This window comes from Capsicum annuum, chromosome 12 (genome assembly GCF_002878395.1).
Source record: "Capsicum annuum cultivar UCD-10X-F1 chromosome 12, UCD10Xv1.1, whole genome shotgun sequence".
NCBI lineage: Eukaryota > Viridiplantae > Streptophyta > Magnoliopsida > Solanales > Solanaceae > Capsicum > Capsicum annuum.
The window spans coordinates 26,150,577-26,222,665 of NC_061122.1; the positions used below are offsets into that span (position 1 = coordinate 26,150,577).

The following is a 72,089-nucleotide window of genomic DNA, read 5'->3' on the forward strand; positions in this document are numbered from 1 at the left end:
ACACTGTGTTGCTTCTACTTTTCAAAAACGTTATTGATTTATGTCAATTGGATCTTCTAAAACTAGTGCATGTTTAAAGGATCGATCTGACACGCGAATGCGGTATCATTTTAGATAATCCGAGCAACATAGGTCTCTCATTCAGGTGTGAGCCCTTATTAATCTGGCCCAAAGAGGATACTAGATACTGGGTGGGAAACATAAACATAGTGTCCTTTTAACTTTTAGAAAGGTTAAACTATTAGCTAATAGCAATTACAGGATTAAAGCTGCAAACTTATCTTGAGCAATTCTAATGCCTTTGCTGTTTTGATACTAGGTCCTATTTGTTCACAAATATAGTGGTTCAATGGATATTGAAGCTACAATTGTAATATCATCTAGCTATTTTCTCTCCACAGTTACCATGATTTATTGTCAACACCTTACTCAAGGTTTGCCAGAGCCATCTATTGATCTCAGATATGGTGGATTCATAATATTCTTGGTTGGTATTATTGGCAACTTTTATCATCATATTTTGCTCTCCAATTTGAGGACAAAGGGTGAAAAAGAGTACAAAATTCCTCAAGGTGGCCTATTTGATTTTGCAATATGCCCACATTATCTCTTTGAGATTCTTATATTTGTAGGAATTTCTTGCACTTCTCAAACATTATATGCAATTTCATTCACTTTGGGCACTGCTCTTTACTTGATGGGCAGGAGCATTGCTACAAGAAGATGGTACAAGTCAAAGTTCGATGATTTTCCAAAGGCTATTAAGGCACTCATTCCTTACATATTTTAGGCTACTTGCAAGGACTTTCACTTTTTGTTTATGTGCCTAAAATTTTTATGTAGATCCTTTAAAATATGGTGAATCTAATAAATGGTGAATCATTTTGTAAGCGGTACATATTTATACTCTGAATAAATTTTATGTATTTTTAAATGTGAATAGAAATACTTGTAAGCTGAGTCAATGGCTAAATCAAACAAGACAGTGAAAATTTGCAAAACGAAGGTAAAAATCTTTTGACATAAGTATCTTTTTTAGGCATATTATTGTCAAATGTCTTTTATTTCCTTTGTTCTATTTAATTATAACGATTCCGACTTTCTGATAAGTAGCGACAACATTATGCGGAAAGTAATTAACCCTTTAAGAGCTTGGAATTTTCTTTTATATACATTGTTATTGATCTTTTATTTTATTTTAGACAATTATTGTACTATATATTTTACATTAGATTTCAGTTATATATGATGAGAAAAAAAAAAGAGAATCGAGAAAACATAATTTCTCTACATGCTCATAGTTTCTTGAAACCAATTGACGATTTTAAAATTTTTGAAACCATTTTATTTTCCTTGCTGTTGGCAGCACGTTAGTGGACTACAACGAACAGCGTAAACATAGATAGACCTACGACTATGGCTATAGTGAGTTCCAATGTAGAAAATATGGAAGTGTGACAAAATTGAAACTTAAAACATATAAAGCAAAACATCGTTATTCTACGAGAAAAGACATGAGTGATCATTGTTCGACAACTTTGGAAAGTTGTTCAACGACTACCAAAGTTGTTCAATAACTAGGCACAGTTGTCCTACAATTGCACCTAGTTGTTGAACAACTAGGCGTAATTGTTCGACAACTGAGAGAAGTTGTTCAACAACTGTGCAAAGTTGTTCAGACAACTAATGTAGTTGTTTCACAATTATTTTAGTTGTTCAAGGGACTTGTTCTTTTAGGGACAAGTTTGTGGGACCCACTTGTCCCGGTCCACACCATAGCAAAATCATTTTCACATAAGTCTGTGCTCTCTACCTCTCTTGTCTATCTTTTTTCTTCAAATTCCAAAGAACAATCCAACTTTCTCAGCTCTACTTCTCCCTCCAAAGGAATTCATCTTCAGGTATGTTTGATGTTCCATATCAGTTTTCCCTCTTTTTCTTCATGCTTTGTTTTGAGTACAGATTTGTGGGTTAAATTAGTTCGTAATTAGAATTTCCACCGCCTAATCGTGCAGATTAAATTTATGAAATTTTATTTGACACGCAGTGTTAAATTGGAAATTTTCAACTGTTTCTACCACTTTGAAGCGATAGGTATGTGTTTCTTCGGTTGGAGCAGAAGTGGATTGAAGTTTCAGTTGACACCCAAGTGGACACACTCATAAATGCTTTTGAAAAATGGGAATTCTATGGCAGATAATGGTCCGAGTGCTCCGAACCATGGTCTTTGTAAATACTATAGAGGCTGTGGAAGCTATTGGTAAAATCTTGACAGGAGATGGGCTTGAATGTTTCTGCTACCATAGTGATAGCTTTGCGCACAAAGAATTTGCTTGATTTTCAGCTGGAAGGTGGTGTTTTTGTGTGCACGAATGTTGCAGCACGTGGTATTGGCATTCCAAATATTTCACATATTATTCAGGTTTGTATTTTAAGTGAATACATTGTTTCTTGTCTCAATCAGTTTCTGGTTGTTCTTTGATGCCTGATATTGTGGTTTAAATAATTAAATATACGACATCATTTTCCTTTACGATTTAGTACCTAATACACACCTTATGGGTGTTATCATTCACTAAAGAACATTTCTGCATTTTACTACATTGCTGGGGTTAATCAGCTACTTGTACATTGATTTTACTAGAGTTAGAAGATAAATGTAATTATGGAGACCGACAATCGAAATATCTACCTAGAGGTTGATAGAAATCGAAGTATCAGAAAGATTTTATCGTCTTTATAATTTATGCCTCACTGTCATAAAATCGTTTAATTTCTGTGCATACCTTTATTGGCATTGTAGTTCCGTATAAATGTATTTTGCACTCAATTATTTTCATGGTAAGTTTTTTCCTCTCATTTTAGGCAGAGTTTGCCGCGTCCATTGTAGATTTTTTGAACAAGGTTGGACGTAAAGTTAGAGCAGGCCAACCTGGTCTTGTTACAAGTCTCTATCAGAAAATGGGTAGCTAAAGCATATGATCATACGATACGACTTATAGAGGGACACTTAGAATTATGCAGTTATTAGTTATGCAAATATTATTTATGGGAGGATTAGTTATGCAACTATTAACTATTTCATTTCTATCCTACATAAGATAATACATTAATTCCCTCATAATCTAAACATATATTAATTTTAAAATTGTCTAATGAACAATATCTCTCTCATTTTTTCTTATTAATGTCTAAGCTCCACTAAATTATATTTCACTGTTGAATCATCGTATGTTTCATTCCGGTATATAAGGCATATTGAGGCTTTTTTTACTTTCTAAGAAATTACTGTCTCTCATTTGTTTTCTATTATCTGTTCAGTTGCGTAGTTAGTGTTGGGTTCGAAATCGAGAGGGCGTCATGCGGAAGCTATTAGTTGCAAACTATTGACACGATAAATCAGACGAAAAGAAAAACATACTAAAAACATGATTATTATATAGTTTGGCCAATTGACCTACATATAAAAAACCTAATATAAAAGAAAACATAAAACTATTAGAGAGAAAATCTCCCCTAAACAAAACTCTTTAAACGACTATATTGTAGATGCTATTGTGTTATGGTATGAGAAGGGAGTCTTCTATTTATAAATGTCCAAAACCTTTTCTCCAAGAAAGAGGTTAGCCAAATATGAAAAAGAATTATATTTTTTTCTTTCAGGAAAAGTAAAAGTAATTATGTTAACTTTTATTTTCTTTCTAAGAAAAATAAAACTTAAATATAGTAAGAAAATCAGGGCAAAAACCCTAATAAATCTCCCCTTTTGGCTTGATTTTCTTCACTTGATCCGTCTTCTCTTCATATCACGTGCATGAATTTCGTTCTTGATATAATCTTCATAACTGCTGCTTGCCATGCTTAAAAATAAGGTTTAAAATATCATGGTTAAAAATTGGTTTAAAAGTAATATTTTATTTTCATTTTTAAAGATGCAGCAGCAGGCGTGTTGAAAATATGGTTGAAACTTGTTCTCCACATGTAGTTCGACAAAAATCTTCATTATCATCCAAATTGTTGCAGCTTGATTTTGAAACCGCTTTGAACCTGTTTAATCTCGTCTCACCGCACCATTGGACCATTGAACCGTAAGCTCTGATACCACTTGTTGGGTTCGAAATCGAGAGGGCGTCATGCGGAAGCTATTAATTGCAAACTATTGACACGATAAATCAGACGAAAAGAAAAACATACTAAAAACATGATTAGTATATAATTTGGTCAATTGGCCTACATATAAAAACCTAATATAAAAGAAAATATAAAACTATAAGAGAGAAAATCTCCTCTTAAACAAAACTGTTTAAACGACTACATTGTGGATGATATTGTGTTATGGTATGAGAAGGGGTCTTCTATTTATAAATGTCCAAAGCCTTTTCTTCAAGAAATAGGTTAGCCAAATATGAAAAAAAAATTATATTTTTTTCTTTCAGAAAAGTAAAAGTAATTATGGTAACTTTTATTCTCCTTCTAAGAAAAAGTAAAACTTAAATATAGTAAGAAAATCAGGTAAAACCACACTTAGTGTACTCATTGCACAGTCATACATTTATAATTGATTTTGAAAGATAAATTTATGTAACTCTGGTGATTGGTCTCCAAGGCAGTGAGGTGAGTATTTTGAAAGGATAATTTTCAAAGTTAGCATCTACGAGGGCCCTATTTAGTCTTTTCAGCTGTTTGACACCAAAACAGAGAACATCTTATTGGTTAAGGGGCTCTTCTTTTATGTCCCTAATGCAATTACTTAGGATTAGATGGAATTATCTGAGGTTGTAGTAAGTGCTTATAAAGAGAACCTTGGGATGTAATTTAGTCTAAATGATGGTCGTGAAATTAGCTTTCGAACACGCTAGTTCATCTATCGGGATAAGTTAATTAGTGGCAAGAATCTTCGTGACACCAAAGAATTATATCTTTTTTTTTAAAAGCTATGAAGTTATTGCATTTGTTTTCTCAGACAAATGTGTTCTCTCTATTTGTTTTCGCATCTTATATTATCAATTATCTAACCTTACCATGATTAAATTATTTCACAAATTTTACACTCGGCTGTAGGGGTAATACTGGTGCACTTCTGTATATCATAGAATTTGGACCTAACCATTAAATAAAAAGTGATCGCAACAACTACTTTTTAAAGCTGGTCCATCTTTATCATATGACTTGTTGGAATGATAAAAAATTAATGGATGGGACGGGGGTGGGTGCAGTTGGAGCTCAAGTATTACTCCACTGATGATATGATGATAATAGATTGTTATCTTAGTATGTGAGAAAAGGATGTTAATTTGAGTCGTCTTGGCAGTTACATTGAAAGGATTGTTCAAACCTTATTCGAAGAATTTCTGATAATTAAATGAGCTAATCTAATATGGTTGAGCAAATATGAAACTTTTTTGTTTTACTGTTAACTTGTTTGAAGAGAAAATTTGATGCAAAGACATATTGCTACTTGAATTTATTGTGATGATGCAAACATGGGATGTGATTTATCAGCTATCAAATGTGCTTTACTTCACTGTAGTAGTATACACTCCAACTTTGTCACCAGTGTTGCCTTTGCTAATTATACAATAAATAGGACTTCCAATTGCCCCCCTCTTCCTCATTTTCGGCAGCGAGTCAATAACACTTAATAGGTGGTCTTATTTCTGGTCAATTTGGTTTTTCTCCCCTAAAGGTTTTGCTTCATGATTTTGTAGGAAACTATTGTCAGTATGGCATTGGTTGGTGCGCGATGATTAGAGCTGCTGCTGGGGGCTAGATTAATGATTATTTTGGACAGAAGAAAGCTACTCTGTCTGCTGATGTTGTTTTCATACTGGGATCTGTGGTAATGGCTGCAGCTCCGGATCCATACATTCTTATACTTGGACGACTCTTAGTAGGTCTAGGAGTTGGTGTTGCTTGTGTCACTGCTCCTGTTTACATCGCTGAAGCATCACCATCAGAAATTCGTGGGGGCCTTGTGAGCACTAATGTACTAAGGATTACAGGTGGACAATTTCTATCCTATCTTGTGAATCTTGCTTTCACAGAGGTTAGATATTTCTTCTTTTAACACTAGCTTAGTAATTGTGACGTAAAAGAAGCCTATGTCGTGCTAGCAGCTATAAGCAGTTACTAACCTATAAATTTCATATCTCTTAGTGATAGAGGTGTCTGTTTGATTCTAGCGGTGAAATAATGTCTTGATTACGACGACAACAACATCAACAACATACCTAGTATAATCCCATAAGTGGGGTCTGGGGAGGATAGAGTAGAGTATACGGGGATCTTATCTCTGCCGCATAGAGATAGAGAGGTTGTTTCCGATAAATCCTCGGCTTATAAAACCTGCCAATTAGTATACCAACAGGGGTACAAATATGGAAGCAATATTTGGAATACTAATAAGGAAGTCTTCATACTAACTTTGTGAAATACTTTTTTGGAATCCCTAGTGAAAAATGCAGCCTTTCTGAGTATAGTTACTTATTGTGAAGTTGCAATGCGTGTCAGTTTGCTTACAATTTAAATCAACACATGCTGAATTCTTTTTCATTTGTTCACCTAATAATCTTTTTGTAATTTATGCAGGGGCTTTTTTGGAGCTAACTGAACAGGTGAAAAGATGGAGAAGATTCATTTTCCATATATTTCATCTTGTAATTCGGATTATGGTCTAATGTGTTGCATTCTTTTGTAAGGATCGTAATTAAGTTATTTAAAGTAAAGGAGAAACGGGAAAGAAAGCCGCCAGTTAAGAAACAAAAGTCCTGGAGAGTTGCGTTTTCATAAAGATATTCCCTTTTCCTTTTCATTGTAAAATCTTCTTAATCTTAAGTACTTTATCCATTTTGTTTTTCAGCGAGATATTTTTCCTATCGCTTTATGCATGCCAAATTAATCAATTTAGTTTTATCAGCTAGGTTTCATTTTAGTTTTGTGTACCCTCCTTCATAGATCTTACATGTAAAGTTTCGAATGAAATTGTGTACTCAGGTTATAATTTGAGACATGAGAAGTTTTTGTCCATAACATAAGCCACTTTTCTCCTCTTTGGTACCATGAACATGTGGCAGTGCCAGTGACAGTGTGTAGTGAATAATCTTCCAAATGTAAGATGATCTTGAGAAAGGTCATAGGTTATCTAGGTAGGCTGAAAATATAATAAGTTAAGAGAGAAGGGATGGGTGTCAATGATATCAGTATTTCACAACAATGCAACTACTTTGCCAATAGGTATGTAAATGTTTATCCAAAATTTTAAAAACAAAGAGATACGTACAGTGTTACTAATGCTACCTACAATATAATTCTTTCAATTTACAAATGAATTTTCATTCCAATACCATAGTAGCTTAGGTCATTGTAACCTCTATTCTAATAACTATTGTGTTTGTCTTCTTTGAATAAAGATTTGTTTTATTATCAATTTTGAACTTCTTAACTAATTTAATCTTTAAATCTAATTTAATAGGTGTTTGATCGTAAATGCCCAAGAGATTGATCACAACAACCAAAATGCATCTCCTATTGTAGAATTTATAAATACTATCTGTATCAATGTAAATAGACAACAATCACTATCATATATGAATGTGAGCATCCAGTAGTATGTTATTCCCAAGATTGTATAAAAACATACATTTGGAATCATTTCCATCAAATGATCCAATCAAACGGGATAGTCCCTTACTATTACATCTTCATTTTATACTATGTTGTTGCAGCATATGGGTTTGCATCACCAGTTCATTCTTCAGCTTTGATCACACTAACCTGCCATTGCCATTTAAGTATACAATTATTCAATTTTCAAATTGGCATCTAAACCCTGAAAATTAGAATATGCATGATTGAATGACATGTTGGAAAAAGGGTAAAAAAAAATTCTCATTGTTTACTTTTATTCTACTATGCGCATTGGGCCCGTGCAACGCATGGGCATACCTATCTAGTTTAATTAACAAAAGTCACTTTCTTCTTCAAGATTTTCCTTTATCTTCTCGCTTTCTCTTTATATTCTTTTTCGTTCTTCTTTGTTCCTTCAAGGTCTTTTTCCGTCAAATTTCTTATCTAATTTTTAAGTGTAAACCACATAAATCCCATGTAACATGTATGTAATTATAGAAAATCCCTTTAGGTTTTCTCTCTCTCTCTATTTTATCAAATATACTCATACATTCGTAGCTTTATTATACATTGTTGTGATGTATGATAAAACTTTTTTGCCTACAATTATGGAAGGAGAAATCAGAAAATATCTTCCTATTTCTTATATTACGACATTAAATACCTAATTAAATAGTGTATGAGTTAATATAGGAACTGAAGTTTCAATTTAAAAAAAAAAACTCTTAAACATTACTGTTAATATTCATCACTGTTCGAATACGTTTCTGAGGGAAAAAAATCGGCTTCTTTCTTTCATCACTGTTGAAATAAGTTTTTGAGAAAAAAAATAGTCGGATTCTTTCTTGATTTTTGAAAAAAAAAAGCATGAACATCCTCATATTGTTGCGTCATTCCGGTGTTTGGGAATCAAAAATTAGTTATAAATCATACAAAAGTGATGCCATTATTATTTCTGAAAGTATTAACTTTCTGAAATTGGTTGCGACGATAGCGATGGAATTGAATGTTGACGATGTTAAAAAAAAATTAAACTTAAATACTCCGTTGATGGTAATTCTCTTAAACTTTACAGTAAATTAGTTTTGGGTTGTTGATTTATGATCTGGGAAAAAAATTATTCTTCTACATCGTTCTTCAATTGTACGAAAATCAATATGAACATCCACATATTGTTGTGATATTCTGGATCCTGGGAGTCGAAAATAAGTTATAAATCCTATAAAAGTGACGCAATTATTGTTTCGGAAAGTATAACTTTCTTGAAATTAATTGCTACGATAGCAATGAAATTGGATCTCGACGAAGTACGTAAGAAAATTGAAGTGAATATGTCGTTGAAGGTAAGTCTTCTCCAATTGTCATTACGAATGACAATGGAGTGAGAGTTTTCATCGAGTTGAAGAAGCAATTTTCTAGATTGGTTAATTTTCCGATGTGTATTTCGTTTTCAACAAATCGAATGAGGAAATAGAGTTTGATAGAGAAACGGGGAGCTGTAGTAGGTATGGTAATATTTGTATCAAATGTGTTGAACAAGTTCATCTTTTAATTTTGTATTCTGATAAATGTAATCATAATTTTTCGAATGTATAACATGTTATTATACATTTGATTGAATGTATAACATGGCATTATATATTCGAGTCAATGTATAATGAAACTGTGACTGGTCCAAATTTTGTATTTTTTTCCCAAAATTATGATTTTTAGAAATTTTGCATAATACAATAACTCGGTGTAAAAAATTGATGCAACTATATATTTCATTGTCGTAACAAAGACTGCAAGTGGGTGTTGAAGGCGTCTAGTATGAATCATTCGAAAATATTTGTGATAAAAAGATTTGATTCGGAGTATACTTGTAGTCTTAGCGATAGAGTGCTGAATAACTTGGTTGCGGCAATGAAAACAAACAAAACCATCAAAACAATCAAACAACAGCAGATGTTCAAGCCTTGTTACAAAATCATAGTCAACCCTGTTGGCCCCTTGACAGTGTCTAGTTTCTGGGCATTTCAAATCCCGTTAGATTACACACTCAAATAGCATACACCAAGAATCATTTGAATATCATGCCAACATTGAAGTCAGGATGTGGGGACTCAACACTTCCAAATGAGGAGGACGAGAAGTGCCTATTTCCTACTGAAAGTTCATTACTCAAGAAGCAGATGCCTCCACAACACAAATATGCCACTAGCTAAAAATCAACTTAAAGCAACAACGCTTGGAAGTAACACCAAGGAACAACATAAATCTCCAGTAGCAATCAAATAAAAACACAACAGCCCAATAAACCAAGTAAATATATAAGCATAACGCAAATAGATTTTAACAAATCTTCTTATTGAACAACCACCACTTAAAAGTTGTGACGCAAAAGTTAAGAACAACGAAATCTAAAGGTTCCAAAAGCAAATATCCATTGAAAATATATTTACTATTAATAGAAAGTGTTTATAACATCAGAATACGAGCACTTCTTTACTCAAAGGCCCAAGCAGTCTCTCTCCCGACCTCCTCTTCCTCTTCAGGTGTGAAGTTATTCTTGATGTTGAAGGTCTTGCGAATCTCCTCTGGAGTCTTTCCTTTGATCATGTCAGTCACAGTCTGACAGGTGAGATCTAGCAGGCTCTTGATGTTCAAATAGTTGGTAGCCTAAAAAGTTGTAAGAACAACATCCACTAGAATTCTAAAACAATTTACAAAAAAAATCAAACATTTAAAGGTTTTAACTTTACTAACATGTTATATTAGCATCAGTGATACAAGAACCATATATTAAATTAAATTACTTGTTAAAAGATCTAGCCTAACAACAAAAATATCAAACGAGAATCTTTAAAGTTAAAGCCTTCCTAATAGGAATAATTATGAAGGCTTTAAAGTTAAAGTCTTCCTAATAGGAATAATCAACAAGAATCTTTTTACAATTAGCCAAGCAGATAACATCAATCATCCAATATAACAAACAACACATACAACAAATACAAATATTGTAAATGCAATGCATAAAAACTATAACAGTGGATGGAACCTAAACAGTACACAAAAGCATTAAAAATCAACTCAACACAGGTACACGGACAAGTGAACCCTAAATAGAAAATCAGGCAGATAAGGCGAACACATTATATACACGAACAATAAGAGCAAATAGGGACAAATATTATAAAACTTACCAATGAGCCCTGAACAGAAAATCAGGCAAAATAAACTACCTATCAATCGAATTAGTACCAATTAAAGCTAGAAAATTCAACAATACACAAACAATTAAAGCAAGAGAAACATAAACCTTAACCATCACATAAAGGTATAACAGTCCGTGAACAATAAACAGATTTATAATCCAATAATCAAATAATCAAATAAGTACAACAAAAGTATGAAAATCAACTTAATTTAGACAATTTATACAAAAAATAAAATCAGACTCTAATTACACAACAGTAACACATGTATGATGTTAGCTTATACATTCAAAATATTAAATCAGACCTTGATTATATAACAGTTAGACATGTATGAGTGTAACTTATACATTCAATAATTAAACTGCAGTAATGTATAATGCCATGATACACATTTACTACTTAAAAATGTATAACCTATAAGCTTGTTAGAATGTATAATGTCACCTTATACAATATTAGGACTTTATGACTATTTTGATGTTCAGAACTGTCAATGTATAACATATTGAAATATATTTTGGAATACCGATATTATACATTATTTGGGTAAAAATAACTAATGTATAATGTTTTATACTTTACAATTTAAACATCGAGAATGTATGATGTCTTATGTACCAATATGTTTGTAATGTAGCCTTATGCAAAATACTAATATTATACATTAGTGTTTCAAAAAATTAATATGTTCCAATATATTATACATTAATTCTCCAAAGTAAGTAAAATATACATGTATAATCAATACCTTCGGAAGACATAGTCGACCGGAATCTTCAAACTTCTTCTTACTGGCCGCTATTGAATTTGACTTCTTCAATCTGGAACTGGCCGCTTCCTTCAATTTCTTCATTGTTGTCGGATCGTTTCGATGCTTTGAACAATTCTCTGCAAAATTGGATTCTTCAAAATCAAATGTACCAGGAACAAACTCAACGGGGATATCTTGTTTTTTAAATCTAACTGACTAAGTCCTAAAATAAAGTTAGGACAAGAATCCATTACCAATTTTTACAGCAATTTGATTAACCTGAATCAACTACAAACCAAGAAAATAAAAAATTCAACTTGTATTATATGAAGAAAACCAAAAAAATCGAACTACGAAACTTGAAAATACTTGCAAAATAAGGTAATTCATATAAATGAACATGCATCCATAAAATATACGAAAAATTTAAAAATAGGTAAAGTTAAAAAAAGAAAAAGAAAAATCTACAACCCAAGAATCGAACTTGTATTATATGAAGAAAACAGAAAAAATCAAACTACGAAATTTGAAAATACTTGCAAAATAAGGTAAAACGAACATGCATCCACAAAATATACGGGAAAATTCAAAAATTGGTAAAGTTGAAAACAAAAAAAATCAAATAAATCATCAAAACATACAAATTTGTAACCCCCACGGTTAACTTAAATTTTACCGTGAAAAAGGAGATTCAAAGATGGAAGATATATCGGGTGTGTAGTGGGAGAATATGGGGGAGTAGAATACGAATGAGAAAACCTTGTTGTGAGATGTATAATATTTAAGAGAGAGGAAGTTGAAAAGAAAAGGATTTATATAAATAGTTTGGGATATGTGTAAATACTTTACCAAATTGGTATATAATGTAATAAGGTAACTTTAGTTAGTGTATATATGTAAATTTTAGAATTTTTAATTATTGCCTATTTTTTTTACTGAACTGAGCAGGTTTATCAAAACATTTTAATTAATTATTTTCGATTAATGAGTGATCAAACTTTATAGTTAATTTTGTGGAGATTTTGATTTTAATTTTAATTTAATTATATTTAATGATAAACATAATGGATCAGAGTTGGAGTTATAGAAACAATGGTGATGATAGCTATGAAGAGGTAACCAGCGATAAGATTGAAGAACATAATGGAGGTGGAGGAAATAGTTGGGTTTATTAGTACACAATAAGATTGAGGAAAAAAGGAGAAAAGACAAAGAAAAAAAAAGTATAAAGAAATAAAATAAGAAAAAAATATAAATAAATATTAGGATATTAAATAAATCTGACACGTACCAAGCATTTATTGGTGTGTAATTAACACTTTTTTCTTGCAATGAGATTAAACGAAAAATGTCCTATTTATACTACTTTAACATTGTTTAAGGGGGTAATAGATCGCCCGCAACATTAAAGTGTCTTTTGCATATTTTGAATAAGTTCAGTAGTGACTTTATATCTTTTTATATATATACACACACGACACACTCAGTGTAATCCCATAAAGTAATGTTTGGGGATGCTAGAGTATACGTAGATCATACCACCTCTTAGGATCCGAAGAAATTGATTTCGAGAAAAAGATTATTCCTTTTTCCTCAAATGGGGAAGCAGCAATATTTACTTCATTTCTAGGAATTTCCAATATGGGAAAAAGAACGAAATAAACGAATGTACACCACATTCCGATACCAAAAGTATATCAAAAGCTTAATAATAATGACTACAAATCTAATCTAACAATATTGTATGAGACATCATAAACAAAAGCAATCACATCAACATTACTCAGGACTGGTAAGCTTCATCGTTTAGTATCGCCTTTCTTTTCCAAACCCGGCAAGAGACGAATAACAAAGTGAGAAAACTACAATAATATTTTGCTAAAAATTGAATCAGTAGTGAAAAAAACTACTGTGATTTCAACAATGTCGCAAGGCATGAGGTTCATATGATTCTTAGTTCTTGTTTTCTCTGCTAGTCAGTTAAATAAGTTGTTCATACCACAAATTCATTATAGAGATTATATGGGTTAAAACAAGACTAACATTAGCCAGCAAAAAGGGGGACATGGATGCCTTTTGTTTCCTCTGCTAGTCAGTTAAATAAGTTGATCATACCACAAATTCATTATAGAGATTATATGGGTTAAAACAAGACTAACATTAGCCAGAAAAAGAGGGCAATAGATGCCTTTTGTTTCCTAAGCTGATAGTAAAACTAGTATACATATCCGCGCGATATGCGAAAATTTTAGAAAAATTAAATCATAAAAAGGTACATCTTATTACTTGATCATACTATAATGTTTTTTGATTATTTTGTTATTTATGAAATTCAAATCATTTTATAAACAATAAGAAAAAGAATTCCTATAAATTATTGAATAAGAAGATATGAGTACTCTAAGTTGAGAAAATTGAAGGAAAGGTGTCTTTTAAGTCTTGAATAAAGCATTGGTAACATTGACCAACTTAAAGGGTCAAACATAATTTAAAAACTTGATTAGGTTAATTGTGGACTTGATTAATATTTTCCAAACTTTTTAATCTTTTTTAAAATACAAATTAACCCACACCCACAAAACTTTCCTCTCTCTGCAAATTAATCTCCTTCTCTCTTTCTCTCGATAGTTTCTCTCTCTAACTTCTCCCAATCAACAACTTTCCAAATTTATGCCTTCAATCTTGTGCAACTTCAACCTTTGGCAACAAATAGTTTTGAGTTCTTGCCTATTCCTTTTTTACTTTCAACCGTCAGTTGACGTGACAACATTCTCCGGCAATAAAAATTTCGAGTTCTTCATCGTTTCTTTTCGATTTTCACAGGTAAAAAATTAGGGCTTTTAATTTATGACAAAAATAAGGAACTTGATTTGTTGGTGTTTGTTATTTTTTTTATGTTTTTTATTATTTTTTTAATGTTTGTTATTTTTTAGTTGAATTTTTCATCTGGATGTATCTGCTACTGCTGTTTTTAAACAATGAATAAAATACGTAACGTGAATCCAACAGATGAGTAATCTGTTGCAACATATATGACTAATATGTTGCGCAGATTAGTACATATTAGTAATCTGTTGCAACATATATGACTAATCTATTGCGCAGATTAGTATTATGTTGCAACATAAATAACTAATCTGTTGCGCAGATTAGTAATATGTTGCAACATTTATGACTAATCTGTTGCAACATATACGACTAATTTATTGTAACATATATGATTAATCTGTTGCAACATATATGACTAATTTGTTGCAACAGATGAGTAATCTGTTGCAACATATATGAATAATTTGTTGCAACAAAAGAGTAATCTATTGCAACATATATGACTAATCTGTTGTAACAAATTTTTCATCTGTTGGATTCATTTTATAGTGTTGTTACATGAATCCAACATATAGGTTATCTGTTGCAACAGATTAGTCATATATTGCAACAGATTACTCACTTGTTGCAATAGATGACTCATATGTTGGATTGATGTTGCAAGTTCTATTCATTGTAGCAGTAACAGATACACCAAATAAGAAATTCAACAAAAATCATAATTTTACTTACAAAGAAAGCTATGAAGTAATATCCAAGTGATATACAAACAAAATTCGACCGATTTTTTTTTCAAAAATCTCAACAGGGGCACAATGAATAAGTAAAACACATGAAAAATTTCATGAAACAGGTAAAGAAGATAAAAATAATATACCATACATCAAATGCAAAAGGATCAAGGGGACAAACGTTTGAGTTCTCCTAAAAACTTTTAAGTTCCCTAGTATTTTAATTGCTTTCTAATAGTTGATCCATCTGTTACAACAGATTTTCTATCTGTTTGATAATTTCCAACAGATGAATCATCTGATGCAACATGTTAGTCATCTGTTGATTCAAATTAAGAAATTATTAGTAATAACTAAATCGATTTAGCTAAAATTAAAGACGCCTCTACGACAATGGGACAAACATTTGTGTTCTCCTATAAATATTTGAGTTCCCTAGTATTTTAATTATTTTTCAACAGATTATCTATTTGTTGCAACAAATTAGTCATCTGTTGCAACAGATGTTTAGTCATTTGTTTATTCAAATTAAGCAATTATTAATAATAACTAAATTAATTTAATTAAAAGTGAAGACAAGTCTTTAATACAAGACCTTAGACAAGGGGACAAATGTTTGAGTTCTCCTAAAAACAATTGAGCTTTAATATTTTAAATTGCTTTTCAATATATATCTTGTCTATTTAATAATTTCCAATAGATGAGTCATATGTTGCAATAATTTAGTCATCTGTTGCAACAGATGTCTATATTTATTTGATAATTTTTAATAGATGGGTTAGCTATTTCAACACGTTAGACATCTGTTGCAACGGATTTCTATATCTGTTTGGTCATTTTCAATAAATGTCTTTAACTGTTTGGTCTTTTCCAACAAATTACTCATCTATTGCAACATGTTATTCATCTATAAGCCATTATTAGTAATAACTAATTGATTTAACTAAAATAAAATATAAATTAATAAGTTCAATTACAGTTTCAATTAGTCTCATGGTAATTACACGATCAGCTAAGTATGTTTGTCCTGAGTAGAGTGATCAATTGACCAATTTTATTTGAAATAATTCAAACTAATCTATCATTAGAAATAACTATATCGATTTAACTAAAATTAAAGATGAATTAGTAAGTTCAATTACGATTTTAATTAATCTCATGGTAAAAATGGTGTATTGATAAATGATGATTCGTTATTATTTCTATTGAATAAATCTTGCTATTGATTTGTTTTTTCAATAAATAAATAATCTATTGCAAAAAATGAACAATCTGTTGCAACAGATGAACCATATGTTGCAAAAATGAATCAATTACTCCAACAGATGAGTCATATATTGCAACAGAAGGGTCATCTGTTGTAACAAATGGACCATAGTTGCAACAAACAGATCATCTGTTGGAAGAACTCAAGGGTCATGACTTTTCGATCATTTAATCAAAAACATAATTTGTAAATAAATAATATAAAAAAATATGATAAACACAATTTTGTAACTATTTAATTTAAATAACTAAAATACCAAAAAGATGAAAAGTTATGACTTTTCACCTTTTTTGTATTTAAATCTCTTTTTTAATTTAAATAATCGAAAAGTCACCAAGTTCGATTTAATTAAGAGATATAATTATTAAAAAAGAGGTGAACGGTTGTGATTTTTTGCCTAACACACTGCACTATTCACTCGTTCAATCTTTTATAAATAGGTCTCCTCAGCTCTATCTCTTGCATCTTGTCTTGAATAAAACCGCCATTATATCTTCAATCACCTCTCTTTCAAAAATAAATTTCTTGTTCGTCCATTGAGGTATGTTTTATTTTCTTGTTCTAATATGAAAATTATTAATATGCATCTATTTTCTAGTTAAGTTTCACATTTTTTTTGTTAAACTACCAGTTGGTACTATATGTGGTTTAGTGTTTTACGTTATTTGTTCATGCATGTTCTAGATATGACTGATCTGATTTGGTACATGGCGATTCTGCTTGACACCGTGTAGGAACATGAAAGGCTGGTTCATGAACTCGAGTGTGAGTTGGGCGCTGCGACAACAAGGGTGCTTCGTGGGATTCGAAGGCTGAGGGCTCTGCTGCCCAATGGATTTCCGATTGACAATAATAATAATAATAATAATTAGGTTATATATTTTTTTATCATTTGTAATTTATTTTATCAGATCTACCTAATGTTGTAAATATTTTTTATGTAATGAATGAGAAAATCTTTATTTGATCGACTGAGTTTATTTTTTTTTCTCATTCTGCCTATTTTTTTAAAATGTTAAGAGGTGTAGGTTTTTGAGCATTGTCAATTACAAGAAAGAAAGTGATTGGTTGAGAGCAAGGTCATAGACTAAAATTAAATAAAAACACAAGATTATTTACTGTTACAACAAAATTAAAGATAGATTGATAACAGATGACCCATCTATTGCAACAGATGAGTAATCTATTGGAAATGACCAAGTAGATAAAGATATCTATTGCAACAAATTGATCGTCTGTCGCAACAAATTAGTAATATGTTGAAAATGACCAGACAGATAAAGACATTTGTTGCAACATATTAGTCATCTATTGCAACAAATTAGTAATCTATTGGAAATGACAAACAGATAAAGTCATATGTTGCAACAGATTGGTCATCTGTTGGAAATGACCAACAGATAAAGACATTTGTTACAACATATGACCAATCTATTGCAACATATGTGTATATCTATTTGATAATTTTCAACGGATGACTCATCTGTTGCAACAGGTTAAATCTGTTGCAATAGGTTATATACTTAAATGATCATGTAATTACAATGAGATTAATTGAAATTGTAATTATTAAATCAATTTAGCTATTACTAATAATGGCATAATTTGAACCATTTCAAATAAAATTAGTCAATTGATTAGTCTACTCAAAACGAACACACTAAGATGATCGTGTAATTAATATGAGAATAATTGAAATTGTAATTGAACTTATCAATTCATCTTTAATTTTAGTTAAATCAATGTTGTTATTACTAATAATATCTTAATTTGAATCATTTCACATAAAATTGATCAATTAACACTTTACTCAAGACAAATACACTTAGATGATCATGTAATTACTATGAGATTAATTGAAATTGTAATTAAATTATCAATTCATCTTTAATTTTATTTAAATCAATTTAGTTATTACTAATAATTGCTTAGTTTTAATTATTTCAAATCAAATTGGTCAATTGATCATTCTACTTAATACAAAACACTTAGTTGATCATGTAATTACTATAAAATTAATTGAAATTGTAAGTGAACTTACTAATTCATCTTTAATTTTAGTTAAATCAATATAGTTATTTTTAATTATGGCTCGGTTTGAATCATTTCAAATAAAATTGATCAATTGATGACTCTACTCAGGACTAACACACTTAGTTGATCATGTAATTACCATGTGATTAATTGAAACAGTAATTGAATTGAACTTATTAATACTAGTTAAATCAGTTTAGTTATTACTAATATAATGGCTTAATATGAATCAATAGATGACTAAGATGTTGCAAAAGATGACTAATCTGTTGAAAATGACCAAACAGATAAAGACATTTGTTGCAACAGATTAGTTATCTATTGCAATAGATTAGTAATCTGTCGAAAATAACAAACAGATAGTCATATGTTGCAACAGATTGACCATCTATTGAAAATGACCAACAGATAAAGACATTTGTTACAATAAATGACTAATCTATTGCAACATATGTGTATATCTGTTTGATACTTTTCAACAGATGACTCATCTGTTGCAATAGGTTGTACACTTAAATGATCATGTAATTACTATGAGATTAATTGAAATTGTAAATATTAAATCAATTTAGCTGTTACTAATAATGACTTAATTTGAATCATTTAAAATAAAATTAGTCAATTGATCACTCTAATCAGAACGAACATACTAAGATGATCGTGTAATTAATATGAGAATAATTGAAATCATAATTGAACTTATCAATTCATTTTTAATTTTATTTAAATCAATGTAGTTATTACTAATAATATCTTAATTTGAACCATTTCAAATAAAATTGGTTAATTAACACTTTACTCAAGACGAATACACTTAGATGATCATGTAATCACTATGAGATTAACTGAAATCGTAATTAAAGTTATCAATTCATCTTTAATTTTAGTTAAATTAATTTAATTATTACTAATAATTGCTTGATTTTAATTATTTCAAATAAAATTGGTCAATTGATCATTCTACTTAAGACGAAACACTTCGTTGATCATGTAATTACTATAAAATTAATTAAAATTGTAAGTCAACTTACTAATTCATCTTTAATTTTACTTAAATCAATATAGTTATTTCTAATTATGGTTTGGTTTTAATTATTTTAAATAAAATTGATCAATTGATTACTCTACTCAGGACGAACACACTTAGTTGATAGTGTAATTACCATGAGATTAATTGAAACTGTAATTGAACTTATTAATTCATATTTAATTCTAGTTAAATAAATTTAGTTATTACTAATATAATGGCTTAATATGAATCAATAGATGACTAGCATGTTGCAAAAAATGAGTAATCTATTGAAAATGACTAAACAGATAAAGACATCTGCTGAAAATGACCAAACAGATAAAGACATCTGTTGGAAATAACCAAACAAATATAGACATATGTTGCAACAGATGACTAACCTATTGCAATAAATGACTTATCTATTGAAAAGTATCAAACAAATATAGACATCTATTGCAACAGATGACTAAGTTGTTGCAACAAATGACTCATCTATTAAAAATTATCAAACATATAGGATATATGTTGGAAAATAATTTAAAATACTAAAGCTCAAATATTTTTAAGAGAACTCAAATATTTGTCCCCTTGTCTAAGGTCTTGTCTTTAATTTTAGTTAAATCAATTTAGTTACTATGAATAATTGTTTAATTTGAATTATTTTAAATAAAATTTATCAATTGATCATTCTATTAAGGACGAATACATTAATTGAAATTATAAGGGGACTTATCAATTCATCTTTAATTTAGTCAAAATCAATTTAGTTATTACTAATAATGACTTAATTTGAATCATTTCAAATAAAATTGGTCGATTGATCACTCTCTTCGAGACGAATACACATAGTTGATCATGTAGTTACTATGAGATTAATTGAAATTGTAAGTGAACTTATCAATTCATCTTTAATTTTAGTTATATCAATTTAGTTATTACGAATAATGGCTTAATTTGATTCATTTCAAATAAAATTGGTTAATTGATCACTCTACTGATGACGAATACACTTAGTTGATCATTTCATTGCTATGAAATTAATTGAAATTGTACGTTTATCTTTAATTTTAGTTAAATCAACTTAGTTATTACTAATAATGACTTAATTTGAATTATTTCAAATAAAATTGGTCTATTGATCACTCTACTCAGGACGAATACACTTAGTTAATCATGTAATTACGATGAGATTAATTAAAATTGTAAGTGAACTCATTAATTTACGTTTAATTTTTGTTAAATCAATATATTTATTACTAATAATGACTTAATTTGAATCATTTAAAATAAAATTGATCAATTAATTATTCTACTAAGGATGAAACACTTAATTAATCATGTAATTACTGAGATTAACTGAAATCGTAATTGAACTTACTAATTCATCTTTAATTTTATTTAAATCAATATAGTTATTTTTAATAATGGTTTAATTTGAATTATTTCACATAAAATTGGTCAATTAATCATTCTACTCAGTACGGAACACTTAATTGATCATGCAATTACTATGAGATTAATTGAAATCGAAATTGAACTTACTAAGTCATCTTTAATTTTAGTTAAATCAATATAGTTATTTCTAATGATGACTTAGTTTGAATCATTTCAAATAAAGTTGGTCAATTGATCACTCTACTCAGGACGAACATACTTAGTTGATCGTGTAATTACCATGAGATTAATTGAAACTGTAATTGAACTTATTAATTCATATTTTACTTTAATAATCAATTTAGTTATTACTAATAATGACTTAATGTGAATCAATAGATAACTAACATGTTACAACAGATGAGTAATTTGTTGGAAATGACCAAACAAATAAAAACATCTGCTGAAAATGACCAAACAGATATAGACATCTATTGCAACAAATGACTCACTTGTTGCAACAACTAATTCATCTGTTGAAAATTATCAAACAGATATAGACATCTATTGCAACAGATGACTAAGTTGTTGCAACATATGACTCATCTGTTTGAAATTACTAATTAGACAAAATATGTGTTGACAAACAATTTAAAATACTAAAGCTCAAATGTTTTTAGGAGAACTCAAACGTTTTCTCCCTTGTATAAGGTCTTGTCTTCAATTTTAGTTAAATCAATTTAATTATTATTAATAATTGCTTAATTTGAATCAACAAATGGTTAACCTATTATAAACATTTATTGCAATAGATGACTAACTTGTTGCAACAAATAGGTGATCTGTTGGAAAATAATTAAAATACTAGGGAACTTAAACATTTTTAGGAGAACTCAAATGTTTGTCCCATTGTCTTAAAGACTTGTCTTTAATTTTAGCTAAATCAATTTAGTTATTACTATTAATTGCTTAATTTGAATCAACAGATGATTAACATGTTGCAACAGATGATTCATCTGTTGGAAATTATCAAACAGATAGAAAATCTATTATAATAGATGGGTCATCCATTAGAAAGCAATTAAAATACTAGAAAACTTAATTGTTTTTAGGAAAACTCAAACGTTTGTCCCCTTGATCCTTTTGTATTTGATGTATGATATACTATTTTTTCTTCTTTACCTATTTCATGAAATTTTTCATGTGTTTCACTTATTTGTTGTGCCCTTGTTAAAATTTTTGAATTTTTTAGGTCAAATTTTGTTCGTTTATCACTTGGACATTACTTCATAGGTGATTTTGTAAGTATAATTATGATTTTTGTTGAATTTTTTATTTGGTATAGCTGCTATTGCTACAATGGATATAACTTGCAACATAAATCCAACATATGAGTCATTTGTTGCAACAAATGAGTAATCTGTTGCAACATATGACTAATTTGTTGCAACAGATGACCCATATGTTGGATTCATGTTACAACACTATAATACGAATCCAACATATGAGTAATCTGTTGCAACAGATTAGTCATATATGTTGCAACAGATTACTCATCTATTGCAACAGATTAGTCAATATGTTGCAACAGATTAGTCAATATGTTACAATAAATTACTCATTTGTGCAACATATTAGTCATATATGTTGCAACAGATTACTCATCTGTTGGATTCACATTACATGTTTTATCTATTGTTGAAAAAACAGCATTAATAGATACACCCAGATGAGAAATTCAACTAAAAATTATAATTTTACTTACTAAAATCATCTATAAGTAATTCCCAAGTGATATACGAATAAAATTTGACCTAAAAAAATTTAATCAAGTAGCAATAGTAGCGGTAACAACAATGTTCAACAACAAGAAGATGATGATAATGAACAAGAAGAGATGATAATGAAGAGCAAGATGATGATAATGAAGAAGAAGATAATGAATAAGGCAACAACAATAATGAACAACAAAAATCACGAAGAGAGAGAGAGAGAGAAAACTCCAATAAATGAGAAGAGAGAGAAACATGCCTTTTTTTCCTCCATTTTTAGTTATATTAGGTTTTACATTGGATCAAAGTGTAAATTAAAATACTTGTGGGTTATTTTCAAACTTTTCTTACTTTCTTAATCTTTAATAAAGTAATTGTCACCTCCACTCAATTATTAAGACTTGTGTCACCCACACCTCATTTTAAAACTCTTTTGTCACCTAGAGCCCAAAGCCCCACTCTAAGTTGCATATATCTTTTTTAAAGATTTGATATTAAATAATATAACTATTTTAATAGATATTGTAGGTTTACTCGTTTCAATTTTTTCTCTTAAACTTTCACATCTCCCTCTTCCACAATGAGACTGTGTTATCAATCTTATGGAGGAAATTTTTTCAAGTTCTTTATGTTCACCGTATTTTCAATAGCATTAATTAACGTTATTGTCGTTCATTTTTAGGGCCTGTCTGACCATATGATATGAAATACCAATTTTAAATCATGATATTAAATTATTTGAGATGAAGTTGTATTTTGTTTGAACATGTAATTTGGACTTTAAGTTATATGCGCTTTTTATAGACATTAAAACCTCACATTTTGTAAAAACTATTAAGCATTACATCATTGAAATATCAATAGATTCAAGGTGCGAACTTTAGCAAATGTATAATCATACATACTGAAATTACCATGTATCTGATTCATTTGTTGATTTTAGCTTCGCAAGTGTAAGGATTTAGTATAAAATTATTTTCAGCCAGTCATTCTATGAATTAGATTTTACAGTTGAAGTCTCTTGCACTAATCTTATTTACTTTCACTTGCACCTACATACATAGAATTGCAAACACCGTTGCGATTTTAGGAACTTAATCGACTTCATGAAACCACTACTTTTTGAATGTGTAAAACTCACACATATATAAATCATGCAAAACATCTATGAAGTTGAATCTGAATCAATTCCAATCATTAAGAAATTCAGAATAACAAATAATGACTACATATATTATCGAGTTAATAGTTGGCGTTGTTGAAACCGAGAATGTCAGATTCTGTGAGGATTTTTAAATTGACTCATTTTAAGTGTTTTTAAGTCAAAATAGCTTTTTACACTTTTATACTCCCTGCAACTCATTTTAGTTAACTGCCTCATTATAAATACATTTGACAAATTACTTGTTCATTTAATAAATCAAGACAAAATTAGTAACATTTTCTAATTCTACCTCTACAATTAATATTCTTTAAAAGTATAAACAAATTTCTATGCTCCTATTCATATATCCTATGTTATTTTATTTATATGAGCATAAATGATTTTTATATTCATCGATATAAATAAAGGACAAATTAATAAAATTAATCATCTTATTTATGAATACTTAATTACCGCGTACAATGAAAAGTAACCAATTAAAATAAAACCAATAATATATGCGTGACCAATGTTGAGTACAGAATGTCTTTTACCAAAAACCTTGTGATATATTCAAAATCATATTGACAATCTTTTGACAAGCTCGTACGCGTTTCAGATCATATGGATTGCGTCCAGTTCACCTTCTTTTAGTTTCTTTTTATATAAATAATTATGTCATGTCTATTCAAACAATTAATATCAATGTTAGAAAATGTTGGTAACCTCATCCGATTTTGATTTTTTTTTTTCGCGTAACCCAAAATGTTGTCATACTCCATTTTCGGGCATGGATGGATCAAATATTCACTTCATGTGCATCAAATATTAATAAACTCAAATTAGAAGAGAAAAATCTAATTCTTAATAAAAAGAATAAATTTAGTGCAGTAGATATACAATGAAATCAAAATATCTCACCAAAATTTAAGATTTAAACATGTTTACCTTCATGGCTAAGCAAAATTGCTCACAATATGACCTTAATAATTGTGATTTTCTCATCCTTTATTCTTTGAACTTGCACAGACCTTAGAAAAGAAGAGAATCAATTGAATGATTCCAATTAGATATTAGAAGGGAGAAGTACACTTCTCCACTATGTAAGAAAAAAACTAACGTACTCATTTTGATTGGGATCCAGGCATGGTAGAATTTTGTTTCAAAATAAATACAAAAAAGAAGAATAAAGGAGGTGTAATTAATTAAAAGATTTGAAACAATGAAATGTTGTAATTCAGATTTAAGAGGATTAATAAATTAATGTGATCGAAGCAATGACAGAACGTGCTTAATCAGAATTAGCCTATATATGAAGAAAATGATTTTTTTTTTTGTATAAAATAATAATTACTTGTATGCAAGTAACTAAAGATAACCAACATGGGTTGTGGTTTAGTAGTAGACTACTCCATTCTTAATCAGTAGAATTAGTTGGGGCTTCAATGAAAAATTAATATGCATATTAGGAAATTTTTATTTTTTAATGTGCAGTTTATACAGGGATAACTAATGTGAAGATTTTTTAATTATTTTTTTAATAGTTGAATTGATTTTTTTTTAAATGAATTTTTGATGTTGACACTTGTCAACCTAATAGTATTTTATGGAAATATGATTTCACCTAACAAAAAATCTCTGAAACTAATTTGTGTTTTAGAATGTGTATTTTAAATTTTATAACTTTCTAAGTCTTATATTTTGGCACAGAATAAGTTGTAAATACAACTGTCTCTTAGAAGTATTTTCTGAAAACAAAATTTCACAAAAATAGGCCTTATAAGTTATAACTGATTTGTGAACATGTGTAAACACCTAATTTTTTGACCTAAACCTAATGTTTTTATACCATTTTTATGTTTAATTAATTTTTTTTTAGGCATCTTAAATTTATCTTATTCTTTGAGGTTTGTTAAAAATTTTGAAAATTACAAAAATAGAGTCACATTTTAAATAAGTTTTTATTTTTTTTATTTTTAGAAAAAAAAAAAAAAGAAGAATTTTTCTAAATTATATTTGTTTTCTTCTTTCAACCTTTAATAAAGAATGTTGTGATATTAATTTTTCTTAATCGTATTCCTAAGACTAGTTATTAGCTTATATTATATTTTATCAGTTTTTAATCATTTTTATTTCATTAATAATAATAATAAAAAAATAATAATAAATAAAGAAACCTAAACTACCCAAACCACCCACAATTTCCACTTCTACTTAACCTCTCCCACTCTTCCTCCACACAACCCATGACACACACATGCACTTATATATAAAAACACAGGCACAACAAGAAAAGGGAGATCAGGAGAGGGATTGAACAACACAAGAAGACAACCAAAAAAAAAAAACGGGAGAAACTAGAGAGAAAAGAAAAGAAAACTACGGAAAAACAAGCAGAGGAGTTAAACTTCGAGTTTACCATTCGCAGTTTCAAGTTCGTGGCTCCTAGAATCAGTAGATTATAATAATTTTGTCATTGTGAATCGATTTTCTCAAAGGTATATCTCAATCATCCTTGTACAATTCGATAATTGCAATTATTCAAGACTCGGCTCCAATATTTTATGAAGTGTTTTTTTACGTATCTATCTAACTTATTATTAGTTTTAATGTAATATATAAAGCATGTCATAATTACTATCACTAGATTTAGCAAAAACTATTATCACGTTCTATATTTTATTGCATGTTTAAATAAATATATTTCTTATTAATAGGTATAAGCTTCATGAGTGTGTGACGTGTAGGCTGGCGTACTATGATTGTTTGTGTTTCATGTGTCTATATTTATATATTCACCAGGGTAATATCCTAAAGGGTTGCATGATCTAAGATTTTTTTTAGAAAAAAGGAAATTATGATTAGGTCATATCTTAATATGTCATCCTGTTTTATTTTGTCATCTAACTTACCATGCTCTAGTATGACAGAGATTATCAGTTAAGTAAAGTAAAAAGAAAAAAAACCAATTAGAAAGAAAGAAAGCCCGGTGTTTACTAACGAGTTTGATGCTTGATGTTGTCGTAGTTGATGGAACAAAATTTCATATTGACAAATAAAGGAAATGGTGGCACACACGCAAATCAATTCCATATTCTTCTTTTATTTATTAAGAAACTCCATAACATCTAATATATACCACACATGCATGCATTCAATGTCAAAGTTCAAAAGCATATAACAATTGTCTCAGCATCACGAATATTGCTATTCCAGTATCCATTGAAGTGCAATATTACAGTACTAATAACTATAGAGTTTATTGCAATATGGTACTAATAATGATTAAGGAGTTTATTAAGTTCTACGTACTAATCGTTAAATGTACGTATTTATGAAATATGGTCCCTCATATATATATATATACATACATATATGACGTGATAATAAATAGCTTTTTCTAATTTACAAACAATATTCTTAAACTTTTACACGTAAAATTACACGATAATAATACAAAAAAACTGTTCCATGGATATAATAATATTCTAAATCCATAAATAAAATTTTTGAAATAAGTCATTAAAGCGACCGTGCTAGAACCACGGGACTCGAGGGGTGCCTAACACCTTCCCCTCGGTCAACAGAATTCCTCATCCGGATTTCTAGTTCGCAGATCGAAAAATAAAAATTAAAGAGTCATTTCCTTTTGAATAGGGATTCAATAAGGTGACTTGGAACACCCAAACTCAATTCCAAGTGGCGACTCTGTAAATAAAATAATCCCTTTTCAAAACGTCACTTTAATTGGAAAAACCATTTTCTCTAAAACCAACTCCCTAGCGGGGTCAAATGCGGTGAAAAACAGGGGGTGTGACAACATGTATTTTTGTGTTTCTTATTTATAAATTTCGTATCCCTAAATTTTAGCAACATTAGCATAAGCCCTTACAAAAATAATTTTGAATTTAAAAACTCCTAAAATCACGATAAGTGGAAAATCACAAACAAAAAATTGTTATGAAAACTCCTACAATTATGAAGTGAATTTTTTGAGATGTATATGTTTTCAGTTATTTTTATGATACTTTAATTCAAGAACAGAAGTTAAACTAAGATTAAAATTATATCCACTGTTTTTTTTTTTTTTGAAAACATGTCCTATCTTTTATAAACTTTAAAGTCAATATTCTAGTTAATTTATTTTAAGATTAAAAGCTTTACAGTTTACGTAAAACAAATTCTTAAGAAAGAGAGTCAAATATACATATCAAACTATATATTATATTTATTTAGTTAATGTGATATGGAATATTTAATACTATATGTTATTATGCATATTTTTATTATCTCTAATGTTTAAAGTAAATGTAAAATCTTCAATTTGTTTTCGGGCATTTTATTTCTTCGTGAAGGTACTATCGCAAAAAAATGATACACATGTCATTACCACCTTTAGATAAAAAACTGCTACAAATGAAATAATTTGGAAATATATTAGTCACCTATTTACTTAGTTAAGGATTAAATTACTGACTATAAAGTTCATTAGAAGGCCTACTATTCTCTCTTCATCTCATCGTCGATCGTTTTTTCTCTTCATCTCAATATTGAGCAAATTACTGATCGTATAATAATATTTTTATTGGTGACTAAAATATTGATCGTAAAATTAGTTTCAAAATAGGTGTGATAGAAGATATTTATCTTAACCTTTTTGGATTGACTTTTAATAAGGAGTTTATAAGTCAAAAGCCATAAACCATAAGTTGGTACACCTACTTTTGACTTATTTTAATACTTTTTGACTTAAAAATAAGTGGTTAAAAATATTTTTTTATTTTGCCAAACGCCATAAAAATTTAAAAAATGCTTAAAAGCTAAAAGCACATAATAATAAGTCAATTCAAACACCCACTTGGTAAGTACATAGTGAGGAGAGGAATAAGAGGGGAAGAAGAAGAGATTATCAATAGGAGGAAGAAAAAGAAGGGACGGTTTGCTTTCTCTCGTTGAAGAAATTAAAATGAAGTCATACACACACATATATACTAGTTTAGCTGCACGTGCTTCACACGTGTAACTTTTGATCATTTAAAATTAAATGATTTTATCTATTATGAAGATTTTTAATGAAGTGCAAAAAGTTCAAAACAGATATTTTATTATAAGCACATATATATATATATGAGAAAAATATTTCATTGTCAGATTCGAATATATGAGAATATCATACCTAGAAATCAAAATCCACAAACAAAACAAATTTGATAATGTATGATGTGTTAAACTTAAAATCACTCCCTAGCTAAAGAAAAAAATAATAAGCCACGACAACCAATAGAAAAGGAAAAATAACTAAAAAAAAAAAGAGCGAGAGAATAACATACTAACCCGGAGAATGACAATTACAATGGTTGAAATAACATAAAATACAAGCGTGGGATGGGACAATATATTAATATAAAAATATGTTGAAAATTAAACCTACATAAATTACAAAATAAATAGGAGTTCTAATTTAAGAAAAAAACTTACCATATTTTAAAGTCCTAATCCATTACCATATTTTAAAGTCCTAACCCATATATTCTAGGATTCAAAATTATATATATAATTAAATAATAATTGAAGATAAAAAAGCGAAAAGACGATTTTGTCTATTATAAAGTATTTTCGTGAACGACAAAAAGTTCAAATCACTTTTTTAAGAATCTTCACACTTTTAATACATTATAGATATAGATTACAAAAATAGATTATATATATATATATATATATATATATATATATATTATTGAAAATATGTCTCAGAAATAAAGTAGAAATAGATATTTTTAGTAATTTTTAATTATTAGAGTCCTATGTGAATTAGAAATTAGTTGTCCATTTATTATTTGAATAAGAATTAGTTATCCCAATTTAAATTGGAGTGTAGTTAGAAAGTTAGCTATAAATATATGTTTGAGTTATTAATAAAATAATTTCCTTTGACAATACTATTGCCGTATTTTATTTTTCTGCAACTCTTTCTCTGTTATTTCTCCAATTTCAAAGCTTAAAACCAACAATTGGTATCAAGAGCCAGTTTCTTGAGGGATTTGTGAGAGATGAATTCTGAAAACAGCTTTTTCCAAATAACTCTTGTCTTTGATGTGAGAATTACCATCTTTTGGCAGTAAGAATGAAGACTTATCTTGAGGCTTTAGATCTTTGGGGGGCCGTGGAGGAGGATTATGATGTTATTCCGCTGCCCGATAATCTCACGGTGGCCCAGATCAAAAGTCAAAAGGAAAAGAAAATCAGAAAATCAAAGACAAAAACAACTTTGTTTTCTAGTCTGACTCCAATAATTTTCATGAGAATTATGATCCTTAAATCACCAAAAGAAATTTGAGATTATCTGAAGGAAGAATATACAGGAGATGAAAGAATACGAGGCATGAAGGTGTTGAATCTAATAAGAGAATTCGAATTGCAAAAGATGAAGGAATCTGAGACTGTCAAAGAGTACTCAAACCGACTTCTTAGCATTGTTAGCAAGATAAGATTTTTTGGCACAAAATTTAAAGATCCAAGAATTGTTGAAAAAATTCTTGTTACTGTGTCTGAAAGATACGAAGTATCAATAATTACCTTGGAAAACACAAAAGACCTGTCCAAGATTACCTTAGGAGAATTGTTAAATACGTTACAGGCGCAAGAGAAAAGGAGGCTTATGAGACAGGATGATATGGTTGAAGGAGCTTCAGCGGCCAAGCACAAGACTCAAAGCAAGGATAATAATTACCCACCTTACCAACACTGTGGCAAAATAGGTCATCCTTCATTTAAATGTTGGAATAGACCAGATGCAGAATGTAAGATCTTCAATCAATTTGGCCATGAAGCTGTTATTTGCAAAAACAGATATCAAGAATATGAAGCAGATACCCAAGTCACCAAAGAAGAAGAAGAAGATCACTTATTTGTGGCAACGTATTCTTCAACTAAGAAATCTGATTTTTGGACGATTGACAGTGGTTGTACAAACCACACATATGACAAAACTCTTTTCAAAGAGTTTCTGTCTTTGAAAAAATAAGAAAGTCAGAATTGAAAATGGTGGCTATATTCCTACAGAAGGAAAAGAGAATATTGCAATCAAAACAATTTCAGAAGATTCACACAAGTCTTGCAAGAACAAAGATGAATTGACAGATTTATTCAAGAGGTAAAATTCACCAAAGTCGAGATAATTTCTGATCCAAGGAGGAGTGTTGAAAATATGTCTCAGAAATAAAAAGTAGGAATAGATATTTTTAGTAATTTTTAATTATTAGAGTCCTATGTGACTTAGGAATTAGTTGTCTCTTTATTATTTGAATAAGAATTAGCTATCTCAATTTAAATTGGAGTGTAATTAGAAAGTTATCTATAAATATGTGTTTTGAGTTATTAATAAAAGAATTTCCTTTGACAATACTATTGCCGTATTTTATTTTTCTCCAACTCTTTCTATGTTATTTTTCCAATTTCGAAGCTAAAAACCAACATATATATATATATATATATATATATATATATATATATACTACCTTAAAAGTAGCAACTCAAAAAAACTTAAAGTGAAATTACTAAATTACCCCCCAACCTAAAAGACCCAACACTCAACCCTAAAACATCGCCCTAATAATAATTCTACTATGTGAATAGACGCCCGATACAACTATACGCTTCTCTCTGTTTAAGAGACACCACGCAGATGACAATTTTCCTCCAAATAGGTATACCCTGTTGTTTCTCTTTACCCAAACATTATGTGCCTCAAAACAAAACAACATATTCACTAATAATTCTTCTGTTTCGCAGTTATTTGTTGTGAAATCTAATCTCCCGCTCAATAAAAACTGATCAATTTACTTCCTTCCAAAATAGCTTACTTGCTTTGTCCGATTTTTCTGTTCATGTGCTTATTGTTAACAGTCGTATTATTTGTTGACAAGTTCCACTAAACACATATTTGTTCTTCAATATGTACATTCTGTAGATGCTTTATTTATATGATTTTGGTATTTTTAGTTCATATGCTTATTGTCAACCTACTACATTTGTATGTATATTCCAAATTCGATTATTTTAACATGTTGTTGATGTCTCACCCTTCACATCCTTTGTAAAACTGAATAGGCTTCTTCTCATTAGATTGAACCAGGTTGTCTATGCACACTGTTCCCGATCCTCTGTTATAGATTGTGGTGCACTAGATTCCTGCATCAAAATTAAATCGTAACTTAAAAATCAATTCACATTCATTTGTTCTATTTTAACTACTTCGGCCATCATTTCTACTCAACATGTACTTTCAGAAAAAAAAAAACGAATTGTAAGTTCAGATTTATATTAAAACTCTATATTACGACTATTGTAACTTGTTGTAGCTGCCAAGCCCTTAACGATCCTCCTTTGAAGTGAATTGACTTCTACAGTCATTTTTGGTCTGCATTTTGCGATTATTCTTTTGCTTTTCACTGTTTAATATATTCGTACACATTTTATCAATAGGTGAAGCACATAGTAAGCCATTTCTAGATTGTTATCCTTACGGTTTCTCCCTTTGTTCTCATCATATAATATTGAACATAAGCTTTAATATCTTGTTCTTTTTCATTTACTGGCATCCTAAACTAAGTATAGAGTTCACTAATTTCTTTGCACTCACTGGACAGAAGTTAAATGAAACAATAACAGACTTACATATATAGGGTGTGCGTTCCGTCGGTTTGGTCTGATTTTTTTAATATCTGTTCGGTTTATCGGTTTTCGGATTGACAAAAATGACATCTGTGACCAAACCAAAATAAATTCGATTTGGTTCGGTTTTTACAAATTCGGCTCGGTTATTTCGGTTTGAAATATTAAAGTAGTTAGCCCCTCTTTTTCATAACTTAGCATTTAAAATTGATGAATTTTTTTTAGAAAAAATATTTTTTTTCAAACCTGTTTTTCATTCCCTAATATAAATAACTATAAATAACTCAACATGGATGAAATGAAATGAAATAATCATAAACTTAACATAATACATAACGTCATTAATCATTACATATAATATAACCTTGCATAAATAGTCCATAAAACAGTCCAAAGTCACCGAAATAGTCCATAAAATATTTGAGTCACTAAAACAATCCATAGACAGCCTGCAGCATATGCGAATTTGCTGTTAAATGTTAATTGTGAATGTGAATTACTAAATATTATATATATATAATATAATATTATATTATATATATATATATATATTTTATATATATATAATAAAATATATATATATTATTTATTTATTTATTTATAAAATTTCGATTTTCAGTTAAACCGAAAACCCGAAATAAAATTACAAACCGAATCCGATCCAAAAAATCGAAAAACCGAAATCAAAATTAAATTTCGGTTTGGTTTTTCGGTTTAAACCAAAATATGCCCACCCCTACTTACATAACCCTCTTAATTATATAATTAAGCCTAAAGTACCTTTTAGTGTTAATTTAGACCAAATTGGAGGTGTCTAGATGTACAGTTTCAAAGTTTGGAGTGCTTACTTGCTAGCGGAGGCCAAGTTGAAGCCATGTTTGAGGTTTTTTTTAAGTAGTATGTCATATGTGTAATGTGTGTGTGCCTGTGTATTGTTTGTTTGTTTCTGTCTCTCTATCTGTGACTACATTGCTTCTTTGTGGCTGCATTTTTGGATAAACAAACAGCAAAAGCATGGAAAAGGGACAGTTAAAGCGGACATACAGGATCTCTGGTTAAATTGTGTTCTATAAATCAGAGTGTTCTACAGAAAAATGAAAGTTCAGGCCAGTATTGAGAATGAGGCCAACTGAGAGAAAAAAGGAATTCTTGGAGGGTGGTTGACCCCTCTGTTTGGCCTATGATTTCCTGATAAACAAAATCAACAACTCTCTTCAGAAGTACTACTATTGTTTCTTGTTAGACCAAACATCCCTCTTTGCTTATGTTTGTGGGATTTCACTGGCTTGGTGGTTGTTGTGGTTATTGTTATTTGTTTGTTGAAAGTTGGTTTGAAATTGTCCAAATGCGTACCTGTGGAGAAGTTTCCATCTGTCAAATAAGGCTGTGATGATGATTCTTACGGCAGAATCCTCACCATAGTTTGGCTCTGAAAGGAAGAATGAGACATCAGAGAGATGGATTTTCTGTAAAGGGTGGTTTCCCCCACTCTGCCATGTCTATGATTTCATCTCCATGAGTAAAAGAAAAGATCAAGAATTATTTTAACGTTTGGCCATAAAATTTCAGATATTTTTATATGCCTCTTCCTTTTACTGCTTGTGCTTCTTTAAAGTAGATAGATGCTTTTTCAGGAGATTGGAACCTAACTGATGTTGATTGATGTGAAAATATGGGTTGTGATGATGATTTGCTCTTTCGGGTCTATAATCTACTTCGCTATGTTGATAAGATCTGACCCATATCTTGGCGGGGAAATCCATATGGCGCATTCGCAAACCGGTGTATCTGCAGCTATGGCGTGTGTTGATCCTCTTTTTACTTGTTTGTAGAACAGTAAAATCTGAGCGCTAAAATTTTTACTATAACACCCAATTGGGTTATTTAGTTTTGTAGAATAACCTATTTTTCTGATGCAGCTCTTCACCAATTTTTAGCTCAAAGTAGAGGTAATCAGAGAAAAAAGATGATTTATTTGTAATTTATATCAATTTTTTTTTTCTTTTTTTAATGTGCAGTTTACATTGAGGTAATAGTTATTATTTTTTAAATTATTATTTTAATTAATATTTTATTTCGTGGTATTGACATGTGGCGTTTTGCCCCTGTTATTATATATAGAGATAGAATATTGATAATATATTAATTATAAGTTTAGATTCTTAATGCATGCTTAGGATTCTTAATCGTGCAAATAATATTAAAATAAAATGATCAATTCTCTAATATAAAAATAAACATGAAAAACATCAAAATAATTAGAATCAATTCACTATAGGAAAAATGCATCATTTTCACCTTATACTATACAAGAAAAGTCTAAGTCACACCTAAATTATATAAGTGACCTATTACACACCTTAACTATATAAAAGTGATATTATTACCTCCCCGTGACCCCCATTCTAAGGCGCGTGTGTTACACTTATTTTAGGCGCGTTCAACCTTAAATAGCAAAAGTAAACGGCTAAAAACATTAAGGGAAAAGGCATCGTTTTCACCCCAAACTATAGTCAAAAAGTCGAATCCACACCTAAACTATATAAGTGACCTATTACACTCTTTAACTATAAAAAATGATACTTTTTACTGACGTGGTGCTGACGTGGCAGCGCGTGTAAAACATTACACCACAAGCAAGTGGTGGTAGCCTGACAGGGTGTAAATAGTTTCACTTTTTTATAGTTTAGGTATGTAATAGGTCACTAGTATAGTTTAGGTGTGGCTTCGACTTTTCGGGTATAGTTTGGGGTGTAAACGATGCTTTCTTCCATTCACTATATTTATTCCTACAGTTATCTTTTATCACATAAAAAAAATGAATCATTTTGATGTCTACAAAGAAAAGATAGCGCAGATTTTAACTAGGCGTTTCTCTGAATAATATAGTTGTCGAGGAGCTAAGATAAAAGGGGACCAAGAAACTCAACAAAATGAAACTTGACAAGGTGATTCATATGGTTCGCAAAGGGCCAACGAGGACTATTATCAAGCTAGTCCGCTACAAAGATGAAAATTTTGTCAATACATATTCTTGTTTCTTCGCAAGGTCGGTCATTAACGGAAAATCTTTATCATTTAAAGAAGCAAGAGGAGTCATGCAAAACCTGGTAAGATTTTCACCAAGGTGCAGTTCAAAGCTTCATTTGAATTCTTCCGTGACAAGTTTAGGGTAGCTTCCAAAAAAATCAATTTAAAGGGGAGTGTGAAAATATTAAAGTAGATTTTTTAAAATCATAGATTTCTAGTAAAGTTTCTAGAATAGTCTAGTATTTAGGATAATCAACTTGAATAAATATCTATATATTTTAGGTAGAAGAATCTAGAAAAGGATAGTGTAGTTATTTGATATTTGTATTTAGGAAAGATCTAGATATTAGAGGGTGCTAGATATTTAAGGGAGATATTTGTAGAAGAGCATAGAACACTCTAGATTTGTATTTGTAGTATCTAGAATCATCCCTACACAAGTATAAATAGGGGATGACATTAGACATTTGTAACCAACTCAAAAAAGCAATTCAATTCAAGAAGTCTTCTTCCATAACAATTTTTTTTTTCATAGCTTCCTCTTCTTAGTTGAATCTTCCGATCTCAGTTAACGATCTTGGGCCAGCAAAAGGTCTCCTAAATTACTCCTTTTTTCTGTTATTCTCTACACTGTGTTGCTTCAACTTTTCAAAAATGTTATTGATTTATGCAATTGGATCTTCCAAAACTAGTGCATGTTAAAGGATCGATCTGACACGTGAATGCGGCATCATTTTAGATAATTCGAGCAACATAGGTCTCTCATTCAGGTGTGAGCCTTTATTAATCTGACCCAAAGCGGATACTAGATACCGGGTGGAAACATAAACAAAGTGTCCTTTTAACATTTAGAAAGGTTAAACTATTAGCTAATAGCAATTACAGGATTAAAACTGCAAACCTATCTTGAGCAATTCTAATACCTTTGCTGTTTTGATACTGCTAGGTCCTATTTGTTCACAAATACAGTGGTTCAATGGATATTGAAGCTACAATTGTAATATCATCTAGTTATTTCCTCTCCACAGTTACCATGATTTGTTGTCAACACCTTACTCAAGGTTTGCCAGAGCCATCTATTGATCTCAAATATGGTGGATTCATAATATTTTTGGTTGGTATTATTGGAAACTTTTATCATCATATTTTGCTCTCCAATTTGAGGACAAAGGGTGAAAAAGACTACAAAATTCCTCAAGGTGGCCTATTTGATTTTGCAATATGCCCACATTATCTCTTTGGGATTCTTATATTTGTAGGAATTTCTTGCACTTCTCAAACATTATATGCAATTTCATTCACTTTGGGAACTACTCTTTACTTGATGGGAAGGAGCATTGCTACAGGAAGATGGTACAAGTTAAAGTTTGATGATTTTCCAAATGATATCAAGGCACTCATTCCTTACATATTTTAGGCTCCTTGCAAGGACCTTCAATTTTTGTTTATGCGCCCAAAAGTATAACATGGCCATGAGTTCTTTTTATGTAGATCTTTGAAAATATGGTGAATCTAATTAATAAATGGCGAACGATTTTGTAAGCGATACATTTTTATACCCTGAATAAATTTTATGTATTTTTAAATGTGAATAGAAATACTGGTAAAAATCTTTTGACATATCTTTTTTTAGGCATTTTGTTGTCAAATCTCTTTTATTTCTTTTGTTCTATTTAATTTTAACGATTTTGACTTTCTGATAGTAGCAGCAACATTACGCAGAAAGAAATGAACCCTTTATGAGCTTGTGGATCCTCAACCTCCTTCAGTACCTTCACCTGATGTTCTGGGAGATCTTTTAGGTCCATTGGCTATTGAAGGCTCTCAACCTGATGCTGTTAGGTTTTTGTCCTGATTTTTTAATTATATTTAAGTTTTATTTTTTCAGAAGGAAAATAAAAGTTATCATAATTACTTTTACTTTTTCTAAAAAAAATAAAATATAATTCTTTTTCATATTTGACTAACCTTTTTTTTTGAGAAAAGGTTTTGGACATCTAAAATAGAACCCCTTCTCATATCATAACACAATAACATTCACAATGTAGTCTTTAAAGAGTTTTTGTTTAGGGGGAGATTTCTCCCAATAAGTTTTAGAATTTTAAATTTTATTTTTAATATGTAGGTCGTTTGGCCAAACCATATCCAATAATATATTTTTAGTTTAATTTTTCATGTGTCGTTTGATTTATCGTCTTTATGGTTTGCAAACTAAAAGCTTCCGCATGACGCTCTCTGGATTTCGAACCCAACAGATGCTGCCCAACCTGCCCATAATTTGGGCTCCGGCGTTGGCGTTGCTCCAAATGCAGAGGATGCACTAGCACTTGCACCTGTTGAAGAGACTGCAACTGTCCAGGTGCTGCCTCTGTCCGACTTTGGTTATTTGCTTATTTTTTGCATACATTGTTTCTGATCTTTTAGTTTTTTTTTTTTAGACAATTATTATACTTATTACATTAGATTTTAGTTATATATGATTTTAAGAAAAAAATCGAGAACACAATTTCTCTACATGCTCATAGTTTCTTGAAACCAAGACTACAACGAACAGCGTAAACATAGACCTACGACTATAGATATAGTGAGTTTCAATGTAGAAAATATGGAACTGTCATAAATTGAAGCTTAAAACATATAAAGCAAACTATCATTATTCTACTTTCTACCAGTGTGTTAAGGAAGTATATATATACATATACAACACACCCACCAGATCCTATGGTTTGGCGATGCTAGACTAGTGCACGTAGATCATACCACCTCTTAGGATTATTTCTTTTTCCTTTTTCCTCAAATGGGAAGCAGCTATATTTACTTCATTTCTAGGCATTTCCAATAAGGGAAATAAACGGATGTACATCACATTCTGATACCAAAAGTATATCAAAAGCTTAATAGTAATGACTACAAATCTCATCTAACAATATAGTAACACAAATTATACATGATAGAATCATCTTTTCTCCGCACAAATTAAACCGTGTTTGCAAAATACCACAAGTATGTCAAAAACTTAGTAATTATGACTAGAAATCTCATTTAACAATATAGTACAAGACATCATAAACAAACGCAATCACATCAACATTACTCGGACCATTACGCTTTGTTAAGTCCTTAGTTTTGATAGATTGACAAATTATATGTTGGGACCTGTTTCCTAGAGATTATATGATGACAAAGTTGCTTCCACTTAGGGAAATGGTTGGACTCACCTATCACAGCTAGCGCAAAGTAGAAAATTTTGTGAAAAAACCGCTGCCACCTTTTTGTTCCAACCAATGAGATCGCTCCTAGGTTTTCTTGTGTCATACATATATATATTGATCATCTTCTTCAACAAGAAAACTAAGCTTCCATAATCTTACAACAAAATATCTCTTGAAGCTCATGGATCAAAAACTCCTTTTGCAATAGGGACTGATAACTCATCAAGTTCTATTTTATTTCCTTGTTGTACTTGATTCTTTGTAAAGTGTTCTTAAATGTTTGCCTATTGTTGCTTGCATGATTATTAGTAGGTGGAGTGATGTAAATCTCATTTCCTTGTAATCATCTAGAGTTAGTTGATTCTCAAGGTAGAGTTAGCTTGTGGTGTCCAGTTAGAGTTAGCTGGAGGATGAAGTGAAGCGGTAGAGTTACTCTGTGTGTCTTCTTGTAATAAAGTTATTACTAGGAGATTAAGGATTAAGAGTTTAATCTTTGGAGTTTGGAGTCTGTATTCAACTTTGCTTGGATATAGTGGAGCTTAGAAATCCTAGAGGGAAGTTGTGATTTTTTCTCCCTTGAGCAAGGAGTTTTCACGTAAAACTCTTATGTCTGCTATTTACTTTTTCCACATATTTTATAGTTTAGTTCTTTTCCTATTTCTTGTTGTGTGAGCTTATTTGGGAACAAGTCTCAGAGTTGAGGAGCAATCCACTGCAACTCTAAATTTAGTATTAGAATGGGTCTTTCTACAAAGGCTAACACCTTGGAAGGATCCTGAAAAATGGTAGCTCCTCCAAATATAGAAGAAGGTCAGTCAACCACTAGACCACCAAAGTTCAATGGTGAATATTATAGATGATGGAAGATAAGAATGCATGAATTAATCATGGCAAAAAATTCAGAATTATAGGATGTCATTGAGGATGACCTTTTTGTTCCTACAAGGGCAGTAAAAGTTGGTGATGTGACCTCATAGGTTCCCAAGACCAAGAAAGAATATGATGATGCAGATATGGAGAAGATAGAAAAAACTACAAGGACAAGAAGATACTTGTGTGTGGCATTGATCCTGATGAGTACAATCGGATTTCTTCCTGTGAAGCTGCTAAGGAGATTTGGGACTGTCTTCAGACAACCCATGAAGGAACTACTCAGGTTAAGCAGTCCAATGTGAATATGCTAAAAAATCAATATAAAACTTTCACTATGAAAGAGGGAGAGTCCATTCAAGAGATGCACACAAGATTTACTGCTGTAACCAATGAGCTACATTGTCTGGTGAAGATATTCCAAACCACAAACAGGTTAGGAAAGTCCTGAGCATTCTTCCTAAAAAGTGGGAGAGCAAGGTTAATACGATAAATAAAGCCAAGGATCTAAATAAAATGGCTATGGATGAGCTTATTGGCAATCTCAAAACGTATGAGATGTTAAGAAGGTTTGGGCAATTTAAAGTTAAGCCTAAGGTGAAGAAGAATCTGGTTCTAAGGGCTACAAAAGAAACTTCCATTGCTGAAGATGAGGAGACAACTTACATTGTCAAAAGGGTTCTCAAAGCCTTGAGAAAATCAGGGGCTATACCTAGAAGAGGAGAGTCTAGCAAGTTCTTCAAGGAAGGAAAGACAAGTGACACATGTCACAAGTGTGGCAAGCTTAGTTACTATATCAAGGATTGCCCAATGTATAATATAGAGTATAAGGAATATGCTAAGCAAGCTGTCGGTAAAGAAAAAGGCAAAGACCAAGTCCCTATGAAGTTTAGAAAAAGGGATAAAAAGACAAAGTTGTCAATCAAGTGCTGGCAGCCTATTGGAGTGACCCATCAAGTGACTCAGATAATTCAGAATAAAGAGAAGATATTTCCATATTGGTAATGGAAGATGAAGTATCAGCTTTTGATCCTTTCTTTACTCTGATAGCAGATATTGATGATGATGAAGATAAGCCAATGACTCTCCTTGACATCAAGGAAATTTAAAGGATTACACCCTTAGTAAGTTGAGATCTCTTGCCGTTGTGCTGATTGATTCCCTGGATGACCTTACTAAGGACAAACAAAATCTAAAGAAAGCTCTGAAAAATATGAAGAAAAAGTAATTAAAATGAGTGCCCATGTGGCCAAACTCACAAATGAAAGGGAAAAGCTGAAGGAAGACTTGGAAAAATATGAAGAAAAAAATGGTAGAGCTGAATATACAAGTGGTGAGCATCAAGGCACTAGCAAAAATCTTTCTTATGAGAATGATCTTCTGAATAAGAGGCTAGATGAAATCTCTAAGAAGTATTTAAAGGGAAAAGGTGAAGAAAGTAGGATACAGTTTCAGTTAGAACCAAATTTGACTGAAACCAAGGCTAATATAACTGCTTCACTTGATAGAAACTCTATGCTTAAAAAGGAATTGGTTTAGGTGAAGATCGAACTTGAGAAAGCTGTCAAGTGGATTACATGTTCATAAACACTGACTACCCTTACCAGCCAAGGATCCAATAGCAGAAGAGGATTGGGACACCATAGTGAAGATGATGGCCCCAACAGTTTTGTTAGACATACAAGGAGCGAGGATAATCTTCTATGCACTCATCGTGACAAAAGATGGTCATACAAGAGAAATGTGTCCATCCAAGGTAGCATCTCAGAGAAGCATGAGAAACCTCACTGCTTCAAGAAACAAGAAAGGAAGATTACCTAACTAGGTAAGAAAAAAGTTGATCTTTCCTCTATCTTCTTACTGGGAATCGAGGATGAAATGGGTTCCCAAAACTTACAACTGATATATGATGAAGGGTAAATCAAGAGCAAGAAACCCATATGGAGATGAAGATGATGGTTGCTTGGAGCATGTGACTGATAGCTTGAAAGATTACCTCTTGCAGTAGGCCCTTGAAGGAGGCAATGCATCCTTAGTGATGGAGCTAAAGAAATCAAAGTGTATTGATGATGGTGGTTTGGTGCACTTGATTGACCAAATTAATGCTCTCACTGTTTAGGAGGCATATCCTTTGGGGTTCCATGAAGAAAGTTAGTAGGGAACTGGTTGAGTGACACTAGAAAGGGTAGAGTTGATGAAATCATATGGATACATAAGACTCTTATGATCCTCCATACGTGGATATGAATTGGTGAAAAGGCATCTTAATTAGATAATGTTTTACATGTCTAATTCAGTCTCATGTCTTCTGCAGATATATGCCTATGGAAAGGAGTTGAAGATATGAAAAGGAGAGGTGAGACAACATAAAATGATTGAGTTCAAAATCATTCGGGGATCGAGTCCCTATAAGGTTAGTATAATTTGTTATTCCTCAATAGTGGTTGTTTTAAACATTAAATGATATATGTCACGCTACTCTCCCGCCTCTTCTAAAAGCTATCACTTGTAATTTAAGTCCAAGAGGCTCATCCATCTGACCGAACTCATCTCATCAGACATATCTATCTATTTAATCTGAACTGTTCTTTCCTTTCATTTTTAAAGCCAAAAATCAAATTCTTGTCCTTCTTATTTTTTAAATTATCTCTCACACAACCTTATCAGATCCCAAATCATTTAAAAAAAGTTGTCCTGCTTATCATTCTCAATCCATTAAACTCCTAAAAATGGTTTACTCTTTCTCATCCTCACAAAAAGATGAGCCTATTCCTCTGAAAGTCATCAATACTCCTTCCATTCCTTCTGGGTCAGAGGATTAATTTGCTATCATAAAATTTACTCCTTTTTCCCTACGAAAGATTTCCAAGGACTACAATACTCAGGAGAAGATGAACCCTCCAAATGATCTACCCTCTGAAAATGATGATGGTGCTAATGCCAGTGTTAACCCCAAAATCATTCCCTTCTCTAAAAAGAAGTTGACCCTAAAGTTGATTCTTCTAGATCCTCAATTCCAGAGGATGACTTTCAAAGCAACCCCTCCAAATACAAAGTTCCTAACCATACTGTTCCTTTATGTAAGGGTTTGGACTCATCCTCTAAAACTCTTTCATCTAATAAATCTAAGTCCACTAGCAAATCAGGAAGCACCTCTCTAGATGAAAACCTGTTTGAGGACTTTCCTACTTCCAAAACAACTTCTTCAAATACCTAGGCCATGAGTGAGGAAATAGGGGTACAGGGTTTGACTGCTTTAAGTGCTAAACCTCTTAGGTGGGAAACACCCTCTCCAATATTATTTACTAGGAGGCAAAATGACCACCCTAAAAATGTTAATGATGAAAATATGGTACTTCCACCTGTTCTTGATTTATTAAGAGCGAATAAGGGTGGCAAAGATGACTCAAACAGTGATGATAACAAGCCCTTGTCATGGAAATTAGTTAAGAAAGGGTCCTCCTCCTCAATCGAGGCTTCTTTTGGAACTGTCAAACCCACTAGGACCAGGTCGAGTTCCAAAAAACATAATAAGAGAAGCCTTGGAGAGAAACAAAGATACTACTAAGAGAATAAGATGACCAATGAAGGTGGGGATAGATATAGTTGAGCCTTTTACTAAAAAGGTGGTAGTTATTAAAGAATAAGATGAGAAAACTGAGAGCCTATTCAATGAAAGTGGAGATAGTGAGGATAGTGATTTTGATAGCTTGTTTGAAAGCTTAAGTGACTATGAGGACGAGTCACTCGATTTAGATGTTGAGAAATATGTTGCTGCTACAAAGGCAAAGGTGAGAAGAAAAAGGATTGCCTCAACAAAGAAAGGAAAGGGGCTGTTGGTAAAAAAAATAGTGTTCAAGGCCACTAATAAAAGAAACAGGTCAGACCAAGGTACTGGTAAGGGACCAAGTCCTAATTTTAAATTAGCCAAAACCTCAGGAACTCTTGGAACTTCTGGCAAGGGAACTGGTTCCTTAAAGAAGGTTGCTGCTTTATCTAGAAAAGAGAATGACCTATCTATAGAGGCAACGCAAGAGATCCTTAAGACTCAAAAAGTTTTAAGAGAGAGAGTATTTGATCATATTATGGCTGAAATTATAGGAATGAGAGAGTCAATTGACTGGGTGAAATTTCAGAACTGGTAGTACCTATTTGAGTTCTGTGCCTCAGTTGCATGAAGAGGGGGTTAGAATGTTCTATCATAACTTGACCATTTTTTATGATAGATTGTACTTGACCGCACAAGTCAATGGAGTGAATATGGGTTTAGATGAAGATACACTTTCTGAAATCCATGGAGCTCCTACGAAGGGATCAAGTCCTTAAGATTCGAAAAAGTGTTTGTAAGCTTTCTAAAAATTTGTGGCAAGCTTGATGACTTGAACATTAAAATGTTAGCAAAAGACTCTTAAAGGTGAATATTAATTGTTGTTTGAGTTGGTCAACAAAGTCCTCCTTTCCAAGACGAAGAAGAGGACTATTGTGACTGGACCATATTTGTACCTCATGAAAGTGTTATATAAATATAAGAAGGTTAATCTGCCTTATATTATCATTGAACACATTAAAACAGTGATGACTACAAAAGATGGCAAACATGGGTTAACTTATAGGTTCTGGTTAAATAGAGTCTTTGCCTGCTTTAATGTTGAGTGTGGACAAGGAAAGTATGGTTTAGTAAAGCAAGTGTTCAACATCATAACTCTTAAAGATAATGAATGCATTTCCAGAATAGGAGGTGGGAAATCTAACTCAATTGTGTCTAAACTGATTGATGTGCAGAATAGTTTGAGAGAATTGCTGGATGTCATGACAGCCATGGTAGTCCAAAGAAATGTTGAGATTAATTCTTTGAAGGCAACATCTACAAAAAGAGGAGAAGAGGGAGCCATTTCTAGTGGGAAATTGAAAGATGAAAATGTTGCCCTATAGGAGAGGGTGAAGAAGTTGGAAACTCGAGTTGAGGTCTTGATTGCAAAGAAAGAAGCATTGAACCAACAAATTATCAAGGCTCATGCTGTAGAGAGTGAAAGAATGACTATACTTATTAGGCAACTATCTCAAGCTTCTGGTCCTTCTTTCTGATTCCTTCCCAATTTGGTCCCTATTCCCTTCCCCTCTAGCTTTCCCTTTTAAGCCCTGTGTAAAAACCATCCTCTTAGTGTTTGTCTCTGGATTGTACTTAGCATAGTTATTATGATGTTTTGATGGTTACTATTTTTTGAATGCCATTTTTACTAACTTCTTGATCAATGAATGAAAGACTTTTGTGCTATCACTTTTTCTATTTCTGTCTGATTTTTTTCTTGTTCATGAAAGTGTTGCCTCAATAACCATGAATTAACATGTATGCTTATCTATTATTGGTTTTTTGCTTAGCCTCTTTAATGATTCCAAAAGGAGAAAGTATTGAGATGTATCTAGCTGTGAAGGGGGAAAGTATAGCATGGGTTTAGCATAGGCTTAGCATGATGGAATGGGTTCTCTTACTCAGGGGGAATGATGCTCATAGATAGGGGGAATAAGGTGTAGGATATTTAGGGGTATCAGTGATAGGGGGATATAGGGGGAGCTGGTGGACACAAGGTATGTTGATTTATATATTGTGTGCTGTGTAGATGCTTGAAGATGTTGAGCGCTTGCATGGGTTTGTCATCATAAAAAAGGAGGAAATTGTTAACTCCTTAGTTTTGATGATTTACAAGATGTATGTTGGGACTTATTTCCTAGAGATCATGTGATGACAAAGTTGCTTTCTCTTAGGGAACATGTTGGACTCACCTGTCACTTTCACAGTTCACTATCACAGCTGGCGCAAAGTACACAAGTTGGTGAAAAAGTTGCTGCCACCTTTTTGTCCCAACCAATGAGATCGCTTCTAGGTTTTCTTGTGTCATACATATATATTGATCATCTTCTTCAACAAGAAAACTAATCTTCCATAATCTTACAACAAAATATCTCTTGAAGCTCTTGGATCAAAGACTCCTTTCGCAACAGGAAAACGGTAGCTCATCAAGTTGTATTTTATTTCCTTGTTGTACTTGAGTGTTTGTAAAGTGTTCTTAAACAATTGTCTCCTGTTGCTTGCATGATTATTTGTAGGTGGTGTGGTGTAAATCTCATTTCCTTGTAATCATCTAGAGTTAGGTGATTCTTAAGCTAGAGTTAGCTTGTGGTGTCCAGTTAGAGTTAGCTGGAGGTTGAAACAGTAGAGTTACTGCGTGTGTCTTATTGTAATAGAGTTATTACTAGGAGATTAAGGATTAAGTGTTTAATACTTGGAGTTTGAAGTTTGTATTCAAATTTGCTTGGATATAGTGGAGCGTAAAATACTGAAGGTAGGTTGTCGTTTTTCTCCCTTGAACGAGGAGTTTCTACGTAAAACTCTTGTGTCTGTTATTTACTTTCTCCACATATTTTATAGTTTAATTTTTCTCCTAGTTCTTGTTATGTGAGCTCATTTGAATTAAGAAGCAATCCACTGTAGAGTTACAGGCTTCATCTTTAGTATCATCAAGCTTTTTCATTTCTGCCAAGAGACAAATAACAAAGTGAGAAAACTACACTAGTATTTTGCTAAAAACTGAATCAAAATTAAAAAAAAAAAGTAATGTGACTTCAAGAATGTCGCAAGGCATGTGGTTCACATGATTCATAGTTTTTGTTTACTCTGCTACTTAAATAAGTCGATCATACCACAAATTCATTATAGAGATTTTATGGGTTAAAACAAGACTAACATTACTCCGAAAAAAGGGGGAGATCGATGCCCTTTGTTTCCTAAACTGCTAGTAAAATACCTCAATTCCTAAGTAGTAGAAGCTAAACAACCTTCTTCCCATGAAATAAGAGAGCTCTCCCCGACGCCCCTCCCCCTCCCCCCGCGCCCCACACTAAAGATAACCTGACCAAAAGTGTTGGCTGCTTCATGAACAAAAACTTGTAGTTCTTTCTTTAAGAGAAGACTCAGGCAATACGAGGGAACCTTATAGAAAGGTGATCACTGAATATTAGTTAGAGGTCTAAACTATTACTATCATATAAGAGACTAACAAGGCCTCAGGTGAACGCAGGCTGACTCGTGGTCAGATTAGTAAAAAGTTTGTTTTAGGCCCAATAATTTTGAGGTCTAAAAAATTTTAATAGTAAATTTTATGATTTTCAACTTCACTTGAAATAACAATGAAGATTGTTAAATACGTCAAAAAAGAGAAATAATAAAGAAAGAAAAAACTATCTAATATTTACCAGAAATATTTTAGAACTTTGAATTAAACAAATCAAGCTTCATATTAATAAATAAAGTTTTAAAAACAACATTCAAGTTAACGTATTGCAAAAAAATGTCTAACATTTTATTCACTAGAATTAATCCTTACTTTTATTAATAATCGTATAAATATGTGAAGTTAAATGTTATGTGCTTTTTAAAAACACTACATAAAAAATAACTAATATAAAAAAAAAGAAGAAGATAACTTTAAATTATTAAAGTATTATTTTTATATCAATGTGTATATATTTAAGATTTTTTATTAAAATTTAACTTTATGCCACTAATTATATTGATATGCCCCTAAGTGAACACGTATACACTTGCAAAAACTTGTAATTCACAGGACTATCTGAACCTCTTTCTTTTTTTTTTTTTCCACATAAGCTATTATGAAAACCAATTATGTTTAAACTTGCCATTTTTGTTGCAAGCCTTTTTTCGATTGGAGAGTCCGAGTTAGGGTCAGTTGTTTTTGTAGAGCCCGAGCCATTGAAATACAAGAATGTAGCGTAATCCAAATTCATTGAATATTACTTACAGGGGTAAGGGTGGGTATTCAATTTGTTCGATCTGATACTTTAATATCGGTTCAATTTTTTGATTTTCGGATTGAAAAAAATGACAACCCTAACTAAACCAAAATAAATTCGGTTTGGTTTGATTTCTACAAATTCGATTCGGTTATTTCAGATTTTTATTTTGATTTTAAAAATTAAAGTAGTGACCTCTTTTTTGTCATGTCTGAACATTTAAACTGATGATTTTTTTTTAAAAAATAATTTTTTCAAATCCAATTTTCATTCCTAAATATAAATAAATACCGGAATAGGGATTTAGGGTTGGCTGCGGGCTGCGGCATATGTACTGACTACTGTTAACGTTAAGTGTTAATTGTGAATTTGTCGTTACTGTATATATATATAATATTATATATATAATATAATAATAAAATATATATATTATTTATTTATGCATAAAATTTTAGTTTTTCGATTTAACCTAATTTTTTTTTAAAAAATAGAAAATCGAGCCGAAAAATCAAATTTTAAAAATTACAAATCAAAACCGATCCGAAAAAACTGAAAAATCAAAATTAAATTTTGGTTTGATTTTTCAATTTTTTTGATTTAGACCAAAATATGCCCAGCTCTACTAACTAGTCTAAGTTATTACTATCATATAAGAGACTAACAAATAAAAGACCTCAGGTGAAAAAGTATACACACTTGCAAAAGCTTGCAATTCACTTCCTATTCTAGGATTATTTTTTTTTTTTAAATGAGAAAATGGTCAAATGCCCCCCTCCCGCATCAAACCTATTACCAGATTTTCAACTACATACTTATACTTTACGAGGTTCTATTACCCCTTGAACTATTTTAAAATAGAATTAATACTTCCCTTGCTGACATGGCTCGGAGAGTGAGTTCACTCTTTTCAAAGCATGTGAAAGTAAAAAATACTACTAAAAAATAATTTTTATGATATTTTTGACTTTTTATTAAATATACATTATTTTTAACATTTATATTCAATTTTCTTCTCTTTACTTTTTTTTTCTCCCTGTTTTTCCATCACAATCCCTCCTATATATCTCCATCACCATATCTGAACCACTGCCACCATAGCGGCCCCATCTTCTTTCCTATCTATTAATAATTCTTCACGATTTGGTTCACCATTACCCACAATTGTTAATACTATATAAACCAACGTCAAAATCACCAAACAATCATCAAGAATTGTTCTTAATTATTTGAGACTTCTCTCTTGTTCATAAATGTCTAATTTATATTTTTCAAGAACCCACTTTTATATCTCTAGTTTTCATGACTTTGCCCCAAATATCATACCTACCCCTTATAAACCTCAACTAAACTCTCATAATTTTTTTTTATTCCTTCAATTTAACTATCCCTAATGTCAGTTTTTTCCTCTCCGAAATTGATGTTTTGCGTCATCCTTAACGAAGAAGCACCACTCCGATTCATCCAACTCCGACGACACGTTGAGCTTCCCCTATTTCATCTTTCTCTTGTTCTCTTTCATAGTTCATCTAACTCCCACGATAAATCTTTGAGTTCCATTACCATCCTCTTAAAATTGACCTTCGTTTCATTGTATTTTACTTCAAAAAGAAAAGCAAAAAAAAGGGAGGAAAGGGAAATAGAAAAGAAACTAATAGAATAAAGAAAAATAACATTTTTTTTAAAATAGTATTACGTGGCGAGGCGTGTGAAATTTCCCACCTTGTACAAATCTGGGTATAATTTTTTAAGGGGTACATTCTACTTTAAAATAATTCAGAGATAATAGACTAATAGAATCCCGTGAAGTATAAGTATTCAAATAAGCCGTTGTAGGATTTTTAAACTTATCATTTTGTCCTAAAGGACCACATAAATGTGGTGGCATAATTAACACACAAGTTGTAAATCATGGAAAACAAGTATAACCTGAACAAACGAGTATACTATAGCAATTCCAAGAAAGTTACATGAATTCCCACTAACCAATCAAGTAGTGGGCTCCATTTTAAGCAAAAATACAAGATCTTCTACTATTATTTAAATAGACACATGGATCTGTTGTTAGCCTTACAGACGTCGGTAGGATGGTAAAGACAGACCAAGGGTAGCACCAACCAAAAATACCACACACAGTACAAAGAATGATGAGAAAATTGAAGCAAAGGTGTCTTTTAAGTCTTGAATGAAGGATTGGTGACATTGACCAATGTAAAGTGTCAAACATAATTAGAAAACTTGATTAAGTTAATTGTGGACTTGATTAATATTTTTAAAAATTTCTAATCTTTTCAAAAATACAAATCAACCCACACCCCTCTCCTTTCCAAATCAACCGCTCTCTCTCCTCTCTCTCTCTCGACAGTTTCTCTCAACTCTCTTCCAACCAACAGTTCTGCAAAATTTCTTCCTTCAATTTCCAGCGACTTCAAGCTTTGGCGACAAATAGCTGGGTGAGTTCCTTTTCGACCTTCAATCGTCAATCGATGTGACAAGTAGTGTTCTCCGACAACAACAACTTCGAGTTCTTCGTCGTCCAATTTCTTCTTTCATAGGTAAAAAAATTATGTCTTTTTGGTTATGAAGAAACAGAGGAACATGAGCCAACTTCTCTTCCAGTATTGGTTAACAACTTTAATATTTATTGCTTAAATTTAAAATGTGGACTGAATAAAACCCTAATTTTTGGCATTTCTTCTCTACTTTTTTTAGTGTGAAATATAATTTTTTATTGTTATTGTAGTTTCTGTTGTCGGATTGTTGATTCGATTTGTTGGTGATTTTTGGTCACCGTTGATGTTCTTAGTGTGTGTGTGTGTTGTGCTGGTGTTGCTGGGTGGATTTGTTATTTTTTTTGATAAAAATGGTGTTGCAAAAGATGAACCATTTAACGCAACATATGAACCATCTGATGCAACAAATGAATCATCTGACACAACAGATAAAACATCTGACGCAACAGATGAAACATCTGATGCAACTGATGAAATATCTAATGCAACAGATGAAACATCTGATGCAACAAATGGAAATCTGATGCAACATATGAAAATCTAATGCTATAATGAAAATCTGATACAACAGATGAACAATCTAACAGATTATTCATTCGTTGCGGTAGACAACTCTTCTGTTTAGAAGATATCTAAATAATATTGATCCAACAGAGAACTCATTTGGCAATAGATGAGTGATCTATTTTTATTATTTCCAACAGATTACTCATCCCTTGCAATTTGTTGGTTATAGGTTACAACAGATAACCTACCTAGTACAACAGATGAGTGATCTATTTTTATTATTTCTAATGAATTACTCTTCTGCTACAACATGTTGGTTATAAGTTGCAACAGATAACCTACATGGTGCAACAGATGAGTGATTTGTTTTATTATTTCCTTCAGATTACTCATCCGCTGCAACAGGTTGTTTATAAGCTGCAACAGATAACCTATCTGATGAAATAGATGAGTGATCTATTTTTATTATTTCCAACCGATTACGCATACCTTGTAATAGGTTTGTTATATGTTGCAACAAATATCCTACCTGGTGTAACAGATGTGTGGTCTATTTTTATTATTTCTAACGAATTACGCATCCTTTGCAACAGGTTAGTTATATGCTACAACAGATAACTTACCTGGTGCAACAGATGAGTGATCTATTTTTATTATTTCCAATGGATTACTCATCCGTTGTAATAGGTTGGTTATAAGTTGCAACAGATAACCTAACTGGTACAACAAATGAGTGATTTATTTTTATTATTTCCAATAAATTACTCATACCTTACAACAGGTTGGTTATATGCTGTAATAGATACCCTACCTGGTGCAATAGATAAGTGGTCTATTTTTTTTATTTCTAACGGATTACTCATCCACTGTAATAGGTTGGTTATATGCTGCAACAAATAACCTATCTGGTACAATAGATAAGTGATCTATTTTTATTATTTCCAATGAATTACTCATCCGCTGTAACAAGTTGGTTATATGCTGCAACAAATATCCTACCTAGTGCAACAGATGTGTGATCTGTTAGAACTTTTATTTTACTATTATACTTATTTGATTTACTATTATCATTTTTTAACGATGTATTAATCAATTATAATCTATTTTATGTTCCTATTAATTTTAGATAATATGACTCCCAGAAGAAAAGAAACCGAATCAAGTCCAAGTAAAAGAACAAGTGAAGTAACTAGGCTATATCTACCACTCTATGAGCTTGCTTTACAAGCGTTATCTCAATTAGGAGTAGAAGATGATGAACATGGGGGGGAGGAATATTTCAAAGAGAAGATCCAAATGCTAATATTCCTTTCACCGAAGAGTCGGTCAAAACCTTTAGAATTGATCGTTATCCTGTGAGAATGCAGTGCAAAGGTGCCACAGATTTAATGGGTGATTTCGTTGTTAAGTTAGCCATGGAAAAATCTTTCGATGCCTTCAGAAAAATACTTTGAGAACAAAAATTAGATTCTTATTTCAGGGACATTTGCTTTGGGCAATATCTTGATTTGTCGGAGGACAACAATGCTCGTTTCCAAATGAAAATATTAGATGATCTTCTCAACCATAGGTTTATGTACGAAAATAAACTAACAAAGATAAGATGGATGAGGTGTGGATAAATTACTGTGGCATGCCTGTTTATTTTGGTTGGAAAGAGTTTACCATAGTTACTGGATTAAAATGTTATCCTCCTTCTCCTTCTCAAGTTATACCTATTCTAACCCATAAAAAAACACCCTACACACCCAAAAAAGGCAAAGGCAAGTTGAGTGATCATGCTGATCTGGTGTCCCTTGTTGGTCCAAGCTTCAAAAACATTAATTTGATAGAAACGTTGACAGGTAAAAGACTTTCAAAGAAGCACAAACAATCATTGTGCTTGGTTTGGTTTGTACATAATGTTCTTTGGGCGAGAAACGTTAACAACAACATACCACTTGGTTTGATAAAGCTCTCCAAGGATCTTGAGGCATTTAACAGCTATCCTTGGGGTTATGAAAGCTTTAATATGACTGTCAAATATTTGTTGACTCCATTAACACCAAGGACTGTCAACTTATATGGCTTTCCATGGGCTTTGATGGTAAATGTTTCTTTTATTATGATATGATTCATTTTTTTATTCAATAATGCTTTTGATTTATTGGCATTATTTTATAGGTTTGGGCATTTCAAGTCATTCCTTTGAGACAATAAGTGAACTACCAGGAAGAAGTTTCCTGTCCAAGAATCCTGAGATAGTTGTCAGCCAAAATTGATAAAAAATCAAAATTTCTTCTCTTCTACCCTCTGAAGGAAGCAGTAAGTCTAATTCTAATTAAATTTTTATTTTAATTAATGATTTTGTAAAATGATTTCATCATCATTCTAATATATGTACTAGTTTGTTTTAGATTGTCCATTCGTGACTTATTCTGACCAATCGAGAGTTGAAGATGTCATTTTTTCTTACTTTACGGTCTGTGCACACTTTATCGGACCCTAAGGTCATTGATAAAATAAAGAAGAAATTATTTGGAGCAACAACCATCACAAGAAAAATAATTTTGGAGGGTGGGCTTGTTGTTGATGATGATGTTCGTGGTAGTGGTGCCCTCTTTATAATTTTTGAAATAATAAACCATTATGATTATGATTATATAGGTTATACAAATTTTGCCACTTCTAGCAAATATTCTACATGCAAATGTCAAGACTGCAAGACGAAATATGATAGAGTGATTAATGCCATCAATGCATTAACTACTTCTGTAAAGAAAATGACATCTAAGAGGGGTGTCATTCCATCAAAATAGATTTATATCCATACACTCCACTAGAGATCAAGATGGTTACGAGGAGAAGGAAAGAAATTTTCAAGGCATCATCAAGCATTGAAAAAAGTAAAATTTTAACTCCTCTGTCTTTGTCTTGCACCTTTGATCAATGTACAAGGACCACAAGAGAGCAGCATGAGCTGAAGCAGGTGAATGTATATCATCTGTTCCAACAAACAAACAGACATATATGTTTCAACAGATTATACATCTGCTGAAAATTATCAAACAATTATATACATTTGTTGCGACTATCGTATAATCTGTTGCATCAGATGCGTTATCTATTGCAACATATGTCCGTCTATTTCAAAAAATCAAATAAATTTTAGTACTATTTTAATTTGTACCAACAAATGAGTCATATGTTGCAACAGATGGGTCATCTATTCAAAATTATCGTACAACTCTGTTTTACCTGTTCGAGTTTGTCCTAACAGATGATCCATCTGATGCAACAGATAGATAATCTATTGTATATTTGTGATTAGCATTGAAAATTTTGGCTTTCCATATGGATGTCACAATAGAAGCTACTGTTGAACAACATAATATCACAATTGATAATCCATCAACTCTTTCCATGGAAGAAGAAAAAATAGAGTCTGTCAGTTTGGGAGAACGGAAGAATTACCCATTTGAAGGGTTCAACATCGCGGATGAGGTTCCAAAAAAACTAATAAAGTTGATCAACGACTATTCAGAATGGATTGTCAATGGTCTGTTAAAGCATCACGCCAGTAGGTATATAAATATTTTTCAATGATATTGATTTATACATTTCTTGTTGTAAAAACATGACATTAACACATATAAATCATGTAGAAAATAAAATGGCGAACACTACAAAGTGAACGAATCGAGTCTTGGTTTTGATATGTTCTACTTTGTTGTTGCACACCCCAAAATGAAGGATTGGTTCTATTTGATGTCATAACCTCAAACTTGCTGGAATAATGAGGTTTAAATGATATACATATTACTATTAATTAATACTTTATTTAATTGCATCTATGTATTAATATTATTTTCATGTAATATAAAATATTTTATAATATGTGCAACACATTGGTGCCATTTTTTACTACCACTGAAAGAAGGTCAAGTTGCAAACACAAGAATAATATAGATACACGATAGATAATTATTTGTAAAAAGTGTACATCAACAACGCCTACGATAGGTTCAGTCAACAACAGTCAAAAGTTTTTCGAAATGGGGAATGCTTAATCAACATCATCAAAGGTTTTAGCATTCCAGCTGGCTTACCTTGGAATTTGGTCAACGAAGTGTACATCCCAATCAATTGTGGTGATGAATTCCATTGGGTTTTCGCTATCGTTGTTCTAAAAGAGAGGCGCATCCAAGTTTATAACTCAATGTCATGAAGAAGACGTTCCATACCATCGTCTGAGATACAAAAGTTTGCCAAAATATTTCCTACTTACCTTGATATGAGTGGCTTTTTGGATGATTGAGGCATATTGGGATAAAATGGGTAATCCATTTGATGTATAATATGTTGAAGAAATTTCTCAACAACCTATTGGTATCCTGTTATTATCATGATTTAGTTTATTTCATAAATTTCATAATGCTTACATCAACTGCAAGATATGAATTATCTTTTTTTTTTCAAAATGCAGGGATTGCAGTCTTTTTGTTGTTGCTTACGCAGAGTATTTGAGCAATGGATTACAAGTACCAAATGATGTACTTGATGATGGATTACTCCGTAAAAGATATGCTTCTCTTTTATGGAAATATAGAGAAGCAAAAGCTCAGAAATCATACGCGAGCGACATTAAAGATCCACGACGATCAAAGCTGAATTCCATAGCACCAGATGAAGAAAAACTTGTCCATATTGAGTAGATCTTTATAGCTTGAGTCTGTCAAAGTAATAACCTCTCCTTGATAATTGTTGGTACCAAAGGTTGAATTGTTGATTTATTTGTAGAGTAGATTATTTGTACCCATAATGATTTTTTTACATTTCATTTATTTGTTGAGTTATTTCATGTAATTTTTGAAGGCTTTGATTTATTTTATGTCATCTATTAATATAATTTAATCCTTAGTTTTGAACTTATTAATTAAAATAGAATACTAGATTCAAATATCGCAGCAGATAATACATCTATTGCAACGACGACATATCTGTTAGAAATTATCAGACATATTTAGACATATGTTGCAATATATAGGTCATTTTTTTGGAAATTATCAAACAGGTCTTCCTAATTTTTTTATTTATTCTAATAGATTACCTATCAGTTTCAACAGATAGACTATATGTTGCAACAGATTGTATATCTATTGTGATAGAGACTGAGAGATATCTACATAATGCAACAGATGAACAACTTATTACAACAGATAATCAATCTGTCACCACAGATATACTATCTATTACAATAGATAGACAATTTGTTGCATTATAAAAAAATCAACTTTCATCAAATATAAAAAATTATTATGGTGTTTCTCTTTGTACAACTTCTTCTTTATATACAAGCTCCAAGCATTTAGTTAGTATCCCATAAGCCCAAACCTCTTGCATCATTTCCACAATGGTGTCGCACACACCAGACATTTCTGTGCCGGTTAGCAAATATTCGATGCATACAAGCGTGTATGGCCCACACGCGACACCAGTTTTATTTTTTTGAAGGTCCATGCCCTTATTTCGACTTTTAAAGAAACTGGAAAGCAACTCCAACAATGGCTGTATTTGGATAAAAAAGAGCCGTCATCGAAGACAGGTAAGTTGCAGTCATAAACCTTAATATTTCCCTCCTCGAGAAGTATCTCAACAGTGAAAAAATGTTTGATTTCCACATTCTTGACTACAAGAATTCTCTTTTCCTTGGTCTAGCTCTTGCCGTATGGATATGGCCTCTTTTCTCTAACATAATTAATCATATCTTTCTCCCATTCATACATAGAAACTAACCAATCAAATCCAGGGCCACTAAGCATTTCAGCTAGATCCTTGAGAAAATTATATCTATTCTTGAAATTGTTGTAGAAGCTGAGGTCCATTATCCTATCGACAACATCATAAGTATTTAGGTACGCTAATTGTTAGCTCCTCATGATGTAGAGAATTTTATCAATAGACTATGATATAAGAAGACAATTTTTAAATAGGTTAGTAATTATAAAGAAGAAAAACATAGTGAAAAGATGCAATGGATGGTCCATCTATTACAGAGGATTCTCTAAATTTGTTCATAAATTACCCAGCTAACGCAATAGATATTTAATCTGTTGCAATAGGACAACCACTAGTTGCACCAGAATACCCAGTTATTGTAATAGAACAACCACCAGTTGCGTCAGAATACTCAGTTGTTGCAACAGATGATACATTTATTGCGTAGCTTCTTCGTCATGGAGTAGATTAGAAGGCTAGGTTAGGAAAAGTAAACTTACCTTATCCACGTACCTCATACGCATAACTGCCATACTCCTGAAGTCTTGGTTGTCAAACATATGTATGGTGTATTCTTCTGCAAGTTTCTTCTTCTTGGGATTCTTAGCATTTCGCAGATCTGTCCTCTCTTGGTCGCCAAGTGCCACATATATGTCCACCTTATTGTGGCCCCAGACTTCAACAACTTTTATAGAGGGAGGAGTTGCAATCTTTTTTATTTTCATACTGGAGAGTATTTGGCTAATTTTTCTTTTTTCCCTTTTAACCGCCACTGTAGGAGTGTATGGCTCTCTCACCTTCTTGGATGGTATAACACCCCTCTTGGATTTCAATTTCTCGGCAGCTTCAGAGATAGTCTTTAGTTTTGTAAGAAGTTTATCCTGTCTGTCCTTGCACACTTTACATTTGCAATGAGAACATGAGGGTGAAGAAGGGTGAGAGGGACCACTGTAAGGGTAGGAGATACCGGTGTAAGGGTGAGAAGGACCTGTGTAAGGGGTGATTTCAAACGTATTTATTTTTTATTGAGTATCAACATGCTCATCATCATGATTGGCAGCAACATTAGCATCAGGCTGTCTGCCACCAATATCAATAACTCTACCAGCAACACCCCAGAAGAAACACCCGAATATGTTGTAGTAGGTTGGTCATGAAGAGCTTCAACATTAGGCTGACCTTGCCTAACTGCTCTTCTTATGGTTGTTGCTCCAGTCAATTTCTTCTTTATTAACTCCATCATTGGGTCTGCTATTGTATTAACAAGACCTAGAGTAATAAAAGAAGTCATCCCCAACTCTTGCTCAGTAGGCACGATCCAAGGATGCACAACCTATAAAAAAGACAGATACATTTAAATCCTATAATAATAATTTGCTGTCAATTGGGTTACATTTTTACACAGTTAACTTATGCAACAAATGATCTATCTGTCACAACAGATGATCTGTATGTCGCAATAGATGGGTAATATGTTGCATAAGATTACCCATTTATTGCATAATTTACAGTATATGGGTAATCTATTGAGTCGGATTTAGAGAACTAGAGCAACATATAGTTAATCTATTGTGAAATATGGATCGTCTGTCATAACAGATTACTCATCTATTGCACCAATTGCAGTAGATGGGTAATCTGTTGCAACAGACGACCCATCCATCGCAACAGATGGCACATCTGTTTTAATATCTTTCTTTGAGTCAAATTATTTTACTCGAAAGAAGACGTAATGCATCATTCGAAGGCTTAAAAAGATTAGCCTCCTTAATTCTTATGTTGCTCTTTGCAGCCAACTACTAAGGATCTATGGATGATAAACCTCATTCGGGTAATCTTTGACCTACTTTCAGAAGGGAGGAATGACTTCAAATGTCCAAGCCTAAAATGTGTAAACAGGATGCAACCAAAAAATGTCATAATAATTATTCAATATAATATTAAATAATGGTTGAGTAATCAAATAGTTGTTAAATTTACCATGAAAGCCTAAGGAAAGCTGTATAATGTGATCGTCTTTGGGGATAGCTTCGTCAGTAAATATTTGGTAGTCAAGTTGTAGCTGTCATATCCCTAGGGATAATCGTTGAATTTCTTAAAATCCTCAGCAAGCGCTAACAAATCATCTTCTATGACTTTCTTGACGTCTCTTGCCAATATAGCGAAATGGGCAAGCCAAACCAAGCACAATTGCTCCTTGTACTAATTTGGTATGGTTTTATCCTTGAGATCTTCTATCAAATCCTCCGTTTTGTAGCTATATCCAGCAATGTCCAACAACCCATCTATTTTTTCCTTGTGTTAGTTGGTTTTGGTGTGTGTTACTTTGATAATGCCTTCCTTCTATTTGATGGTGGTGGTGGTTTGGCTATCCTGCTTGCCTTGGACCTTTTGCGGGGTATTTCCTTGGTGAGAGGTTATTCTAAATGATCGAATCTCAAGCCCGCTACTATGACAAACTCTTTCAAGCCAAAACAAACCGGCATGCCACAGTAGTTGTTCCAGATTTCATCCATGTTTTTTCCATTCCTTTGAATATTTATCATCCCCAACGTATTTAATCCTTCGCTTGAGAAGACCAAATATCATGCTCATTTGGAAATGGGCAGTGTGGTCCCCAGACAACTCAAGAAAGTGTCCAAAGTAGCTTTTCTTAAGGGTGGGCATGGCATGGTATATATCGAATACCAAACCGAAACCAAAAATTTTTATACCGCGGTATGGATGTTATGGTATTTGGTACAAATTTTAAATTATTTTGGTATTTGGTACGGTATTTGGTATTTATGCAATAAATACCGAAATACTGTATACCGCACCAAAGTTTTTAAATAACATATAAAATCCACATATATATTATATTCAAGATTATTAAATATATTTATATATCATCCATTAGCCAATTGAACACAAAAGTAACTTTTATTAAGAAATAATTTTTTTGAGAAGCTTATTATTTAGGAGTACTATGCTTAAGTTTAGGTAATGTTGTTCAGAGTTTGCATCTCGCACTATTCAATCGTGATTGAAATGTTCTTTTTGTGTAATTGATTAACAAAGATAGTTGTTAGTCTAATATGATTGAGACATTTTTAAAATTTAAAGTTATAGTTTTTTTATATGAATATATGTAAGTAGAAATCAAATAAAGTATGGTTACCGAATTACCATACCGTAAAATACCAAAACCGAATTTAAAAATACCGAACCATACCGAACTAATTTGATATGTTAATGGTATTTTTCTTTTAGATACCAAACACTGAAGTTACCGTACCGAAGTTTAAAATTTTATACCATACCGTACCATGCCCACCCTTAGCTCTTCTTAAAAAGTCCGTCAATGTTTTCATTCTTCATAGTTTTCCTAAATTCATCAAAAGGTTTCCCCAACTGACATTTAAGTTCAAGAACACCAGTTAGTTTTGAAGAGTCATCTATCGACATCGCAACTTGAAACCTATCAATACTAGTAGTTTTGACCACCTCATGCTGGGATTTCGATCTTAATTCACGCCCCATCGGTGTTGCATTATCACATATTGATCATCGTCCTCTTTCTCTTTTTGGACTTCTACCTCTTTTTGTCCATCTTCTTCTTCTTCATTCTCCTCACTTTATTTTCCCCACCAGCCTCTATATACCCTTCTCCACCCCCCTTTTCATAACTTTCCTTAGCTTCATTTTTTCCTGAAGGAGATTGTTCAGGAAGTTCCTCTGAATCCCTCTGTACTCTAGCCTTTTTACTGGGTAGTCAGAAGTTGATCCACTTTCAGTTTCTATTTTTTTGGGAGACATCTTTTAATGACAAACAACTGAAAAATAAAAAATACATTACATTTAATGTCTGCATAAATTTTTAAAAAAAGGTAAGACAAATTTCAATAAATTATTATACGCCACATTACAAAAAAAACTCCAACAGAAAACCCATCAGTTAGAACAGATGGGGAATCTGTTGATGACCAATTTAGTATCTCCCAATAGATGTTCCACCTATCGCAACAGATGGACCACCAAGACAACTACCAATGCCACCAAGACCACCACCAATACCACCACCAAAAGCACCGAGACCACCACCAAGACCACCAACGCCACCAATACCTGTATCAAGACCACTAAGACCACTGATACCACCACCAATGCCACCAATACCAACACTAAGACCACCGATACCACCACTAAGACAACTAATCCCAGCACCACCACCAACATCCACCAACAATACCATTAATACCATCCAATAATACTGCGACAATCACTGACATACTGCGATAAAAACTAGTGTTTTCTCAGTTTTTTCTATATTTTTTAGCATCAAAACTTGCAACGCCTCGGGAGTACCCTCTGGATGCCACACGGTGCTTACGGTCACAAGTGATCATAAGCTAACCCATGATGCTGGTACCTGTTGTGAGCACCAAATAAAATAACTGCATATGCAAAAGAACAACTGATGAGCCATAGGGTTTTAACAACTAATAATCAATATTGAATCATAGTTTTATAACATTTGAAACATACTGTCAATACTGGAAAAAAATAACTAATAAAATAACTAAAAACTGACTATCTATTTGTACTAGTCTGAAAGCCTCTAAATAGACTGACTGTGGAGTTGATGGGACAAGCCCCCAACTAACTCTGACTGACTAAATAAATAAACTATTGGCATAACTAAATGTGAGATAACTCATCCTCGAAGGATGAAGACTCACCTCTGCTGCTGCTGCTGATGCACTTGAAGGTATAAGTATGGTTAGGAGCCTGAGCATCCGAACCTATGATATAAGACATCATAGCGTAAGAAATAAGTATGCGATTAGTACTTTGAATGTACTGGTATGCTAAATGAGGTTAGGCTAATATGTATGGGCTCATATGCATGAAGTGATAACTGACTGAATGTATAGCATGAGATACTAAGAATGCATGAAAAGTGGAAAGACTGAGAATGAATAACCAATCATAAAACAAATTTTGAAATGATCTGTAGATTGAAATACTAAAATACTAGAAACTAGATAACTAATACATGTATGCTATGGTCAAGCAAACCTAAAACTGAGTACTGAACCGAATACTGGATTGAGATTGTGGGAGCTATCATCTAACTGACATGCCTCAAATGAGCTAATTGGGGTCCAACCTGTGACCTCAGTTGGAAGGGTGTCAGTACCGTGCCATAGGTACTAACACTAGTTGTGTGGATCCTCTAACTGATGTCCCAAAGGACCAGGGTGTCAAGCCTAAATTGATGGGTGACCCTTGATAGCTAGTCAAGACCAAACTAATAGGTGACTCCTTATGTCCTACGTTGGCTACGTAGTTCTGGAATGCAGGAACTGTTACTAACCACTCTACCTAACTGTTGGGAAAGTCGTTATCCCTGCATTCACTCGGTGCTAAATCCTACTCCCAACTGAAAGACACTGAATACTAGACTGAACTAAGTTTATCTGTTTATGGGACTGACTGAACTAAAAATGTTCATAACTATCCCGAACCATTCTGTAGATACTATAGACTAAGTAAGCAGCTAGATTTCGAGTATTCAAAACCCATAGGACTCGATAGTAATAACAACAAGACTATACTAATACCTTAAGGACATGATAGACAGTCATTATTCAAAACTCATTCCTTTGGGCATTTCATCAAACACTTGCAATTCATGGTTTAAACATGAGAATAGTTTTAAGCATATAGTAATATCATAATGTTGATACCAAAACTCAATTTACTATGTAAACCAACGAGTAAGCATCATTCATATATGTAAGGTTTAACTTCAACAACAAGGTATGAATAAACATGATAATAAAATCAAAATTCATGGGGAGGTATGTATAAACATGATAATAAAATAAAAATTCATGGATAAATTCAAAATAACATGTAAAAATCACAACTTTAAACTTGCAATTGGGTTCTTGGACTCCATGGGTGAAAAAAGCCCATGGATGAACATCTAACATACCTCAATTGAAGGATTCTTGGAAGTTCTTGGTGGATTTCTTGAAAAAAATTCTATTGAAGGTTGAAGAGGCTAGGGTTTTGTTCTTGAGAAAGAATGATTTCAATTTGAAAGAATTATGAAATATGAGGCAAAAATGCTATTTTGAGACCTAAATCTCGTGTTTTGGCTGAATTATAGTGGGAAAAAATACCCAAATACCCCTCTGGACCCAAAATTTATTTAACCCAAACTGGGCCTCGATGGGTCGCTCAACCCGACGCGATAAGTAACACGCCGCATTGCTGTTAAAAATATGGTAGCCAATGCGATGCAGCCATACCGCATTGGTCTACTGATTTGGCCATCCAAACATGCCCCAAAGGTCGTCCAAAAAAAATCAAAAACTCACCCGAGATAAACTATCGACAACCCTGGTCATGAATTAACTTAGAAACTAACTTTTCAGGGTCGGGAAGGTCAAGAATAAAATCATCAAAGTTTAGGAGTAAAAAATAAGACTAAGTCTCCGACACTTAGCTAAATTTTTAGGTTCTAAGCCTCTTACACACACTGGGAGATGAATTGGGTTAAGGCTAATACGGGGTATTACAATATCTCCCCCTTGGGAATATTCGTCCTCAAATGAGACTGATTAAGCTGACAATATTGAGTTACAAGAGATTATATGCTTATTATACATATTGAAAGCATGGTTGGCCGACTGAGTCTGAAATATAATACATGACTGAACTGTTTTCATAAATGCATAAATGACATGCAACTGGAACTGAGTATGGAAAAGGGAAAATCTGAGGAAAACTATTACCTTAAATTGAGTCTTAGTTTGTGGAGAAGATATGAGGGTACTTGGTTTGCATATCTGCTTCTTCTTCCCAGGTGTCTCTCTCAACGGATTGGTTCTGCCAAAAAACTTTGACCAAGGGAACTTCTTTGTTCCTTAGCCTACAGATCTGGCGATCAAGGATTTCGACTGGAATTTCCTCATAAGAGAGACTGTTCTGAACATCTACACTTTCTAAGAGGACCACAACAGTTGGGTCACCAATACACTTCTTTAGCAATGAGACATGAAATACTGGGTGCACTGATGCTAAGTCTAGAGGAAACTCAATCTCATAGGCTACCTTTTCGAAGTGGCTCAAGATTCTATAAGGGCTAACATATCGGGGGCTAAGCTTTCCTTTCTTACCAAACCTCTTTAGTCCCTTCATGGGAGAGATTTTTAAGTAAACTAAGTCACCAACCTCAAACTTAAGGTCCTTTCTCCTCACATCTGCATAGGATTTCTATTGGCTTTGGGTTGTCTTAAGCCTCTCCATGATCAACTGGACTTTTTTTAAAGCATTAAACATTGAATCAGGACCTACCAAAGCGGTCTTACCTACCTTAAACTAACCGATTGGATATCTATATCTCCTTTCATATAGAGCCTTAAACGAGTCCATCTAAATACTGGAATAATAGCTCTTATTATATGCGAACTCCATCAAAAGGTAAATGATCATCCCAACTACCCTTAACGTCGATGATACACACTCTCAACATCTCCTCTAAGGTCTGAATGGTCCTCTCTACCTAACTATCTGTCTGAGGGTGAAAGGTTGTACTGAGGTAAACTTGGGTACCCAGGCATTTCTGGAAAGCTCTCCAAAAGTGAGAGGTAAACTGAGTACCTCTATAGGAAATGATGGACAACAGAATACCATGTAACCTAACCAGCTCTCTATTATAGAGCTTGGCATAGTCCTCGGCTGAATAAGAAGTATGGACTGGCAAAAAATGACTGATTTGGTCATCTTTTCCATAATGATCCAAATCAAATCATGCTGACAATGAGTATGAGGAAAACCCGCCACAAAATCCATGTTCACTTCCTCCTACTTCCAAGTGGGAATACTGAACTCATGTATAGAACCACTAGGCTTTTGGTGTTCAATCGTAACCTGATGAAACGCAGAGAACTTACCTACAAACTTTGCAATGTTCCTCTTCATCCCACTCCACCTATAGATTTCCCGCAAATTGTGGTACATCTTAGTGGCCCCTGGATGAATAGAGTAACACGCACCATGTGCTTTAGTAAGAATCTGTTGCCTCAAACCATCTACACATGGTACACACAATCTACCCTATCAATGTAACACACCATCTCCCCCTTGAGAGAAAACCTCTACTTTTTGATCCCTGACTGACTCCCTCAACTTAACTAGAATAGGGTCCTTATCCTACTTTTCTTTACTTCGGTAACCAAAAAAGATTCAGAACTATCCTGCACCCATACACTACCCTCAACTGAATCAACCAAACGTACACCTAATCTAGCAAGCTGATGAACTTCTTGAACTATTTTTTTCTTATCTTCCTCAACATGCGAAACATTACCCATAGACATTCTACTAGGGTATCCGTCACTATATTGGCCTTGCCCGGATGATACAGAATGTTCATATCATAATCTTTCAATAATTTTAACCACCTCCTCTAACGAAGATTTAACTCTCTCTATGAAAACACATACTACAAACTTTTATGATCTGTAAACACATCAACATTCACCTTATATAGATAATGCCTCTAAATTTTCAAGGCAAACACAACAGTTGCTAACTCAAGATCATGGTTAGAATAATTCTTCTCATGAGACTTAAGCTGTCCAGAGGCATAGGCTATAACCTTACCTTTCTGCATCAAAACACACCCCAAGACAACTCTGGAAGCATCATAGTATGCAACAAACCCATCTGAACCTTCTGGTAGTGTAAAAATTAGTGATGAGGTGAGTCAAGTCTTTAACTCCTGAAAACTCTTCTCAAAAGAATCTGACCACTGAAACTTGACTTTATTTTGAGTCAATCTGTACATGAGGGATAAAATAGATAAAAAACCTTCAACAAATCATCGATATATCCAGCCAAATCCAAGAAACTCCTAATATTTGATAGAAAGATGGGTCTGGGCCAGTTTCTCATCACTTTGGTCTTTTAAGGATCAACTCTAATGCCATTACCAAAAAAAAATATGGCCAAGAAAAGCTACTGATCTTAGCCAAAATTCGCTCTTACTGAATTTGGCAAACAACTGATAGGCTTTAAGAGTCTACAGTTCAATTTTGAGATGGTTTGCATGATCATTTTCATTACGAGAGTAGACAAGAATGTCATCAATGAAGACTATGACGAATATGTCTAAGTACTATTTGAACACTCGGTTCATCAAGTCCATAAAGGCTGCTGGGGAATTTGTGAAACCAAAGGACATAACTAAAAACTCAAAGTGACCATACCGAGTTCTGAAATTTGTTTTCAAAATGTCACATCCTCTGACTCTGAAGTGGTGATAGTTAGATCTGAGGTCTATCTTAGAAAAGTAACTGGCACCCTAAATTTGGTCGAATAAGTCGTCAATTCTAGGGAGTGGAAATTTGCTCTTGATTGTAACTTTGTTCAATTATCAGTAGTTAATGCACATGCTAAGATAACCATCTTTCTTTCACACGAAAAAGACTGGAGCGCCCCATAGGGAACACTGGTCTAATGAATCCCTTATCTAGGAGGTCCTTCAACTATTCTTTTAGCTCTCTAAGTTCTGCTGGAGCCATTTTGTATGGCAAAATAGAGATAGGTTGGGTATCTGGAAGAAGGTCTATCCCAAAATTAATTTCCCTTTCGGGAGGAATTCCAAGAAGGTCTTCAGGGAACACTTCTAGAAACTCCCTTGCTCTGGAACTGACTTAAGATTGGGAGCTTCAAAACTAGATTCTTTGACTTACACAAGATGGTAGATGTATCCCTTGTATATCATTTTCATCGCTCTAAGGTACGAGACAAGTTGACCCCTAAGCGCTGTACTACTACCCCTCCATTCAAGGACCAGTTCATTTAGAAACTTGAAATAGACAACTCTGTTCCTACAATCCACTAAAACATAGTATGAATGGAACCAATCCATGCTGAGAATGACATCAAAATCTGTCATCCCTAACTCTACAAGGTCTATTGAAGTAACTTTTTAAGACACCATAGTCGGAAAATTCCTGTATACCCATCGGGCTATGGACTTATCCATCGGGGTAGATACTGATAAGGGATCAATTAAAGTTTTGGGACTGACTCTGAAGTTTACAACTATATAAGGGGTTACAAAAGAAAGAAAAGCTCTGAGATCTAGCAAAGCATAAATATGTAAATGAAAGAGCTGTAACGTACTGATAACCATGTCAGGAGAACTTTCCTGATCTTGTGGGGACTTAAGTGCATAAAGCCTATTTGGCCGCTGACCGCTGGTAGCACTGGAAGTGGCGCCCTACTAAATCGGGCGAGCTGCTGGTGCTGATGACAAATGAGATGGGCCCTGATGGCACACATCCCTACTACTCTAAGACACCACTCGACACTCTCAAAACCTATGTCCTAGATTATCACACCCAAAATACACATCACTGCTAGCTCTACATTCTCTCTGATGGTTTCTACCATATTTCTGGCAAAGAGGATTCATACAACCACTGTTTACGCTGCCCTGGGACTTAGAGCCTGATGCCCTATCCCAATTATCATTTCTGAACTTGGGCATTGGTACACTAGCCAAAGACGGAGTTGGGACTGAAAATTTTTAATGAAATTAAAGATGGTTACCACCCTCTAACCTTACCTGAGAAAAATTAAAGCTACATGTTCTAGCCCTCTTATTCTTGTTCTCTCTATCTTTAACCTTCTCCTCTTAAATATGCTAATCATAGACCAGCAACCTAGACAAATCCATCTCCTTAATCAATATTACGGTCCTACACGTCTTGACAACATTATCAGATATCCCAGACATAAACTTGTTCATCCTAGACCTGTTATCAGCTACTACATGAGGAGCATACTTGGATAGCTAAGTAAACTTAAGAGAATACTCTTTCATGCTCATGTTTCCCTATTTCAAACTAATAAACTCCAACACCTTAGATTTCTTCAGATCCAAAAGGAAGAATCTATATAAGAAGGTTGTAGCAAATGCCTCCCATTATATAGGCCCTGCATCGGTGCCCCTATCCCCTTTTCACTACTTAAACCAGGTGTAAGCTACATCCTGCAACTGGCAAGTAGCCAATTCAGCACTTTTTCTAGAAGTCATACCCATAATGGATGTTACTTTCTAAATCATGTCAAGAAATTCCTATGGATCCTCATCAGACATAGATCCTAAAAATTAAGGAGGATTTATTCGGGTGAAGTCCTAAATCCTGGCTGCAGCAATATTTTCCATTGGGTTAGCTGGGATAGCAGCTGACTAATTATTCTGAGCTTCTCCAAAGTGATCCAGAGTAGTGAATACAGCCCTGAACTTGTCATGTGAAACGTACTTATTTAGGGGATCTCCCTGAACGAGCGGAGGTGTTGGCTGGTTTCCGTTTCTTCTTCCGTTAGTCTTTCTGGAAGGCATATTCTATAAATGGAAGGAAGATTGAATTAGATAGAGAGTTTAAATTAAGCTCAAGCTCATTCGCACAACATGAATACTAAAAGAGGGGAAATTTTCCTAAAACATCTTGTAGCTTTTTGTCCATAAGTGTGATGCGCTTCACACCCATGTACAAGACTTTACACAACACAGATTTCAGACTCCCTAAGACACTGTAAGACCTTAGGGTCTAATTCCAAGTTTGTAAAGCCCCGAGAGTACCCCATGGACACCATATGGTGGTTACGATCACAAGTGACCACGAGCCAACCCATGATGTTGGTACTTGTTGTGAGGACCGAATAAAATAACAACATATGCAGAAGAATAATTAATGATACATGAACAAATTATGGAATCGAAAACTAAACTATTATACGAATATGAAAGCTAAAGATAGATAGAGAAGCAATAAGATAGACACAATGCAAGGAATTGAAAGCAAATGAAGGGTGTATCAAACTCTAAACCCTCAATCAATTAAACCAAAAAAGAACTTAAATCTTACATAGACCTCAAGGGAATCGTTTCCAAGCAACCCACGTTTCTAAACAAAAGATCAACACAAGCAATTCCACACTTGCCTCACACTTTTGAAAGTGTTCAAATTCATAATTCAATACAAACTACTTACTAAAATGAAAAGAAGTCCTATTTATAGTCTAGGCTAGGTTGTTACATCATATGGGCCCAAAAGTGACCCATTTAGGAAAGACAAACACATAAAATCCCATTAGGCACTTGCTTGAGCATATGGGGCGCACATGGGGCTCATTTCGAGGTGAAGTAGGATATTTTTATTTTCTCTAGCATATCTAGAGCGTGTTAGGTGCACCTCCAAAGTGGATGGGGCATATTTTTTCTTTCGGGGCTTTCTAGCCTCGTTTGGTCTTCCATCGGCCTCTCAATATCCCTTGAGTCTCCTTGGCCATCATAATCATCCAATGAAGACCTTTTGATAGCTCTCAAGAATTCATTAAGTGTCACTTGACCCATAAGCATCCTCTCTAGCAATCTAGAGGCCATTTGGATTGTATCATCCTCTCCTTCTTGAAGAAGATTCGTCCTCGAATCTACACGATTCGTCCTCGAATCTACACCTTTTAAACACAGGAGAAAAAATACAACCAATATTTCCTTAAGGCATGAAGGTTAGCACATGGGTTAAAATCAAAACATCCATGCCTAGGAGAAACCCATTTCACATATAACCAAACATCCTTCAAGACAATAGAGGAGAAGTTAACATTTAAAGTGCAAAGGATTTGGCTACGATAAACATTAACAAATTCTCCTAAGTTGGTTCCATTGACAATGTTACCAAACAAATCATCACTTGTTGGAACAACTAAGGGATCATTAGGGTTTAGATTACCCTTCCATTCACAAGAAACCATGTTTACACACAAGACATACTTAGCACCAACATGGTTATGCTCACAAATGAAGAAAATGAAGTGACAAGATTCATGATTACTTAAGGTGCTACCAAGAACAAGATCATATGACAGTAAGAACAAACAACTTAAGCACCTCACATTCCTTTCACTCGAACAACCTTCTGAGAAATAGCCATATATTTTATGCATGTTCAAGTCATTTAAAGATCCATCAACACCATCTAGGTAGGATTTTAAGTCAAATATCTTTGTATCATTGTCTACTCTAGGGTAAATATCATCATGATTCCAAGAGAAGCTAGAAATAAGAAGGGGTAGGTACATACCTTTGGAGCAAAGACTTGAGCTTGCTCTCTTGCTTTTTAAACTTGCACCATATGGACTTATTCTTTTATGCATCAACTTGGAAGTTGGCACAATGCTAGTGCCAAATATTGTTAATAACAAGGGCTTGGGTTTGTCACTAAGCTCTCTTTCATGATCCCAAAGATCCTCATATTCACCGTTTATATCCCTCCTCATCATGAGGCTAAGATTCAAGACCTCTCCTTCTTCAGGCCAACCATCTTCATTGGGAACTTCCATCATCAATCCACAAGGTACATTAAAGTCCCCTTAAAATTCCACTAATCCCTCTTGAATTCCAAGGTCATTATCTTATCGAGGGATTTCCTTACCACCATCATTTTTGGTTACCATATCTCTAGCAAAGTAAGGATTACTCTCTACTCCAACAAAGTACACCGCTACTACGGGAATAATTTTTGTTTTCTTTTTCTCTAGCTACTGTTCCTTTGGTTAGGGCATTCACTAGCTTTATGACCCCAATATTGACATTTAAAGCAAGTAATACCTTTAGAATTGGGATTAGAAAATGGATTACCTTTATTTATTAGTGGATACCTTTGGATTGCCTTATCAACGGGCTTATTGAAATCCTTGTTCTTGTTCCATCTAGAGGATGTAGAAGAATTATAAACTTTATTGAAGGACTTCTTAGCATTATTGTTCCTTTCAACCTCAACGGCCGCTTAAACAAGATCTTCTATTATGTTAAACTTATGGACAACTAGTTGAGAAGAAACTTCATAAGTTAAACCACCTTTGAACCGATCCATACAATGATTTGGGGGTTCAATAATCTTAAGATGAAGGATCAAGAATTGAAACTTCTCATAATAGTATTCCACACCTCTACCTCCTTGTCTCAAATTGTAGATCCTTGTTAATTTTTCTTGCTTGAACCTTTTTGTAACATACCTTTCTCTTATAAGTGCCTTCAATTCATACCAATCCGGAAGGTTGGGATTACCATTTCTTTCTCTTTACACTCTTTTTGTCTCCCATTAAATAAAGCATACCCTTCAAGTTGAGCAATTGTATGGGCGACTTTCTTGTGTCCGGTTACCTCATTGAGTTGGAAAATCCTATTGCATTGTATCTCCCAATCAAGGTAGATAGATGAATCACTAGTTCCTTCAAATGTAGGAAGAGTGATCTTGATTGAGTTAAGACCCATTTCTTGGCCCATATTACCTCCTTGATCCCATTGATGATCTTCTTGTACTTGGGGATGGTTTCGCAAGTTTCCTCTTCCATGTGGAATTGGACCAAATCGTCCTCTTTGTCCTCTATGTCCTTTCCCGAGAGCTTCTCTTCTAGTTCGTATAAATTCCACAAAGAGAGCCACTTCATCGAACTCTTCACCTCTTCTATAAGGTTTCTCACCTCCCCCATCCTTAATTTGGATTGGTTGGTTTGGATTTTATGGAGCTTCTTGATAGGCTTGATTGAATTGAGGTTGCAGGGGACGAACGGGATTTCGGTTATTTGGGTAAGTAGTAGCTTGGATGATGGTTTCATATACTTGCCTAGGTGGATTGAACATTTGGTGAAGTGTTTCCGAATTTATAGTAGTGGAGGTGTTGAGAGCATGTCCACTAGAGGAAGCATAATAGTTTTAAGGAATAGATGTGGTAAAGTTTAGATAGACTTTTAAGGTGTCCATCCTCCTTGAGAGTGAACTTTCCACGCTTTCTATTCTTTGATTCATGTCTTTTTTCACACTAATTATGGCCACCATTAAACTTTCCATGTTCATCTCTCCCAAAGCTGTTGGGCTACCTTCTCCCGATGCCATGGTACCTATATAAAAGGAATACTAAAACAAAAGAAAAACAACAAGCACATTACAGGTTAAGAAATCAAACTCACAGGCTATCAAAGCTTCCACCTTTAGTTCATCTCTCAATTGACGTTGCAAGCATTGATAGATCGATTATACTCCAATGTGAAAGCTTGGTTCCAATTATCGCTTTAGGTCGGAATAGATCCTTGTTTGAAATGACTCAAAGAAAATATGTACAGACTTGAGTCAAGAATTAACAACGAATTCAAAATATAAAAGCTTAAAAGAAAAGTAGGACGATGAAAAAAAAGGACTCAAGAACTATCAATCAACTTAGTAGATAAGTTACTAGTTGATGAGTAGTTTAGAACCAAAGAAGAGATTTAAGATTCAAGAAATGGAAACTTAGAATAAAACCTTGAGCAATGGAGTTTTAAAGATGTTGAGATATGTTTTAATAATTGAATTGATGTTGGAAAGTGTTGATAAACTTGAATTGGTGTTGTGGAAGTTGATTCATGTCAAAAGGAGGTGATTTGCATTGGGTATGACTGATTACGTTGGGAAGCCTGATCCAGCAGTTTGGACACAAGTGAAAGGCACCTTGGATGTAGGTTGGGTCCTTGGATACTTCCTTGAGGTGCGGCCACAGGTCAAGGGCAGACCAGGCGCACCTTGGGAGTAGATGCAAAGCAGATTGGCCGCCTCTCCCTTTGTGTTTGGCCAAAATTACCCTTCAAATGGTCCACACTTTTATTCCTTATTTTTGAATCAAACACCACCTTTAGCTAAGAATTCAAGATGAAGATATGAATCTTCCTCAAGAACACTCAAGAACACCAAAACTTAAAAATGCTCTAACTCTTGAGCCAATGATCGGAATACGATGAAATTTTGACCTGAGGCTCTTTTCAACCTTATAAATACATTCCAAACATCATTTTTTTCAAGTTCATAACCAAAAATTCTAGATTTTCAATTCACATCAAACTTCTTCAACCCAAGCTTCCAACAAGGATAGA

The 72,089-nt window shown here is 32.8% G+C and overlaps 3 protein-coding genes and 1 long non-coding RNA gene across 5 annotated transcripts in view; 3 read left to right on the forward strand and 1 right to left on the reverse strand.

Annotated features, from left to right (window-relative positions):
* The window catches only part of LOC107851604 (very-long-chain enoyl-CoA reductase), a 6,086-nt gene extending 5,188 nt beyond the window's left edge, over positions 1-898 (forward strand). The window contains exons 2-3 of one of the 2 annotated variants that reach the window (XM_016696687.2): positions 320-572; positions 706-898. In XM_016696687.2, the coding sequence (XP_016552173.1) occupies positions 320-572; positions 706-830 (378 nt within the window). In that variant the 3' untranslated portion in view covers positions 831-898. Of the gene's footprint in view, positions 1-319 lie in introns of both variants that reach the window. The other variant, XM_016696686.2, reaches the window with a different exon arrangement.
* Positions 899-10,113: 9,215 nt separating this feature from the next.
* LOC107849353 (SKP1-like protein 20) lies at positions 10,114-11,679 on the reverse strand. Its single transcript, XM_047401528.1, has 2 exons — positions 11,575-11,679; positions 10,114-10,287 (listed from the first exon to the last, which is right to left on the reverse strand). Exons 1-2 carry the CDS (start codon positions 11,677-11,679, stop codon positions 10,114-10,116), a joined length of 279 nt encoding a protein of 92 aa, XP_047257484.1.
* Positions 11,680-31,378: 19,699 nt separating this feature from the next.
* Positions 31,379-34,501, forward strand: LOC124889335. Its single transcript, XR_007048245.1, has 2 exons — positions 31,379-31,446; positions 34,048-34,501. It is a non-coding gene; the product is annotated as an uncharacterized LOC124889335 (long non-coding RNA).
* An 845-nt stretch (positions 34,502-35,346) lies between these two features.
* Positions 35,347-36,989, forward strand: LOC107849352 (very-long-chain enoyl-CoA reductase-like). The gene is made up of 2 exons (XM_047401529.1): positions 35,347-35,523; positions 36,390-36,989. The coding sequence occupies exons 1-2, from the start codon at positions 35,347-35,349 to the stop codon at positions 36,858-36,860; spliced, it is 648 nt and encodes a 215-aa protein (XP_047257485.1). The 3' UTR covers positions 36,861-36,989.
* The last annotated feature ends 35,100 nt before the right edge of the window (positions 36,990-72,089 follow it).

Coding starts and splice junctions, on each gene's coding strand:
- LOC107849353 (XM_047401528.1), bottom strand. CDS start 11,679: ATGAAGAAATTGAAGGAAGCGGCCAGTTCCAGATTGAAGAAGTCAAAT. Junction 10,288..11,574: donor GTCGACTATGTCTTCCGAAG/GTATTGATTATA, acceptor ACAACTTTTTAG/GCTACCAACTATTTGAACAT.
- LOC107849352 (XM_047401529.1), top strand. CDS start 35,347: ATGAAACTTGACAAGGTGATTCATATGGTTCGCAAAGGGCCAACGAGG. Junction 35,524..36,389: donor GAGGAGTCATGCAAAACCTG/GTAAGATTTTCA, acceptor TGATACTGCTAG/GTCCTATTTGTTCACAAATA.